This window comes from Manis pentadactyla, chromosome 16 (genome assembly GCF_030020395.1).
Source record: "Manis pentadactyla isolate mManPen7 chromosome 16, mManPen7.hap1, whole genome shotgun sequence".
NCBI classification, from domain to species: domain Eukaryota; kingdom Metazoa; phylum Chordata; class Mammalia; order Pholidota; family Manidae; genus Manis; species Manis pentadactyla.
This window is the reverse complement of record NC_080034.1, coordinates 58,699,168-58,771,256: the sequence shown is the minus strand read 5'-3', so window position 1 is coordinate 58,771,256 and position 72,089 is coordinate 58,699,168.

The window sequence follows — 72,089 nt, the reverse complement described above, 5'->3', positions numbered from 1 at the left end:
TGCATCTGAATTAAGATGTGCTTAAGTGTAAAATATATGCCAGATTTGGAAGTCTTAGTAAAAGAGATTTAAAATGTTTTAAATATCTCATTAATATTTTTATATTGATTGCATGTTTAAATGATGATTTCTTGGCTGTTTTGGATTAAATAAATAATGATAAATTAAAAAATAAAAAGAAGATAGCAAGGGTTGAGTATCTGAAGTTATAGGGCAAAGGTTTCATTCCCAACATTGCCCTAACAAGTTATGCAATCTTGGATAACTTTCATTATTTCTCCAAAATTCAGTGTCTCATATGCAAAATAGAAATATGACTGTCTACCTCACTTATTTCTTTTGAAATTAAATGTCATATTGTTGATGAAAGGAGAAAACTGCCTTGATCTAAAAACACTTTACTGGTTTTAGAAAGGACAGACTTAAAACCTAAGGATATAAATACTGTTCACTATTGCTCATTTATTCTTCAAACAACATAATCATAGACTTGTTAGAAAGAGGAATAATAATGACAAACTTTAGTTAACCAAAACTTCTTTTAAGGTATATGTTTGGGTTTGGCTTCTTTGCTTTTTATAGCTGGTTTGTTTGTTCTTAATTTAAAAATATTTTAGTCCTTGTAGCCTGTCTGACACTACACTGCGCTACACCATATATTCTGGGCAAATGCCCTATTGGTGTGATATAATAAGATCCCTGAGATAGGGCTTTGTGATGAATATTTTATGGTGGAAATAATGGAGGTACAGGGAGACTGGGTAATTCCTCTAAACCACTTTGCTAAGTAGGTTTTGGGGGAAGAGGATGCACTTAAACACCATCCTACCTGTATTTATACTTGGCCTCCTGAATTTATTCTTCATCTTTAAATACACAAGAACACTTCCTGTGATAGTAATTTCCAATAGATTTTATTAGTAATTAAAATGCATTTTATTTCCCTTATCCAAAGAAAAAGATTCATCCAGCCACAAATAAGTAAAGAGCAGATCCTCCTAAAAATGAGAGACTAATAAATGCCTGCTCACTGTGATTCTGTCAGGAAACCTGAGTTGTCACATTGTATTCTCTGACCTCCCCTTTCCTGTCGCTTCTTTGCTGTATGGACTGTGCCTTTGAATACCATCCAGTAAATGGCAAATGTTTGACTTCTACCTTAAGGAATCCTCCAGATTGCCACAATTTATTGTAAAGCAATTTTTTTTTTGCCTTAATTCATAACATTTCATCATTCACACACTGACATATGATCCCAAAAAACAGATGTACTTATCAAATAAAATGTTGGGAACCATCAGAATCAAGCGATTTGTTTTTCCTTTGGTGACACAGACACTCAATCCAAGACACGGTTGTATTTTCTTTGTGGTGTAGGGTGATGTGAAAAATGAAATATGTAAGCCTAAATTGAAGGAAACCATGGTTTTAATAGAATCATTACAGAAATTGTTCCTGAATGCTACATCCTTCCAGAAATAATAACCCTGTAATGTCAGCAAATTCGGAGTCAGCATGGGTTACCTGCTGCACACAGAGGGCCTGGTCATGTTTGTTAGATCTGCCTGAGGCGTAGCCCAACTTGAGCACATGACCTTTGGAATTTTTTTTTACTTCATTAATCAATGTTCTTCGCCTGCATTTTGCTGGTTTTGTTTCTTTAACCTATTATGTGCATCCTTGTTTTTACATTGGCCAACCCCTGTACCCAATGAAAATGGTAATTACAAGCACAGAAGTTCTATCTAATAAGTAACAAACTGTTGTTTCAGCTCAGATATCATTGCCAAAATTCAACAGTGATATTTTAAAATATCACCCCAAAAGGGTGATGATGGAAGACAATTATAATAATCATCATAATTCTTCGTGACTATACATTTTAAAAAAACTTTTAATACATTTCTCTTTCAGTCTTCTGTGTAGCTCCAAAAGTTCCATATTTATTTATCCACATGAATTTGTTAGAAACACAGTACAACTGAAGAAAGAGTAAAATCTTCCAGCAAAGTTCCAAAGACTCTATCCAATTTTCTTATAATAATATTCTCTTGATTTAATGTTTTTCTGTGGTAATGTTTTCTACAGCTTTTCATCTTTCTAATTGTAAACAAGATGGATTCCCACACATATATATATGAATGGTTTAAATTAGTGGTTTTCAAAACTGTAGTGTACATGTTTTGTGAAAGTAGAAATGCCCTACCCTTAACCTTTCATTCAACTTGGAGTTTTTATTGACTTAATTAGTTGGAGAAATAATCGTTCAATTATTCTTTTGCTATTCAAATGCTCTTAGTTGCTAATATTTTATCAAAATTGAATAGAAAGAACTTGCTCACCATGTAAGAACTTGTTCATTATGCTTCAGAAGATTGGAGACTGTTGAGAATTAGGCTTGGGGTTGATTAATGATTGTGCATTGAGTCCCCTATACAGAATTTTATTGTTGTTAACAATCATTTGATCAATAAATATGAGAGATGCCCTCTCAAAAAAAAATTGAATAGAAAAGGCATACTGTTTAATTCCTTTGAAAAATTATAAAGCATTTCAAATATAGAATTTTTAAAAGAATAATACAAGGCATAATCCATTCTTACATTCTTCCTTGTTCTTGAGAGATACCCTTTGGCAGTGCTTTTAGCAAGGTTCTGCTCAGATATACCTGCTTTGGGTTAAGTTGTGTCTGCCAAAAGAAGATATATTGAAATCTTCACTCTCAGAATCTCACAATGTGACATAATGTGGAAATAGGATCTTCTCAGATTTAACCAAGTTAAGAGGAGGTCATTAGGGTGGACTCTAAGCCAATATGAGTGACGACCTTACAAAAACGGGGAAATTTGGACACAGACAAACACACACAGAGAAATGATGTGGAGACATAAAGGGACAAAGCCATGAGAAGACAGAGGACTGCAGCGATGGATCTACGAGCCAAGGAACACCTTGGCCTACCTGGGATTACTAGAAGAGGGGTGCCACCTGTTCTTTCTCTAGAATCTTCAGAGAGGGCATGGCCCTGCTGACACCCTGATTTCAGATGTATGGCACCCAGACCTGTGAGAGAGTAAAACTCTTTGTTTTAAGTCACTACGTTTGTGACACTTTGTTTTGGCATCTTTAGGAAACTAACACAATATTCTTAGTGAAAAGGGTTCCTATTCATTTGGAACACCTCACTCCAACTCTTGAATGATAGGTTAGGTAAGTATCTCTTCAAGTTAATTTTCTTCTAGAATTTCGAACATGTTGTTCAATTGTCTCCACCCTCTACTGTGGCTGTCTGCAGTTTCCCTACAATGTATCCACACGTGGATTGATTTTACTTTGCTCAGAATTGCTGTTCCCTTAATCTGAAAGTTTGTGTCTTCCAGCAAGTCTGGGAAATCAATAGCTGTTATCTCTTCATGGAATGTTATATCTGCTTCTGGAAGTTTTATAAGATGTATGATAGACCTTCTCTTCTACAGCTTCTCAAATCACTCCACTCTTTCCATTACTTGATCTCAGTGTGGCAGACTAGGAAATTTCCTCAGATCGGGCTTCCAGTTCATTACTTCCCTGCTCAGAGGGTCTAATCTGCACATTATGCCTTTTGAATTTTTAATCTCAATTACTGTATTTTTCCCTTTATAAGAATTTTATTGCTAGATTATCAGGAGAAATAAACATTTCTGCAGAGCCTAGATAAAGAGGAGTTTCTGATTATTTCCCTGTATTGGTGGGCAGATATATTTGTCTAATCTATCCTTTTTAGATTAGTATTGAATATCCTGGATTTATGCAAGAGACCCTTTCAATATGCAGTACCTAATGAGCTGAAGGCCTTACCTTCTGGATGGTCATTGAGATCTCTCCTCTCTCCCAGGCAGCCCCAGCCCAAGTTTACTCACTTCCCTAACTGGTTTTCAATTTCTTCTTCATTTCTCATATCCCAGAGGTGCCTTTCTTTTGTGAGTAATTATCTATGCATCTACAAGCCTTTTGCCCATATGTCATCTAGAATTTCCAGGTGTTTATAGAACATAATCTGAAAATAAAATATGCCTTTGACTCCTGTTTCTGGCAGGGTGCTGGACTAAGATCATCTTAATGGTTAATTTATTTTATCATCCTGCCAGAACCTAAAGTCCAAAAGCATATGATTTGGTATATTCCTTCCCAAAACCCTAGCCAATTCACGACTGATGAAAACAATCAACAAAGAAAGCAATGTTTTCTACTTGAAAAATTTCCAGGATAAATGTCAGAAGAAAAATAGATTCCAAATGTCTCTACTAAGGGATTACTCAAAATTTTTAAGCAAGATGAGCCTAAGTTTAGAGTTCATAATTTAATTGAACTGAATACTATTCTTACAATAATGTAAATAAGGGAGTTGTTATTACCTGATTTTACATAAGGGGACTGAAGCTCAGACTTGTTAGCCAACTCATTGTATTTGACCATCTCCACCTTACAATACGGGAAAAATTGATGTGAAGACATGGAATTATTTGGCACAAAATCCAAGTGATCGTATCTGGAAATAATATTGTGGATGTTTGCAGTGGTGTTACCTTTGGGCTTACCAGTATATTCTGCTGCCTTCAGTAGGCTCTTTTTCATAAGAGAAACAGCAGCCTTCTCACCTCAACCTTTAAGTGTTTGCCTCCTGGCCCAACCAGATAGGAAAGGGAAGCCACGTTGGATGCTGTGACATCATGCCCCCATCCCAGACCCATTAGCAATTGCAAAAAGCAAAACAGGTGTGAAGTGCAGACATTCCCTCAGCCGACTCAGTGCTTTCCCTGTAATTAGGACTTGCCCTTTCATTTGGACAATGCCTTCTCAGTCCCCCTTTTCTACATAGGAATAGTGACCATCTCTCCTCAGGTAGCCTGTGCAAGGTACCCTGCACTCTCAAATGATCACAGGAAGCCAATTTCTCCTGTTCATGGAGTTTGAATGCAGATAACCAAATCTTAGGCTTGTACAAAAAGTAATGATGCAAATATCCTAAATGTTCCTACATCAGTTATAAACATAATGCATATTTCTGTGTTTTCGTGTGTGTATTTTTATTATAAAAAAAATACATTCCCTGAAAACTTGCTGTTTTAATTGTCAGTCTCCAATAAACTACCAGTAGAGTGAGTGGCAGGCAGAATTTTGTGGTTAGTGAGAAAATTTGCTGTTATTGGGTAGCACCCAATGGAATGAACAGGACTTTGAGCAACAGCATTTTTACTCTGAACTCAAACAGCCTCCCATGACTTCTCTCTCCTGTCAAGTTTTTGGGGTTTTGGTGCTTTTCTTTTTTTGTTTTTATCATGAATTTTGTTCTTTTCTTATATACACTGAATGTGAAATAGCCAATATTAGTTCTTCAGGGATCTAGGATTTTGCTAGGTGATACCAAGGGATGGATGTAATTCAGTGACATTTTGCCAGGCTGTTAAAGAATAAATTTTCCTTGGCTATGGCAGGAGGTAATTATTTTTGTTTGCCTCTGACACAGGGGAAGAAAATTTGGGATCTGTTATTTCAACTCTTCCAAGATATTTTTTGTTCTGTTTGGCAGGAAGAGGAAAACACATTTTTACTGTTGGAGGCAAGACCAGCCTCTGCTTTCCCCTCTAGAGTTGATAGACTTTTAACACTGTGAACATTTTTGCAACATCGCTCTCCTAGTGGTTTTGTCCCCGCTCCCTGAGGATGTCCTTGAGCCAGTTCTTTTTCCTCTCATCTCTCCTCGCGTTTGATCTGTAGCATGTGATATATTAGGCTCATTCAGCAGCAAACAAGGAATATTCTCAAAACAAAGATGCTGGTATATGTGGCTTCTGCACGTAGAGTTCACACTCTGCTGGGAGGTGCCTGGGATGGGCATCTACACCAATAATGACAATAATAAAAACACTTCATATTACCTTAGGACATAAAACAATTACTTATGCAGATGGCTCTTTCAAGAATAATAGATTTTGCTCTTTGGACGACATATTTTGTAGCCTAGCTTCATGCTTTAAAACTTTAGGTACTTAATTAATGTGTACCAAAACAATGTCATTTCCCATGAAGGAACAGACTGAGCTCTTTACAAAATGAACTAAAATTTTTGGTAGTGTTCCTGAAATGCGTCTGAGGCGAATGGTAAGAACCAAGACCTCAGCGCAGGGACAGGACTAAACTTGCTGCCTTCTTGATTTCTGTCCTCAAAGCTGGGTTCTGCAGAGGTAGTGGGCTCCCCTAGGGGAACTGTTCTGTCCATACCCACTCTAGACTAACACCTCTCACACCACTAACACTTCTTCACGAGGCTTTTGGGATCACTCATTAAATAATAAAATTAATTACAAGATTAATTTGGAAGTCATCTGAAATAGAAGCATTTGTCATGTATGTTAAAATGAAAATCGAGTAGGTAGGAGTTTATGGGCTTTTCCCTAAAGAAGAATTCTTTCCCCAGGAAGAGTTTAAGTCTGTGCTTTAAAGAGCCTTCTGGTATCACCACCACCATCACTACCAGTTCTCCAGACCATGTCTAAAGCAGATAGTTTAATTCGGCTCAGGGTTAAGCTGAGACCTTCACTAAAAGTCTACTTAGCATGTGGCTCCCAATGAAAGACTGACTTTTGTTTTTGTTTTTAATCCCAACAACTTCCAAACAACAGAGCGGTCATGGGACTTTGCACCTGTTATTCAATGGTGTGCCTTTTACGGACACTGTATTTTTCCCATTTCTTAAATTCGCTATGGAGTTGTTGCTCAGTAAAAACAAAACAACCCCAAACAAACAAAACACCCAGCCACTCTCCTCAAAAAGTCTTAGTTCTCAAAAAAGGAAAGGTGGAAAAAGCTTGGATATCGAAAATCTGTTTTCTTCTCAGAGATTGGAAGTAAATGGCATGCCAGCTTTGTAGTTCACAGACCCACTTCACACAATTGCTCATTTTTACAGCTATACTCCCATGTGGATTTTTTTTTTCAGTTGGTCATTCGATGGCCAGAATAAATATACTATCTGAAGAGTATATTCATGCGAATAATATATTACCACCCTTAATGAAATACCACACACTAAGATTAATTAAAAGATACCTTTTAACACAAGACCTAAGGGAAATGGGGAAAGAACGCACGCTCCTACTTATTACAGAGAGAAATCATTTTTTCTTAAATATCACACTTTGATACCCATATGGACTCTTCTAATGCCTGTTTTACTCATTCACATTGGCAATTTTATATTTGGGAACAGACTGTGCTCCTACTGGCAACCAGTGCCTCAGCAGGTAATAACTGTTCTGGGACTAACCCAGTCTCTTCCTTTCTTTTCCATGGGCTGAAGTTTCCGGAGAAGGCAGATCTGTCCTGGCCTGAAGCCCCAGAGAATGCTGAGCTTTCCCTTCTGCCTCCAGAAGGAACTTAATCATCTCTGACCTCTGCTTCCCATCCTTGCATCCAGGATCACTCTCTAATCTGACCCTCAGCAGCCTCCTCTAGAATCCCTTTGTATGATAAACACGTTCCCTATATCCATAATACATTTTCTAAACAGTCCTTCCAGCTTCTCTTCTCACCTAAAGCTTGGTTTTCAACTATAACCAAGTGTCCCTGGTTGCCTACACACATATATGTACTGTACACAGCACACACCCCAGTGATTTCTCAGCATGTGCATCCTGAGAAGGCAGAGCTACACCAAGCATCCATAATGCATGTTCTTGATAAATAATCATGGCATTGCCATTTCCCGCAGGACTTAGGGGGTCCATGGCCTGCAGCACAGTGCTTGGCGCACCGGGGTGCAGACTGAGTATTTGCTGAATGAATGAAATCCTTTCTGTTGACGACACTAATTTGGTTATCTAAAGCGGTATCGACAGAAATGAAAAGCAGAGCAGGGAAGCTGAATGAAAAGTGATCTGTGCAAAAAGACCAGCTTACCACATAAAGGCTTTCATGGAAGTAGAGCCCCATGTCATAAAAGTTTTCATCGTGCCTCAGTGGATGTGTTCTGGACTTCAGCTGTTCCATTTGCCGCCAGTGCAAGACACAGCCGCCCAGTTGACCAAGCAGGGACACTTTGAGGAGGCGGGAGCCTCGGGGACCCTTGTTCTTGAGGCCCTGTAGGCATTTCTTCTGTATTTGAAGAGGCTGAGGTGGCTGAGTCTGCTCAATATAAAGACAAGGCAGGTTTCCTGAATTATGCAGGAAGTGGGTAAAAACCGCACAATTAGCCACGATGCATTTCTGGGGGAGGGGGAGGAGAACTAAACAATTATTTTTACTCAACCTGTAATTGTCAGGTATTAGCAGTGATAACAGAGGAGGGCACACGATGTATAATTAGGAGGTCAAAAGGCAAGCCTGCCAATTATGCCTGGGAAAAGTTTGGCCGGGTTTTTAAGCACGGTATGTTAATGATCTGTAACATCAGAAACCATTCATCTATTACAATAAGATAGAATTAACAGGAAACCAACACTCCCAAAAACCACACCGCATGCCTCTTAAGATGTCTGGGATGGATGAGCAGGAGCAGTATGCTTCAAACTCGAAATCTGAAAGGTGACTGCCCTTACTTTTAACACGCATCACAGACCACGTGCCACACTGATGAGCAAAGTACAAAACAGGTCAAAATGACACCTCCTCTGACGGAATATTTTTGTTCAATTTAAACATTAGGTCAACTTGCCCCAGTGGCTTCAAATGAGAATCAAAAATTAAAGGGGTGGAGGCATAGCACGGGTATGTACTTTAACCTAAAACTCTCAGCATAAATTTCATATAACTGAAGAATGTGACTCAGGAATATTTTACAGAACATTTGAATTTCATTTCTTACTTGCAGCTGAACGGAAACAAGCCCTTTTCATTTTGAATAGGTGCTGACAACTTTATACAAACTGCTAAGATTTTTAATGGACCATTGTTTCAGATTAAACACAAATTAAACTGGAAGTATAAATTACTAAAATGTCAGTAAGTCATGTTTTCTATACTCACAAGTCCCTAATAGTCTTCAGAATAATTTAACCTCGAAAAACTCTACTGCATTGCGCTTTAAGTAAAAATAATGTCATTTTTCAAAGCAGGTCACTCTCTCGGCTACTGAGTTAACAGCACCACCAGTTAATCTGAGGCCAACAGGAAGCACATTTTAATCCTGCCTAGACTTTTATTTTGTAAGAGGTAATATACATTTCCATATAGACAGTATGCTTCTGGAATCAAATCACAGTTAAATGAACAGTGAAAGTTGTTAAACTTCTTTTGTTTCCTCATACAAGTCATACTTAAAAACTAATAAAAATAACAATTATTTTGGGTTTAATTAGAAAATCTTAATTAACAATAAAGACTTAACCTTAATATTTGTGGTTCCCAAAAATATTTTTAAAATTAACACCATGTGAATAAATAAGACAATCTTTTTAAACCTCAAGGCAGGATTACCGATGCAGGCAGACTGAGTTATTAAACACATTCTAAATTAAACGCCTCTATGAATTTTATACTGAAATATATTGTGATAGTTTTGCATGCCAAATGTGACATTTTGTATTTTAGATTCATCTTCTGTAGTAATTTTGGAAATGTCATACAAACAAAGATTTTGTCATTTACCAATGGAATTACTATGCATGGCTGCTTAGCCATCTCTTTGCTGGCTCTTGTGGTTGTTTCAAGTCAGCAAGCCATAAAAAATCTTTCTCTCTCTGAAACACAGCAATTTGGAAGATAATCGAATGGTGACTAGGGGGCAGAAATGCCAGTCTGAGAAATTATACCACAATCTCTCTTGCATTTACAATCTTCCTCAAAGCGAGTGTCAGATGAGTAGAAAAGGGAGATAGAAGATTCATCAAATCTCAAACCTCGTCTCATTTGCACGGTGGCAGGCCAGCCACATAGCCGAGTGAGAACTCAGCCTGGTACCATGGACACCGTTTTGAGGAATTCCAATGGCTTTGTCATTGAGAGTTTTAGCCATGCACTTTTAGCATCAAATCCCCCACAAAAAAAAATGTTTATTAAGACCTGCCAAACTCTGTTTCTCTGAACGGTCCTACAGGAGGAAAAACACAACAGGAGAGTAAGTCAATACAATAGACGTCATTACTTACCAGTTCGCATCAGAGAAAAAGTGAATGGTAGGAGCCTCCCCTTCCAGCCAGGTCCTGCTGCTCCCTTGGTTCAGGAGCCACTTCTCGGAGGAGGCGGGCCTGGCTACTCTGTCTTCCTTACAAGCATTTATGGGTGCAATTAATGGTTGACTTGGAGCTCTGCAGCGTCACAGGAAGATGGGAGATAAAGGGAAGGGAAATTGGCAAAGGGGTAGAATGAAAACGTTAGCCTTAGGAACCACAACACAATTTAACATTGTCCTTAAACATTTGGTCAGATTAACTGGGATTAGATAAACACCACATTACTACAGATGAAGAAAGGGAGGTGAGCAGCTTTTGAAATGTGACCTTATAAACTATAAGACTCATTGTATCAGCTACTGATCTCCCAACAATTAAAAGGCAGCCTGGTTCAGAAATGACCAGATCAAATATTTGATAAGAATTTTGCCACTTTATTTTCTCTCCCTCCCTCTTCAATCTTACAAATCACTAGAGAAACTCTGGGGGCGGGGGTTGGGGGGGAATCATTTAAATAGATGAATAGCTAAAATGACATAAGCTTTTTTTTCTTTTTTAATGCCATGGCCAGAGATCAAGAACTATTTGTACCCTCAAAACATTCCCCAGGCTTTTTACCTGCTACTAACATCTACTGACTTTATTTGAGGTCCTTCTTCATTGACTATTTATTTATTTCTTTTTCTTTTTTTAACCTTCACAAGTTCTAACAGCAATCTCCTGCTTTCCCAAATTCATTTGAATTAAGAAGGATCTGTGTTTCACTTCTCCCGACTTAAACTTAATTCCATCAGCAGGGCCATCTGTGACGATGACTGTACTCCCACCAGAGGAATGGCCTTTTTGGATCTCACAGCTGATTTAGTTTTCCTGCGATAGAAATGATTTCCTTTAATTTGGTTACAGCTACATTGACACAAGAGTTCATTAGGACACCCATTTGCTGGCAATTCAATTTCAAATTAAATACACTTTGCAGTAAATTTTATTACTTTTAAACTACTGTATCTATTGTCTTTAATGGCCCTATTATACAGTTATGAAGGTAAACAGAATTCATTAGTAAACATCAAACATGTTATGTTAACCATCAAACATGTTATGTTAACCACCGTGAGATGGTTTCCTCAGTTTCTTTCTTTGTTCCCTTGGCAAGAATTGTAAGGCACTCATGAAATATCTTAAAAACTTGATGTAAATAATCAGTTGCTGAATTCATGATTATTATCCTAAAGAAGAAAAAAAAGGCTCTGAGCTGCAATCTCAGTTCTTTATAATTAAAAGTTTTCTAAAAATACCTTCTTTACTTAAAAAGGAACACAGTGCACACTGAAAGGTTAATATACAGGCTTAACGTGATACCAGGTACCTAGAAATAAGACTAGTGACTGTGGCCAGTCATACCCCAGACCAGGGGCCAGATCGGATGTCAGCTCATGTTTCAATTAGGTTCTGAGGTATATTCTTATTCTTTCTTCCCCTCGTATTCAAACACCTATTAATAATGTGATTATATAAATACATGTTTATGCTTTTAAATTATGCAAAATTTGATTATATGAAAAGCCTTCCCATTAGTCCACAACCCAGAGACAAACACTAGTAAAATACTGAAGTCTATGCCACACAGCTGGATAGCTAGACACATTTTTCTTTAGAAAATGAGGCTGCTGCTGTAAATATTATTTTGGGGGCTGTATTTTCCACTTTGTGTATTATGGCATTCTCCATTAGATTAATTTTTCTCTATAACATAATTTTAGTGATGAACTAGTACTTAATTCTAAGATTCTAAATTATTTAAATTATCCCCTATTGTTGGATATTGAGGTCAGTTCTGATTTTCATTACCGTAAGCATGTAAAATCTCATAGACATCTCTGGCCACTTTCCTGGTTTAAAGTCATCATTAGAAATGTTGGGCATGAGGGACATGAAGCTCTACACCTCACTGATGTCTACTTTAAGTGTTGACATGACACCTAAGCAATGCTATCCTGTCCGCATGGCCTATTCTCTCAGGCACTGAATACTCTTCACAGAGAGACAGGTTCCACTGCAGTTGATATTTATTTTCACTGCTATTAGGATTAGAAGTTAAGTAAAATGGTAATGAATAAACAGCAGCGATGTACAGCGGAGTTTTTCAACCTCTGCATTACTGGCATTTTGAAGCACATAATTCTTTGTCTTGGAGGCTGCCCTGTGCATCGTAGAATGTGTAGAAAGATCCCTGGCCTTTGCTCACTAGATGCCATTAACAGACACCTCCTTAGTCCCTGTGGTGACTATCAAAAATGTGTCCAGACATTGCCAAATGTCCTCTGGGGCCAAAATTGATCCCTGTTGAGAATAACTGATATACAGCATTAATTACCTTTATTGAGTATTTAGCATGTTCAAAGAACTCTTTTAAATACACCATATTTATTATCTCATTTAACCCTTTAAGTAATCCAACAAGGTTGTATTATTTCTGCTTAATTGATGAGAAACTGATGCTACAGAATGTTGAGTGTCTTGTTTGAAGTCACATTGCCATAAAGGGAAAAGCCTAAGATTCAAAGTGAGATGTCTAACCTGAGAATCCCTCAGAACATACACCCACTACTACTGCATCACTTCCACTAGGATGGCAAAGCAGCAACTGCCATATCCAAAGTTTGGAAGTTCAGATTTGGATATTTTCTGAGAGATAAGACATAGCTCCCAGCTATGCTATCATGACTGTAATGCCCCATCCCCAACCCATCATATATGGATGAAAAAACACAGATAAATCCCAGGAGGAAATGGGGTCCTGCTACCCACAAACCTGACCCTTAAGGTGAATCAAACTAAGGGGGACTTGTCACCTATAATTGATCCATATTTAATCTATAGCTAAACAAACAAAACAGAAGAAAATGCATTGAATCTACCATTAAGGAGCATACTTCTCAAATGTTTTGCCAGTCTTTAAACGTGACATAGGAATGCATTGACTGAGTCCTTCCCCTTCAAATTTAAAATCCTGCATGAAAGAAAACAGAAATGAAATAAGATTGACTCAAAATATACTTGACACATCTATGTAGAAGTTGACTCTTCTAAAACCAGGAAATGTTTACTCTTAAAGGTAAAGTTTTCAGGAGACAAATAAAACAATTGAAATCATACATTTAGCAGCCACCTTATTATATAAACTGACCTCTCAGTCTGTTAGTTACCTTCTCTCTCTCTTCCTTTCTCTCTCACACACACATACACCCATATGCACACACACTCAGACATATACACATGCACAAACACGCCACATAATGGTACACATATCACACAATGGCACAGTTGTAAATGAGCATATGACTAGTCACATAAGACACCAGAGATGTTAATAATAATTGTGGTCATATAATTTATCATCCAATCCAGGACATTTTGGGAGTAAAATGGGAAACAATTCTTCTACAACAATAGGCATAACCCAGGACTAGCCCATGCAAACTATAATATATAGTAACTTTATTAGTAATACTCATCCAGATATTCTGAAAGAAGTATCATATAGGCAAACAGCAACATAATTAGTGAGGGTAAATCATGACAGAATGAGAGTGAGAGAAGGCAAACTCTAGGTGGAAGTTGCCGTCCTTTATAACCTAATCTTGGAAGCGACATAGCATCACTTCTGCCGTGCCCTACTGGTCACACACATCAACCCTGATACAGTGCGGGGAGAAACTGCACAGCAGCACGAATAACAGGAGGCCAGGATCAGCAGTCCATAGCAATTGTGCAACCAAGATAAGCAAATATTGGCAGTTTTTTGTTTTTTTTTAAGTCTCAAGGTCTGGGAATAACTCTCCATGGCCCTTGGCTCTGTCCCCTGAGCTCTCGGCTCCACCCTGCTGATCTTTCTTCCTTTGTGCAGGAAACACAGCACATGTTTGCAGCTGAGTAGTTTTCTCAGCCTGCTTCCTGCCAGTAGAATTTAGGAATCCAAAGGTCTCTCTCTGTCTTTTTCAGTCCAAGCAGATGATTTTTCTGCTTACTCCTTTAAAGCTTTGTAGGTCTATTTTCTGTGAATCTTTGTGGAATCGACTTCATTAGACAAAAACCAAACCCACAAATCTCTTCAAAAGACCTTCCCTCCATAGACTTCCACTGACAGCACGAGGGGCAACCACCCTGATTCTCATAGAAATCCCACTGTTGGATTCAGAGGAACTGTGAGGCACACCTTTTTTAGAATGCCTTGGCCCTGAGTGAATAGTCTTCTGAGTCATCCCCTTTGATATTTCTGAAGCCTTGACTACCACACTCTTCATCCTTCAGCCATATTTTCCTGGCATTTATTTTTTGCTCAGAAACATTTCTTTATCTTAGCACTTCTTGGGAAAGGTTGACAATTTTCAGAACCATCAAGTCGTGCCTCGTTTGTTTAACAATTCTACCTTCAGTTTCTCTCTCTTCCCTTACATTTCACAATAAGCAGCAAGAAGAAACCAGGTGGTTTTCACCATCCTCTGGTTAGAAATTTCCTTGGCTGGACCACTCTGTTCATTAGTCTACTTTCCACATACCTACAGGCTACAGTGTTGCTAAACTCTCTGAAACTCTGTAATAAAGATTTCCTTTCCTCCAGGTTGCAACATGATTTTCCTCACTTTCCTACAGGCCCTCACATCCTTGTCAAAGATCATGATGTTTCCAAGAACCCCTTCAAGGTCGTTTAGGCTTTGCTCACATCCTCCTCAAAGCTCACTGCCCAGTTTCAACGCCACTCTCACATTTTAAGCTTTGTTACTGAACATTTCTTTCTGAGTACCAAAGTCTGTATTAGTTATCTATTGCTCCATAACAAATTGTCCCAAAAGTTAGCAGCTGAAAACAACAAACATTTACGATCTCACACAATTTCTGAGGATCGGGAGCCCAGAAGTTGCTTAGCCGGGTTTTCCTGGCTCAGGGTCCCTCACGAGTCTGCAGTCAAGTTGCCAGCTGGGGCTGCTGTCATCGCAAGAACTGAGTGAGGATGGAAGACTTGTTTGCAACCTCAGTCACACGCCCATAGGCAGGCTTCAGTTTCTTGCTAACTGGTGACTGCAGACTTTGGTTTCTCATCACATGCTGCTCACATCCAGCTTGTTTTCCCCAGAGTGAAAGATCAAAGAGTTCAAAAAGAAACACCCCATGACATCTCTCTTCTCCCCTTCCTAATCCTTACCAAGACTCCCCATTGATGGAAAGCAACAAGAAGCCATACAAGGACATAGGAGGCTTACTGATGGGCCCTCACAGTTCAGCTGTGTGGGCAAAGATCAGGGGATGTAGGCTAGTAAACCACCAAGAAGACGGAGCAGGCAGAGCAATCCGTAGGGTGAACCACTTGCTTGAACTACAAAGTCTTGTTGATGAGTTGGATGAGAAAGGGAAGGGAAGATAAAGAACCAAGGAGGAACTTCAGGCTTCTCTTCTCTTCTTTTCTTCTAGAAAAGAGGAACTTCTTTTCCTCTAAAAACTAAAAATTTATGTGAGCTATACTAAACAATATAAGCAATATAGTTAAATAAAATCACATGAAACTATATGTTAGAATTCTATGTAGAAGTAGAAATAATCAGTTGATTTAACTATTTTAATTTTTTCTCAGTTTTTAAAAATGATATATATATAAAAATATGTATTATGATATAAATAATAATTCTGCTATGATGGTTAAAAATGTAAATATGTCACCAAAATAAAAATTCAAAGTCTGAAATCATAAGTCTAGAATTACCCTTTGAAGGGCAGTATCTTATTTAAACAAATGAAAAAATTAAGATGGATTTCATATAGTTATTTAGATTGAAGGATTAACCTGATAGACACCAAGCTAAAAAATAATATGCAATAATGCCTTAGAAAAACTTAGTTTAATCTTGCCAGATGAAATCTATAAATACATTCAGGTATTTTAAACTCCATATTATCTTTCTCAAATATCAGAGTGAGGAGTGAATACACACTATAGTCTATCAAGAAACTCCCAAAATTCTTTCTCCATATGTATATCATCCTTGGGGAGCTTTCTCACTGTGATGTGAAATAGCTGCCATTTATTGGCTACAATAGTACTTTGTCTTTTAAACTTTTATATCTGCTACTTAAAAAGACAAAATATGAAAATCTCTCAAAAAGAAACCAAATGAAAAAAGAAAAACAACCTGTGGTCCCAAATCAAGTGAAGGTCATGTTCAAACTATGAAAGTTATCTTTAATTTGTCTTCCCAGTCTATGCTAACTTCTACTTAAAGTCACACCCCAGGCCCTTACAAGAATGAGTTTTCTGATAATATGTAGAGAAATGTGGATAAAAAGATATGTGCTGAGAAGGTATGTGATTTAATTCTGAAATATAAAATCAAATATGGAACAATTACTTGGTATGATCAAGCGTAGAGGAGATGTAAGACCTGAGGAATAATGCATACATTACTAACTTATGAAAGCTGTTATAACTTACAAATTCCCAGAATTTATTTAGTTCTTAAACTATTTTTAATAGCTGCTTTATTAAGATATATCGTAGAGTCATGAGGAAAAAATTATTTCTGGTATTAAGTATAAAATCATGCTTTGTGCCTTTCAACAAAAGGAAAGTCTCTGCCAATGACCTAATACCGCTAAAAGTGTTTCTACCTGTGTCCTATCTTTTAACATAAACTATTTTAAGGTAACAAAATAGCAGTTGGTCAGGGAGAGTTTTACTTTAAGGAAGAATTACAAGTAATAAATTTAGATAAAATGGTAAAATATAAAGCCATAATTTTGCAATCCTTAGTGAAACTATTGTTTCAGGCAAGGATAACCAATTGACAAAATAACCTTAAAAAGTAAGTGGTTGATGAAGAAGTGGATATTGTTTGATCAAAATAAAAATGATGCTGGGGTTCTTGTTTGCGGAATCCAAGAATGAATTTAGCATACACCCAAGGTAGGAGAGCCAGGGAGAGGCTTTTATTGAGAGAGACAGTGAGAAGAGAGCTCTTGGTGGTGCGTTGTTAAAGTTTTTATAGGCAGTTGAGGATATTTGGGAACGTGAAAAAAGGCTTAGGGGTGTGGACTTGTTAAGTGGTCCCTGAATATTTAGAATTAAGTTAAGGTAAGGAATTCCCTGCTTTGATTTCTCTCTGGGATACCGGCATCTTGGTCTGGGAGCATATCAAACAAGGCTGCCTGCCCAGCCCCCAAGGTGGGCTGAGGTATTGTCTGCTAAAGTGTAAGAATCTTACTTCTTAACTTCCTGGGTATTAAAATGCAATCTTATCTTTAAGGTGAAATCCTTCCTGCCTTTTACTATGTTGTTTATGGCTGGGCCTGCACGCTAAATTAGTTGCCCAGTTTGCAAATCACCTCATCAGGTCTGAAGGAGGAAAGAAAGCACACAGGCCTGGGCCTTTAGCATGCTCAGGTGAATCTTACACATGATTACAAATGATTAGCATAATAAAAACATGTGCTACTCTTCTTTACCTGGGGATTATTAACTGATCTCACTGGAATGACTCTAGAGCTTAATTCTTAACACAGAGTTTTGGTAGGGGGTTCCTTGCATGTAGTTACATTGCTCTGACTGTAAATATCCTGCCTTGATTTTTCCAAAGGCCCTCACCCTACTCTGACTACATCCACAGTCCCTGCCTCAATATGACATAGAGTATTACTTTTTGTCTCAAGGGAGAAATATACATGGATCAAGCTCCCTCACCCTAAACCAATGATCAATTTTAGCATCATAAATGATGTAAGAGTCAGATATTATTCATTCTTGATGTATAAAATATTGAGTACACAATTTTGTCCCTGAGGCATTCCAGCTGAAGATGTTTATATTGAATCCAATCAGCACTTCTAGATCAACTTCCATATTATTGTAAGTACAGGAAATAAGAGAACAGGCTAACATCAGCACGCGGAAACAATGGTACCAATTCACAGTAATTCCTTGATTTTACCTCCTTCAGACCTGATGAGGTGATTTGCAAACTGGGCAACTAATTTAGCGTGCAGGCCCAGCCATAAACAACATAGTAAAAGGCAGGAAGGATTTCACCTTAAAGATAAGATTGCATTTTAATACCCAGGAAGTTAAGAAGTAAGATTCTTTGTCTATAGAATGTCCATGGTACATCTGACTCAGTCAGGCTTGACTTACAGAACAGATCAAATATAATGCACGATCCTAACTGGGTCCTGGTTTGGACAAACACGCAATAAAGGACATGTTGAGAATAATTGGTAAAATTTGAGTACAGACTGGATATTAGGTAAAATCAAGGAATTACTGTGAATTTTATTAACTATGCTGATGATTTTAGCTATGTCATTTTTTAATGGCATAATGAAGTTTAGGTTTTTTGAACTGCTCTGCTTGCCTCTTAGAAAACGTGATCATTTATGTACTCCCTCTCTTCTCCAATGAATGTCCAATAGTTTCTTATTATAAAGCTGCCATCAGAAAATGGCCTTTAGTAAGGAACTGACAGTGACAGTGACCCCTTCACAGAACTAGCCAGAGGAACTGGAGCTCTGAGAGGAAATTTACATATCTTATTTCAGACTTTCTAAAATACTTTTTAAAAAAGAATTAGAGGTTGTCAGAGTGGAATGTTGGTTCCAGGAGTCCCAAACAACATTACTTCAAGATTATTACTCTAAAGGTTGTCACCTTTACTATGAGCGTAATTCCTTAAAGATATACTTCCACTTTCATATTTCTTTAAAGTAATCCTGCTGCATTAGTTCTCTTTACTGAGTTAATCCAAGAGAGGAAAACAGTAGCTAGAGAACCTATTAGTGTACTTAAGAATTTTTTTTTTATTTGAATTTCTAGAGGATTCGAAAATTGGAATGCCAAAGTGTGATTCCCACTTGTCCAACACCAAATGCAATGGTGTATTTTTCCCCCACATACATGTGTAACAGTAACAATATTACACCCAGTAGTAACAGTAGTATAACTTCATTCGGGTGCCCAGACCTGATTTCAATGTGTGTAAATATGTGGGAGGAGGTCTTCCCACACATACTTACACCAAGCAATTCTCAAACACCAGCAGGGTGTTGGAGAACTCAATTCAATTCCGATGGTATCTGCCCAGAGGCAGCACCAGATTTCCAAGTTAAGGGTCTGTCCTACAAGACTGTCCTCCACCCCCCACTCCAGATGCCAGTCCCAGGCAGTTACCTGTGCTTCTGACCTACTGGCTACAGACTGGAGGGTCCAACAACCTCCTCCTTGTGTTAGATTCATTTGCCAGAGCGGCTCACAGAACTCAGGAAAACACATTGACCAGTTTAGTAAAGGATAACATAAAGGTTACATGTTAACAGCCAGATGAAGAGAGGCGTAGAGCAAGGTCGCAAATAAAGGGGCTTCCATCCTCGTGGAGATTGGGGCCTGGTACAGTGGCACGGGGAGACAGTCCGGTTCCCCAAGCTTAGAGGCTCTCTCCAACCACGAAACAGGATCCAATAAAGCACAGCAGGAACAGCACAGCAGAGAGAGAGAGAGAGCAAAAAGCTCTTCTCAGTGGTTTTTGTGAGGGCTTCATTGCATAGTCATGACTGACTAAGTTATTGGCCATTGGCTGATTCAACCTCCAGCCCCTGCCCTTGGGTGGAGGTCCAAAAGTCTCTCATTAACATGACAAAACACCCATTTCACCTTTAAGACTCTGCAGTGTTTTCAGGAACTGTGGATGAAGACCATGTATACCTGGGAAATATACGTTTGGTCATATGAATGACCAAATATGTATTTCTTACAAGTCATTATATCGCACAAGGATTAAACTCCAGATTTTCCTGTGTATGCTCTCCAAATGAACCTTCTTCATAGATGTTACCATCTTGTAAAATAAATGGAAAATTAAGCAGATATAAAATCATTGTCTGGTGGTCACAGCAATACTTTAAAAACTCTTCATCACCCTGGTAAATTTCTTATATCTGTGAAGACTTATTGAACAGTAAAATAGGACTGAGCCATAGCTATTAATTTTTTTACTGAAACTAAAAAAAAAAAAATCAAAGATTCAATGCTTCAGGTTCTTTTCAGAAAACCCCTCTGAAGCTGTAATACATCTTTTACAGGAAATGCATATTTTTTAAAACTTATAAATGATTTCTAAATATGAATTATTCATTACATTGTGTAAATTTTCTTCTTTCATATTCACAAAATCTCAGAGTTGATGATGTAAATTTCAGCAGCACTAATTACCTTAGGGATATTCAAGCTATGAGAAGGTAGCAGAGAGAGGAAAAAATTACATTTTAGATATCAAAAGCCATTTACTAGGTGGTTTTCCACTACAAAAAAAAATTTATATTTTCTGAAATGAAGCTACTCAATATAAATGAGAAAAGAGTGGGGGAGCTTTTTTAATAGTTATAATTTTTTTTCCTCTAGTATTATAATATTTATGGAGACTTTCAAACCTATGGATTATATTTTTGGCATTATGCCTCTCTCCCCTCTTGCATTGAGGTCATTCATCTTAAGGTCCTTAATATTTTATATTACTTTTATTAACGATTCTTTAAAGAACGAGCTTGATAGCCATTGAAAATGAGCAGGCTGATATTCCAACGCAGATGGAATGTCTACGGAGGGTTTTACCATAGAATATGGAGAATCCCTGGGAAGCTTCAAGTACCGAGAGCTTTGAAATGAGATAATAGAACCAAAATGTGGAACCAGATGAACAGGTGAGTGAAAACAGATATTTATATACATTCTTATAAAAGAAATCATTGGTGGAGATAACTTATAAACTATTTTACAGAAAATCTTAAAAAGACCCTCTGGCATCTTACACCAAAAAACAAGAATCAGTTTAAATAATGGTGACATACTTTATACACACACATTCTGGTCTTTCAATGCAGTCATTTCACACAAAATGACTTTTGCATTTTAGGTGTTTAATAAATATTTCCTCTTTGTTAAGCTGACATATATTTCTAAATTCCTATTACATAGGAGATAGAAGAAAAAGCCATTGTCCATGAGAAAACTCTGATTAAGTTGGTGACAAAATACATTTGAAAAATAGTACAGCATCATATAGGATCAAAGATGAATAAGTAGAAGTCAACAGATTAAGTGGGAAATTTCTGACTAATAAGGACAATGAATTGTTAATATATGATTTAATAGCTAATATTTTTTATTATTTTTACATGATTTGTTGGCTGAGACTCTTTACTTACAAGTAATAGTTGTGGGCAACATTATATGATAAGAATTTTATCTTCATTTTATTGAAAATTGATACCCAGAGACCTTGTCTAAGCCTTAGTTGCCTAAGACCACATAAGTCATTAATATTCAGAGTCTCAATTCAACCCATTATTCTCCAACTCCAAAACTCAAGTTCATCCGCTACACAATGATGCCTTTCTCAAAAAATAATTTCCCAAGCAGGGAACCTCTATGAGAAGCTGTTTAAGGTTTTTGACTGAGGAAATGAAATGATCAGAGTTATAACTTAAGCACTAATTCCAAAGTGGATGTTGGCACAAGGAGAGAAGCAGGAAGAGCAGCTAAGATTTTACTAAAGGAGATTATGTTTGACACGGGTTACCCAGCAGGCACTGAGTTCTTTTAGGAAGGGACATTTTGTTAATATTTGCACAACTATTCAGTAAGGAAAGAGATGTTTACATTTAAAAGAATGTATTTATACCAAATTACGATGTTTTACTTAATCACATGGGGAGAAAACCTGAAAAGATCAGATATTTACCTAACTCTGTTTCAGTTAAGATTTTTAGAAAAAATGGTACCTTGTAAAGTAACTTCAGGGGGATTCCAAACTGCACATGCATGTGCTTCAGGTCAGCATCCACACCTTTCTTCCTCCCCCGTCTGCCCCACTCTCTCATTCTTAGAATTCCTGCTTCCCTATTTCTAATTCCCATCATTCACCGATCAGTCTTTCAAAAATTATATTTTTTAATGACAAAAACTGTGATGCCCCAAATCATTCAAAATTTTATAAGTAGCTATGATCATTACACATGCTTAAAGGAGTAAAATGAGATCTTCAGGGAGAAAGAAGAAAGAGAAGTCAAGAAATAGGACCCTGCCCCACAAGGAAAGCCGGAAAGCTACTTTAATGACAGAGTGGAAACATCTATCTTTAATCCTGACAAAAAATTAAAAGATGGGTATTATGTTCCTGGAATCTGAGTATTTGAGGGGTGACCACTCCTCCCCTACAAACCCTTGTGCTTAGGAAGCTGAGGCCAACCCTACTCACCCCTAGGCTGAGAAATGTAATCCAGGACTGAGCCAATTAACATGATTTCATATTAGAGCCCAGTGACTTCAGGGATTGAACACATGACCTATGATGTCCAATCAGATGGAAGTAGGAACATTTGAAACAAGATAAAACATCACATATGGAATTCAGCAAACTGAAAACATTAATATAATATATATATTCCTTAATTTATAATTACAATATCTGTATCTGTCTACGGCCGGACAACGTGCTGAGTGCTAACCAACAGTTGGAATACGACCTTCAGGCAAATAAACAGATTAAAACTGGTCCTGAGAATTACAAAAGGTTCTAGAAGACTCTAATATTGCAATTTATCTTGACTTAACAGCTATGGGACAATTATTAGAGGGGACATCCACCTTGTAAGAAAATTTATCCATACTCCTCAGTTATACAGTTTTGACGTTACTTTATTCTTTCTCTGTTTTTACTTCACCCTAGGTTCCATAAGCCTAATTTAAAGCTTTGACAATTTATTTCAAAGAAAGAAAATATCTACCAAAATTTGCTACATATTTTGGATTCCAAAAGCTATTTTACAAACTGCCTTTAGTTAATATGTTTCTCCAGGCCACTGAATGAGGTTTTATTCCAATGGTTGTAATCTTGAATGGCTGCTCATTAACTTATAGCATGTCTTTTGTTTACCCATTGATGAGGAAGAATCCTGAAATTTCCTAAATTAAATGACATAGGGGCCTACAGAATAAGGGAGAGAAACAATAGAAAGTTATCAGTCAATAGCTGCTGGCTATCATAGCTAAATGGAAACCCTATGGTCCTGGATGAAGTAATTTCAACCATTATGTAGGTCACCAGAATCACTGCACCCCTCTGTGTGTGCACAGTGCTGCACCATCGTCAACAGCCAATCCACAAGACTTGTCTATGGCCTAAACGCCTGCCCTAGACCTTCCCCACTATGCCTGAGCCCACCTTCCTTATCTTTAGCCAATGTGAATTTAAAGGAACTTCCTTTCTTTAAGACCCCTTGTAAGTGTCCCTGTTTATTGAGTCTGGTGGACAAGTTGTTTCTGTACATATATAAAATATACATATACAGGAAAACCTTGTTTTATTGCATTTTGCTTTATTTCACTTCCTAGATACTGTGCTGCTGGTGAAGCACAAACTTCCTGTTCCATGACTTTCTGGCTACATCTGTAAAGGCTAAATAAACCCTTTTATTTCAGAGATCTCTCAGTCTCTAGAGTTTTTTATTTGCCAGCATCAACCCTCACATTTCCTTAAACTTTACCTACTTGTACATGTGTATTTTAATAATCTGAACTGAAGGCATTGAAACAAAATCAATATGCAAATGAACTGCAATGCATTCCTTTGGTTCTAATTCTATATGTGATAATCCTGTTTGATCTAGAATGATTAAATAATTGATAGAAAATGGAATGTCTATATTTGTATTTCTTCCAGGAATCATGAATTCAATTTTATTAGTCATCCTCTTGGGACACTCAGTGCATTAACATTTAAAACAATAATTCAGATTCTCCCACCACATTAATCTTCATTTGTTAAACTGCCAGAAACTCCACTTGATAGAAATTTGAGTTTAGGCGTTCTACTACTCTGCTACATCTCAGTATGAATTTGTTTCACCACTTACTTTTATCTAGCAACTAGCTAAGATTAGTTCTCTTGTTTCATAGTGTTGTCGCCATAGCTAGGGCAATTAGGTTCACACTCCGGTGTGCTTTTATGAGTTGTGTGACCTCAGGCAAGTTTCTTAACATATCTGAGCCTTCGTTTTCTAATTTGTATATTGTGAGCGGTCATATCTACCTCTTATAGTGTGAGCAATAAATCATTTAGGACATATGAAGTACTTAAAATAGGTCATGACAGTAATAAATATCCATAGCTAATTTAATCATGCATCATTATTATTATCTGGAATGCCATAGTAATATTGACCTCTCTATAAATATATACTTACATATATAAATATCTGCACATATATAAAAAGACTACATACAGGCGTACCTTATTTTATTGCATTTTGCTTTATTTCACTTCCCAGATACTGTGTCGTTTTTATAAATTGAAGGGTTGTGGCAACCCTGTATCATGCATATATATCAGAGCAATTTTTCCAACAGCGTTTGCTTACCTTGTATCTCTGTGTCACGTTTTGGTAATTCTGGCAGTATTTCAACTTTTTCATCATTAGTGGTGATCAGTGACTACACCTCACTGAACACTCAGATGATGATTAGCATTTTTTAGTAACAAAGTATTCCTTAAAGTCCATACATTATCTTTTTAGACATGACACTATTTCATACTTAGACTACAGTATAAACATAACATATATACACTGGAAAACCAAGAAACCCATTTGACACTTTATTGTGATATTCCTTTTATTGCAGTGGTCTGGAATCAAATATGCCCTCTCTCTGAGGTCTGCCTGTATATATATGATATATATACAAGCCTTTCTTTTTGTCACACCACCATTTGTTTTCCTAGTTCTTACCTGGTAAGATGAGTACAGGGTTATATATGAAGGGATGAAGCCTTTTCTACTAATCACAATGCTCACTGAAAATCTTACCACAAACGTTCCATTGTCCCTGCTGGGCTAGATCTCATCTTTTTAATCTGTTTAAATGTAAACCTCACACGAACTATAATTATTCCCATTTTACAGAGTGAGAAAAAAAACCCTGAGTCATAGAAAAGCCAACATGTCCAAGGTCACCAAATGGTGTGGGGTAAATGGCAGCATTTCCAGAATCTCCTGTCTGCCTTTGGTCATTTATGTATCAACAGGTGTTTACCACTGCAGAGGCTCCCCCACAATGTGGGGAAAGGGGTAGAGAGAAAATGGCCATTCTCTCTTCCCCTTTGTTCCTGGTATGCAAGTGGTGTGGCTTTTGCCAGACACCAGGAGCCACCTGTGGGGTTCCTGCTGGAAGGGACAGGGTGGGGGCGGGGGAAGGGAGCAGGCCGAAGCCAGAGGAGAAGAACCCTAGCTGCAGCAGAGGAGACAGACAGAGCCGGGGCTGGCTGGCAACTGCAAGTAAAAGCCTTTCTCCCAATCTGTCTTTTCCCTTGACTTATTTTGGGTTCACCAAATTCATTGGGGGACTCACCCCAGGCCAAGAACACCCTTCCCCATAGAGCCATAAATAGTACAGCGGGAATCCAAACCCCAGCCTGTCCTTCCTCAGAGCCTGTGATCTCACCTACATGTCACGTCTCTGATTTACTACTCATGTCATAGAATCAAATGCCATCCTAAGAACTCTGCCTAAAGGACAGTTGCGTAAGTCCCAAACCTAAATTGTAACAATGAAAATTGCACAATAATAACTTACTTTAATACAGCACTTTAAGTTATTCAAAATGTTTTTCAGATGCTGTATTATTTGTCTCTTATAACATTATAAAGTGAAAAACCCAAGTGTCATTCCCATTGTTTTACAGATAAGGACACTGAGCTACAAAGAAGTCAAACACCTTGCCTGAGATCACACAAAGACGCTGTAGCAGGATTCAGTCAAGTACATATTTTGTATTATAGTAAACTTTTTTCTTATGTTTTTATTACGATGCAGAGAGCCCATTTGTCTGCTTATAGTTTTGAAAACAATAGTCTAATAATTGTTTTACCTGAAGATATTATGACCAATTCCCAGATGCTTCCCTATTTTCCTAGTTAATCCATATCTTTCTTCAGTCCAGAAATACGAGGACAGCGTCACAGAGATGAGCCATTCCCTTCCAGGGACCAAGCCTGGGATGTCTTAGCTACCATTGCCTCAGGTGGTATAGTTAAGATGGATAAAGATGGAACAGCAATATCGCCCAAGAAAACAAACCACACAAGAACTAGAGTTCGCAATTCATCTTCATATGTGTTTCATAAAAAATTAACTCATTGGGGGCGGAAGATGGCTGCGTGAGTAGAGCAGCGGAAATCTCCTCCCAAAACAACATATATCTATGAAAATATAACAAAGACAACCCTTCCTAGAATAAAGACCAGAGGACACAGGACAATATCCAGACCACATCCACACCTGAGAGAACCCAGCGCCTCGCGAAGGGGGTAAGATACAAGCCCCGGCCCCGCGGGAGCCGAGCGCCCCTCCCCCCAGCTCCCGGCGGGAGAAGAGCAGGCAGAGCGGGAGGGAGACGGAGCCCAGGGCTGCCGAACACCCAGCCCCAGCCATCCGGGCCAGAGTGCAGGGCCCTCGATACTGGGAAAACAGGGCAGCAAGAACAGTGAGCAGGCACTGGAGGCTGGGCGACAGAGGATATAAGAAAAACGCGCGACCATTTTTTTTTTTTTGCTTTTTTGCTGCTTTGTTTTGGCGAGCGCTTTTTGGAAGTCTTAAAGGGACAGGGACCCCAATATTAGGGAAACAGGGCAGAAAGACCGGTGAGCAGAGGCCTGAGGCTGGCACCGGAGAATAAAGAAAAACGAACGACCACCTTCTTTTTTTTAATTAAAATTTTTTTTTTTTTTTAATTAAAAAAATTTTTTTTCTTGTTTTTTTTTGTGGTCGTTGTTTTGTTTTGGCGGGTGCTTTTTGGAAGTCTTAAAGGGGCAGGGCGGGCCACTTAATCCAGAGGTAGGGAATCCGGGATCTCTGGGCACCCTAACCCCTGGGGCTGCAGGGAGCAGGGAGGCCCCTTACGGAGATAAATAGCCGCCCAGCAGCTCCTGCTCCAACGCGACTCCACCATTTTGGAGTAGCTGCCCGAGCCAGGCCACGCCCACAGCAACAGCGGAGATTAACTCCATAGCAGCCGGGCAGGAAGCAGAAACCCTGTCTGCGCGCAGCTGCGCAGCACAAGCCACTAGAGGCCGCTGTTCTCCCAGGAGAGGAGGGCCACAAACCAACAAGAAAGGAAGTCCTTCCAGCCGTCACTCGTCCCAGTTCTGCAGACTATTCCTATCACCATGAAAAGGCAAAGCTACAGGCAGACAAAGATCACAGAGACAACACCAGAGAAGGGGACAGACCTAACCAGTCTTCCTGACAAAGAATTCAAAATAAGAATCATAAACATGCTGACAGAGATGCAGAGAAACACGCAAGAAAAATGGGATGAAGTCCGGAAAGAGATCACAGATGCCAGAAAGGAGATCGCAGAAATGAAACAAACTCTGGAAGGGTTTATAAGCAGAATGGATAGAATGCAAGAGGCCATTGATGGAATTGAAATCAGAGAACAGGAACGCATAGAAGCTGACATAGAGAGAGACAAAAGGATCTCCAGGAATGAAACAATATTAAGAGAACTGTGTGACCAATCTAAAAGGAGCAATATCCATATTATAGGGGTCCCAGAAGAAGAAGAGAGAGGCAAAGAGATGGAAAGTATCTTAGAAGAAATAATTGCTGAAAACTTCCCCACACTGGGGGAGGAAGTAATCGAACAGACCACGGAAATACACAGAACCCCCAACAGAAAGGATCCAAGAAGGGCAACACCAAGACACATAATAATTAAAATGGCAAAGATCAAGGACAAGGAAAGAGTGTTAAAGGCAGCTAGAGAGAAAAAGGTCACCTATAAAGAGAAACCCATCAGGCTAACGTCAGATTTCTCAACAGAAACCCTACAGGCCAGAAGAGAATGGCATGATATATTTAATACAATGAAACAGAAGGGCCTTGAACCAAGGATACTGTATCCAGCACGACTATCATTCAAATATGACGGTGGGATTAAACAATTCCCAGACAAACAAAAGCTGAGGGAATTTGCTTTCCACAAACCACCTCTACAGAACATCTTACAGGGACTGCTCTAGATGGGAGCACTCCTAGAAAGAGCACAGCACAAAACACCCAACATATGAAGAATCGAGGAGGAGGAACAAGAAGGGAGAGAAGAAAAGAATCTCCAGACAGTGTATATAACAGCTCAATAAGCGAGCTAAGTTAGGCAGTAAGATACTAAAGAGGCTAACCTTGAACCTTTGGTAACCACGAAGTTAAAGCCTGCAATGGCAATAAGTACATATCTTTCAATAGTCACCCTAAATGTTAATGGGTTGAATGCACCAATCAAAAGACACAGAGTAACAGAATGGATAAAAAAGCAAGACCCATCTATATGCTGCTTACAAGAAACTCACCTCAAACCCAAAGACATGTACAGACTAAAAGTCAAGGGATGGAAAAACATATTTCAAGCAAACAACAGTGAGAAGAAAGCAGGGGTTGCAGTACTAATATCAGACAAAATAGACTTCAAAACAAAGAAAGTAACAAGAGATAAAGAAGGACACTACATAATGATAAAGGGCTCAGTCAAACAAGAGGATATAACCATTCTAAATATATATGCACCCAACACAGGAGCACCAGCATATGTGAAACAAATACTAACAGAACTAAAGGGGGATATAGACTGCAATGCATTCATTCTAGGAGACTTCAACACACCACTCACCCCAAAGGATAGATCCACTGGGCAGAAAATAAGTAAGGACACGGAAGCACTGAACAACACAGTAGAGCAGATGGACCTAATAGACATCTATAGAACTCTACATCCAAAAGCAGCGGGATATACATTCTTCTCAAGTGCACATGGAACATTCTCCAGAATAGACCACATACTAGGCCACAAAAAGAGCCTCAGAAAATTCCAAAAGATTGAAATCCTACCAACCAACTTTTCAGACCACAAAGGCATAAAACTAGAAATAAACTGTACAAAGAAAGCAAAGAGGCTCACAAACACATGGAGGCTTAACAACACGCTCCTAAATAATCAATGGATCAATGACCAAATCAAAATGGAGATCCAGCAATATATGGAAACAAATGACAACAACAACACTAAGCCCCAACTTCTGTGGGACACAGCAAAAGCAGTCTTAAGAGGAAAGTATATAGCAATCCAAGCATATTTAAAAAAGGAAGAGCAATCCCAAATGAATGGTCTAATGTCACAATTATTGAAATTGGAAAAAGAAGAACAGATGAGGCCTAAGGTCAGCAGAAGGAGGGACATAATAAAGATCAGAGAAGAAATAAATAAAATTGAGAAGAATAAAACAATAGCAAAAATTAATGAAACCAAGAGCTGGTTCTTTGAGAAAATAAACAAAATAGATAAGCCTCTAGCCAGACTTATTAAGAAGAAAAGAGAGTCAACACAAATCAACAGTATCAGAAACAAGAAAGGAAAAATCACGACGGACCCCACGGAAATGCAAAGAATTATTGGAGAATACTATGAAAACCTATATGCTAACAAGCTGGGAAACCTAGGAGAAATGGACAACTTCCTAGAAAAATATAACCTTCCAAGATTGACCCAGGAAGAAACAGAAAATCTAAACAGACCAATTACCAGCAACGAAATTGAAGAGGTAATCAAAAAACTACCAAAGAACAAAACCCCCGGGCCAGATGGATTTACCTCGGAATTTTATCAGACATACAGGGAAGACATAATACCCATTCTCCTTAAAGTTTTCCAAAAAATAGAGGAGGAGGGGATACTCCCAAACTCATTCTATGAAGCTAACATCACCCTAATACCAAAACCAGGCAAAGACCCCACCAAAAAAGAAAACTACAGACCAATATCCCTGATGAACGTAGATGCAAAAATACTCAACAAAATATTAGCGAACCGAATTCAAAAATACATCAAAAGGATCATACACCATGACCAAGTGGGATTCATCCCAGGGATGCAAGGATGGTACAACATTCGAAAGTCCATCAACATCATCCACCACATCAACAAAAAGAAAGACAAAAACCACATGATCATCTCCATAGATGCTGAAAAAGCATTTGACAAAGTTCAACATCCATTCATGTTAAAAACTCTCAGCAAAATGGGAATAGAGGGCAAGTACCTCAACATAATAAAGGCCATCTATGATAAACCCACAGCCAACATTATATTGAACAGCGAGAAGCTGAAAGCATTTCCTCTGAGATCGGGAACTAGACAGGGATGCCCACTCTCTCCACTGTTATTTAACATAGTACTGGAGGTCCTAGCCACGGCAATCAGACAAAATAAAGAAATACAAGGAATCCAGATTGGTAAAGAAGAAGTTAAACTGTCACTATTTGCAGATGACATGATACTGTACATAAAAAACCCTAAAGACTCCACCCCAAAACTACTAGAACTGATATCGGAATACAGCAAAGTTGCAGGATACAAAATCAACACACAGAAATCTGTGGCTTTCCTATATACTAACAATGAACCAACAGAGAGAGAAATCAGGAAAACAACTCCATTCACAATTGCATCAAAAAAAATAAAATACCTAGGAATAAACCTAACCAAAGAAGTGAAAGACTTATACTCTGAAAACTACAAGTCACTCTTAAGAGAAATTAAAGGGGACACTAACAGATGGAAACGCATCCCATGCTCGTGGCTAGGAAGAATTAATATCGTTAAAATGGCCATCCTGCCCAAAGCAATATACAGATTTGATGCAATCCCTATGAAACTACCAGCAACATTCTTCAATGAACTGGAACAAATAATTCAAAAATTCATATGGAAACACCAAAGACCCCGAATAGCCAAAGCAATCCTGAGAAAGAAGAATAAAGTAGGGGGGATCTCACTCCCCAACTTCAAGCTCTACTATAAAGCCATAGTAATCAAGACAATATGGTACTGGCACAAGAGCAGAGCCACAGACCAATGGAACAGACTAGAGAATCCAGACATTAACCCAGACATATATGGTCAATTAATATTTGATAAAGGAGCCATGGACATACAATGGCGAAATGACAGTCTCTTCAACAGGTGGTGCTGGCAAAACTGGACAGCTACATGTAGGAGAATGAAACTGGACCACTGTCTAACCCCATATACAAAAGTAAACTCAAAATGGATCAAAGACCTGAATGTAAGCCATGAAACCATTAAACTCTTGGAAGAAAACATAGGCGAAAACCTCTTAGACATAAACATGAGTGACCTCTTCTTGAACATATCTCCCCGGGCAAGGAAAACAACAGCAAAAATGAGTAAGTGGGACTATATTAAGCTGAAAAGCTTCTGTACAGCAAAAGACACCATCAATAGAACAAGAAGGATCCCTACAGTATGGGAGAATATATTTGAAAATGACACATCCGATAAAGGCTTGACGTCCAGAATATATAAGGAGCTCTCACGCCTCAACAAACAAAAAACAAATAACCCAATTAAAAAATGGACAGAGGAACTGAACAGACAGTTCTCCAAAAAAGAAATACAGATGGCCAACAGACACATGAAAAGATGCTCCACATCGCTAATTATCAGAGAAATGCAAATTAAAACTACAGTGAGGTATCACCTCACACCAGTAAGGATGGCTGCCATCCAAAAGACAAACAACAACAAATGTTGGCGAGGCTGTGGAGAAAGGGGAACCCTCCTACACTGCTGGTGGGAATGTAAGTTAGTTCAACCATTGTGGAAAGCAGTATGGAGGTACATCAAAATGCTCAAAACAGACTTACCATTTGACCCAGGAATTGCACTCCTAGGAATTTACCCTAAGAACGCAGCAATCAAGTTTGAGAAAGACAGATGCACCCCTATGTTTATTGCAGCACTATTTACAATAGCCAAGAATTGGAAGCAACCTAAATGTCCATCGATAGATGAATGGATAAAGAAGAGGTGGTACATATACACAATGGAATACTACTCAGCCATAAGAAAAGGGCAAATCCAATCATTTGCAGCAACATGGATGGAGCTGGAGGGTATTATGCTCAGTGAAACAAGCCAAGCGGAGAAAGAGAAATACCAAATGATTTCACTTATCTGTGGAATATAAGAACAAAGGAAAAACTGAAGGAACAAAACAGCAGCAGAATCACAGAACTCAAGAATGGACTAACAGGTACCAAAGGGAAAGGGACTGGGGAGGATGGGTGGGTAGGGAGGGATAAGGGGGGGAGAAGTAGGGGGGTATTAAGATTAACATGCATGGGGGGGTAGGAGAAAAGGGAGGGCTGTACAACACAGAGAAGGCAAGTAGTGATTCTACAACATTTTGCTATGCTGATGGACAGTGACTGTAAAGGGGTTTATAGGGGAGACCTGGTATAGGGGAGAGCCTAGTAAACATAATATTCGTCATGTAAGTGTAGATTAGTGATAGCAAAAAAAAAAAAAAAAAAAAAAAAAAAGGGCAGTTCCTGTGTGGTAACCTCCAACGAGTTCTACACAAGGGTATAAAGGGCATATAAAAGTGTAGGCAAAGGGTCTGTTTGTGTTTATACAGAGGATCAAAGCCTAATTGGGCTACCCCGAAAATGAACTAAGATACGATATGAAAAAGAACTTCCAACATCTGCACTCTCTGGAAGACTCATGCCAGAAGATGATCATCAAAAAACCCCAACAAAGATCCACGCACTGCTACAGCTGTAGATGCACTCATCCCACCAGTTCCTGGACCTGCCATGGGAATGAGGAAGGAGATATCTAAGCTGGCCTGTGCATACAGTAAAACAACAAAATTGGACTGGATCTATACTGTTGGAACTCAACCAAGAATTTGGAGAAGTGCAAATTGTAGCGCTCCAAAGTCTTACAACTACAAACTATTTATTGTTAAAAGAACATATGGCATGTGAACAGTCCCCAGGAATGGGTTGTTTTAATTTGTCTGATTTCTCTCAGACTGTTCAAGTTCATTTGGACAATAACCACCATATCATAGATAAGTTTTCACAAATGCCTGAGGTGCCTAACTGGTTTTCTTGGTTTCACTGCAGATGGCTGGTAATTACAGATATGCTTTGGTTATGTAACTATACTCCTATTATGTTAATGTGTGTGTGCAATTTAAGTAGTAGCTTAAAACCTATACATGCTGAAGTTACTCTACAAGAAGATATATCAAAGAAATAATCAATCTTCCCATGTTTTCTTCCGCCTGCTACTTCTATAGCTTTTCTTCTTCCTTCCTAATTACAACCCTTAAATAGAATTCGTGCCTCATATCAAATTTACCGAGTATCATAATTCTTCCAAGTGGTAAAGATACCTCAAGACAAATGCTGGGCATAGAAGCCACAGGGCATAAATATGCAAAGAAGTAAAAAGCTAACTTTTTCAAACAATAAGGCTTCTCTCTCACTTACCAACTTCACATTTCCCTGTATGGCCCCGGAAGATGACTGGTTAGCCAGAGACGGGTAAGATTCCTCAAGGGAGGAACAACCTAAGACAGGCACAGTCGCAGGGGGGCCATCAGGTGAGAAATTGGGGATCAACAGAGGTGAGGCTTAGAACCTCACCCCCCCGTTCTGAGAGAAATCTTCTGCATACGTGGATGTTTTATTGCCCTTGTCTAGCTTGGATTAACACATAGTCTACAGGCACACACCTGATCCTCTACATTTGCTCTCTTACAACACTAAACTATGTTTTCTACCTTTATCTTGTATCTACCTACCACTTCAGCATTTTATTAAAAATAATAATAATAAAGAGAGAAATGTGGTATCCACATATAAATCAAGTATAAAAACCAAATGAGTATTCATATTTGAACTGACTGTTTATAGTTCATAATACATGAGCAAAACCGAAAGTTTTTGTGATGACTGCCCTTGTACTGTTCACTATGTAACTTATTCATTATGTAAGAATTTGTTCTACATGTAAAAACTTGTTTGTTATGCCTCAGAAGATTGGAGACTGACAAAAATTAGGCTTGGGGTGGAATAATGATTGTGCATTGAGCATTGACTCCCCTATACAGAATTTTATTGTCGTTAACAACCATTTGATCAATAAATATGAGAGATGCCCTCACAAAAAAAAAAAAAAAAAAAAAAAAAAGGACAGACTTCCAATGGTAAAATAAATTAGTAACCGGGATGTAAGGTATAGCATAAGGAATATAGTCAAGATATTGTAACAGCCTGGTAGGGTGATAGCTGGAACCTAGAATTATGTATATAAATGTTCTACCACTGTGTTGTACACTTGAAACTCATGTAATGTAATACTGTGCGTCAACTACCCTTCAATAAAAAATAATTATTAAAAAAAAAAAAAAATTAACTCATTACTGAAATCACAAGGCCAATAATTGGTTGTGTTCTGATTATCTTATTTGTTTCATAAATGCATCAAGATAAAAAATAAAGTAAAAATTAAAGAGCTACAAAAAGTACCTTATCTCATCAAGTCAGCTGCTACAGTGTTGTTGCTGACATACCCTTGACTTTTCTCTCTACTCTTTTAATTCCCTGTACCTTCTTTTACTTACTCTGCCTCTGGGTGTTGATCTGACCTACACTGTCCAAACCCTTCTGGGAAGCTCTAAAATCAGCAAAACTTTCTCCTGCTGCCTGAGCATGCATTAATGATGACTATAAGATTCCTCTTGTCTGTGCTCAATCCTCACTGTATAGCTAATCTAAGAAAATAAATCTAAAACTACTTTTCTTCAACATTTTCTTTATTCATTACCTCTTCCAAAGGAAAGAGAAAATAAAAAATAGAAAAATAATCATGCTCCTATCATCTTATTACCCCTCATCATCGCCTCCCTAAATGTATTTCTGGTCTAAAAAGATTTCCTCCCAATCAAGAATTATCTTCAATAAGTAATAAAAAGTCAACCCAATCAGCTTTAGTGTCTCACAACCAGTTCCTGGTTTAGTAAGTCATAGCTCTTGGGTGGAACTCACTCTCTTTCTCTGTACCTTTTTAAGTTTTTATTATACCAGTCAATTTAGTAGATGCTGAGATCCTAAGCAGAAAAGGTAATGTTCCCCTTTTACAGATATATTATTTATACATCTAATTGTAGGCAAACAAATAATTAATTGCCTGAGTGCAGATTTTTGCAAAATTCGTTAAACTGAAGGAAAGGACCTTCTTACTCTAATTGGTAGAGTAAGAAGGGTAAAGGGCACAAAAGGAGGAGGTCAAGTATGAAAATTTGACAAAGGTCAGAGTACAAAAGACCTTAAACATACTTCAATCTAATTTTGAGTTTTACCTTTCTTTCATTCTTTCAAAAATCTGAATATCTCTTATGCACTAGGCATTATCAATGAAGGGAAAACAATAATCAATTTCAAATGGGGATAATATGATCAGACCGTCATTTTAGAAAGAATCTGGCAGCCGTGTGGAGGACCAGTCACACACAGAGCTGGATAAAGAGGATATAACTGAGAGTTGGCAGGTGCTATAACCTCAGGGATGTGGCAATGGGTCTAGAGAGAAAGATTAGAGAAATGCCTAGGAGGTGAATGAATAAGACTGGGTGGTTGATGTGACCCAAGAAAACATACAAATTGAGGATGACTTCCAGGATTCTAGTTTGCATAAGCACAAAGGGGCTAGTACAACTGTCAATGAGATAAATAATTCAAGAAGAGAAATTTTGGATGGGAAGGGAAAAAGAAAAGGGGGCATCCAGTGGTCTGTCTTGAAAGCAGTTTAATACTCAGTTCTGGAAAGCAGGACAGAGATCTAGGTTTGAAGATATAAATTGAATCTTCAGTTAAAAGTTGAAGCTGTTTGACATTGATGAGATGACCCACAGTAAATGTGTCGAGCATGGAAAGAATATAGGTTAGAAAGAGTTCCAGGAAAAAGTATTTCAAAGATAGACTGAAAAGTAGGAACTTCGAGGTTGAGAGGGAGGTCATTAAACCAAGCAATAAGGCAGTTCCAGGAAAGTAGGAAGTTTCTAATGTTTTGAATGAAATACGTCAAATAAAATACAAACTGAAAAGCAGTTGATTTGTCAATTGTAGGTGACACAAAGAAGAACAGTGGTGGCCATACTGGAAACTAAATATCAGAGAAAAGAAAATGGAGAAAGCAAAGGAATATTATTCTTTCTAATTTGTGGGTGAGGAGAAAAAATACTGATGGCCATAAATAAAAATATGAATAGTCAAGAAAGAGTTGTCATTGAGCTTGTTTGTTTTTAAACTGGGGGTGATTTGAAATAATAGTTTGGTGAAGAGAAAAATCAAAGGAAAAGGAGAACAGGAAGACACAAGAGACATTCTGCTTCTGTTTAAGCCATAAAATGTCTCAAGAGAATGTCCCTTACACCCTAAAAATAAAACAAAGCTGGATAATCTATAAAATCATGTTTTTAAAGCCTATTTGGGAGCTGAGGTCACAAATAAATATAATCAAATGAAACCCAGAAAATTATTATTCTCTCCAAGGAGAAAAGAGACCCATGACTGCTTTCATCCTTGATAGAACAGTGACCAGGAGAAGAACCTGTCATGGATAAGAAAGGCACAGCTATTTCTCTAATTCTTAAGACCAGGAGTAGGCTGGCATGAAGATTTAGAACCCTTTGTAGTTTCAGACAAAAAATAAAAATTGCATCCACCCACCAATTATTTTCCATAGGCCATCACTGTGATTAGGAGCAGGACAGGAAAGCTGAGAGAAACTGCCTATGGCCAAACAATGAGGCACAGATTCCACTGAACACTGGGGGCAGAGCAGCAGCAGGAGAGAAGTCCACAACGAGTCTGGACCTTAAGTTGAGTGGTTGGTGAAGGGGCAGAAATGCCCAATCTCTTCCACATTGCAAGTGCATATAGAGGCGGTTGACGGATGAGGGCAGGAAGTCTGAAAGAAACCCTATAGAACTCAGATCAAAAGTTCCACTTAAGGGAAGGTTCTGATCTCATCATCAGAGAATTTGATGAGATGAATCTACCTCATGCAAAAACAAAACCCCCAGACATCTGAAAGCTTATTAAGTCACAGGTTGCTATTAATAACATAACAGAGGAAGTGGCATGCCTTACCTTGGCACAAATATTATTTATTTTAGTCTCGATGTTTTTTTTTCACAGAATTCCATCATTCAGTAAAAAAATTATAAGATGCAAACAAGCAGGAAAACATGACCTATTTTCAAGAGAAGGAGCAGTCAATGGAACCAGACCTATGGATGGATGAGATGCTGAAATTATCAGTTAAGGACCTTAAAATAAGGATGAAAAACAATTTAAAGGGCGCTATTGAAAAAAATGAGCAATTTTAATGAGCAGATGATAAAACCTACAAAAAAAGAGACAAATAGACAATTCTAAATATTAAAAAAATAAGACATCAACAGTGAAAACTCTTTCAATAGACTTAGCACATTGGATAGAGCTGAAGAGAAAAATCACTAAGATTGAAGACAGGTTAGCAGCAGTATAAATGCAAACTGAAATGCAAAGAGAAAAAAAGTTAAAAATTAAACAAATAACATGAGCATTCAAAATCTGTGAAACATCAACTGGTCTAACACATGTAGAGTCCCAACAGATAAAAGAGATATAATGGGTTGGAAGAAATATTTGAAGAGGTAATGGTTAAGAACTTTGCATAATCAGTGAAAGACAAAAGCCACAGACCCAAGGAATTAAACAAAATTTGTGCAGTAAGTATACAAAGAAAACCAAACCTAAGAAACATTAGAATTAAAATGGTGAAACCCAAATAAAGAGAAAAATCTTGAGAGGACCTTAAAGAAAAGACATATAGTTGATTCTTGTTTTTGTGGTAGTTATGTTCAGTAAAGTCATGGCAAACACTGAATTAGTAGACTCTGAACTATTGTTCCCACTTGATGTACAGGGTTAGGTTCCTGCAAACTTCTAGTCACATTTTGATCATGGAAACACTATTTTTTATTTTTTTTATTTTTTATTAAGGTGTCATTGATATACACTCTTATGAAGGTTTTACATGAAAAACATTGTGGTTACTACATTCACCCATATTATCAAGTCCCCTCGATACCCCACTGAAGTCACTGTCCATCATTGTAATAAGATGCCACAGAGTCAGTACATGTCTTCTCTGTGCTACACAGTCTTCCCGGTGACCCCACACACACCATGTGTATCAATCATAATATCCCTCAATCCCCTTTTCCCTCCCTTCCCACCTACCATCTCCCACTCCTCCCCTTTGGTAACTACTAGTTCCTTTTTGGAGTCTATGAGTGTTCTGAGGAAATATATATATGTGTGTGTGTGTGTGTGTGTGTGTGTGTGTTCATTGCCACCATCTTTATAAAACAAGTCAGTCTCATCAGCGTTGAAAACCTGCTCTTCCACATAAATATTTTCTTGTGTAATTCTTTGGTGGTATTTGTAAAATTCTTCCACAGTCTGCTTATCTGCAGAAACTGCCCTGCCTGAAAGTTTAACATTTTTCATATTGTGTTACCTTTTGAAACATGAGAGTCAATCAGCATTCAGATATTTTTAACATTCTCCTGAACCTAGGAAACATGACCATAAGTTTCTTTGGCTTTTAGTCTCACAGTAATGCTCCCCATTATGCTTCATTCATCAGTTGTCATCTCATGAATGCACAAATTTAGCCACTTTTCCACATTTTCCATGTTTTAACACACAGTATAGATTTTACTTTAGCACTTTCTGGAGCAGCCTCATATAGAGTAGCTGTATTTCCTTTTCCTTTTTGTGGATGTACTGTATTGTTGGTTTCTTAATACTGAACTCATACCCAGTGACACTATTATTCATACCTGAATGAAGCTAAGCTGATATGCATATTTTCTCCACAAGGCATATCACAGCTTCTTGCAATTAAGAACACCAGACAGACTTAAATATATGAGACCATCTGAAATGATGAAATCACAAATAGAAAGCAAATAAATACAAAAAAAAAAAAGTGGTGCTAAATAGACCACAAAAAGAACCTTTGTTTAAATATGAGAGCTGAAACAAGATAGTAAGGTGTTGCTTTGTCCAACTGCAGCTGGGAATCTGCACATTGTGCAACTCAAATTCTTCACTACTCTTAGCATGTTCATGAATTTCCACGAAAATGCCATAATGATTGATCTTGGAGTTACAAATAAGTTTTGGCAAATAAGTGAATTTGCAAATACAGAATCTGTGAATAATAATAATCTACTGGATTTCATATAAAGAAACAGAAAGAATGAAGACCAACTTCACAAAGACAGTGAAGGCCAGAAGATGATGGAACAGCATATTTGAAGTGCTGCTAGAAAAAAGAACTGTCAGTATAGAAGTCTACAGTCAACAAAAATGTCCTTCAAAATGAAGAAAGAAATAAAGATATTTTCAACCTGAGAAAAACTAAGAGAATTCACCTACAGCAGTTCTGAACTATAAGAATTACTAAATGAAGTTATTTAGTCTGAATGGAAATGATGTGAGATAGGACTCCAGTTTTGTAGCAAAGAATGAAGAACATCAGAAATAATATATGGTGGTAACTATAAGGATGTTTATAATGTATTATCATTTATAATTTTAAATATATATGTGTTTCAATTTCTTGAAAAGTCTATACCAATTTGAAGTAAAATTATAATAATAATGTATGGGAGGTTATAGCATTCTTCAAAGTAAAATATATAACACCAAGAGCACAAAGCTTGGGAGGTTCACAGTTGGAAATATACTATTATAAAACTCTAAAAATTTTGGCAAAGCAGTGAAATGTTTTGAAGCTAAACTATATTAAGCTAAAGATGCATATTGTAATCTGTAGAACACCATTAAAGAAAAACTTTCATGGACGCATGATAAAATTATCAATAGATGAAATGGATACAGAAAACATCCCACTTGATCCACCACAAGAAAACAAAAACAAAAACAAAGAAAAGGTAAGAGGACAGGAACAGGAATGAAGAGCAGACAAGACAAATAAAAATCAAATAAAAAGATGCTATATTTAAACCCACACATATTAGTGATTTCATCAAATGTAAATGCTCTAACTATCCCTATATAAAATCACAGATTGCAAGACTAAATAAAAAGCCAAAACCAAACAATTTGTTGTTAACCAGAAACATACCTTTAAAGTATTCACAGTAAACAAATGAAAAAATACAAACCATGCAAACATTAAGAGTGAAGAATCATACATCACTATATTAACATCAGCAAAAGTAGACCTCAGGACGTAGAGTATGACCAAAGATAAAGAGGGCCATTTCATAATGATTAAAAGGGTATAACAACAATCTTGAACATGTATGCATATAATAATAAGTTTTCCAAATGCATGAAACAACAGTTGACAGAACTAAAGGCAGAAATAGACAGTGATGATCACACTTGCAGAGTTGTACCTTTAAATAATTCATAGAGAAAAAAAATGTAGAAAATTTTTAACAGTGCTCTCAAACAACTTTAATATTTGTATGATACTACCCCCAACAACAGGTAATACACAGTCTTCTCAAGTGTACATGGAGCATTCAATGGAATAGACCATACTGGGCCTTAAAACAAGGCACAATAAATATCAAAGGATTAACTTAAACAGAGTATTTTCTCTGATCACAACAGTACTAACTCAAAAATCAGCAGTAATAAGATATCTAGAAAAATTTCCCAAATATTTGGAAATTAAACAGCATGCTTCTTAGGAACCAATAGGTCAATTATGTTTAACTAAATGGCAATTAAATGCCCAAATTAGTAGAATGCAGACAAGAAATACATAGAAGAAAATGTATAGCTTTCAAAGTCCACCTTGTTTGAGGGAGGTATAAAATACAAAATCAATGGTGAATGCTTTCACTTTAAACCTTTAAAAAAATTTAAAAAGCAAATTAACCCCAAAGTAAGCAAATAGAGGTATAATAGAGTTTCACTTCTTTTTTGATCTTTGTTAACAGCTTTCAAGCTATCTCCTCCCCTCTTACCCCATCATGGGCAAGCTAATAAGAAAGCTTAGATACTTTCACCCTGTATGCCAGTGAGTAGTTCAAACTAGGTAAGCACTTGCTGCATGTGGAGACACCAACCTATCCCCACCAACAAACCACAATAAAAAACCATCTCCTCTCCCTGTTCCCTCAAGCCACTTTTAGATCCTCTTGGGAATCTGTCCTGCTCTCCCCAGAAATCCTCATTACATGAGTAATAAACCTATTCTTACCGTCTTGGTAGATGTGGCACCATCAGTCTTAATATGTGAAATATGGGTAGGAGTGGGGATCCACTACACATCTGCAAAGTGATATAGCAATAGGAAATAATGAAGATAAGGGAAGAAATAAATTAAATAGAAAATGAACAAATAATAGACAAACCCCAAAATGTTAGATATTAGTTCTTGAAAAGATCCTGAAGATCAGGAAAAGAGATTGAACAATTGGTTGAGAATAGTATATGGGGAAAATGGGGAATTTGCAGATTCAGGGAGAGCTGTGACCCAAAATATAGAACAATGAATTAGTTTTAGGATCAGGGACAATTCTTCCACTAAAAAATGTTTCTTTGTTTTGTCTTTTTCTCTATGAATATTTACAATATAATGTACACACTGAGTCAAAATTACAAGTAAGTTATACAATGCTTCGTGTATGTAATCATGTTATTTAAATCAGTGTTCTTAAGTGAGGAGGGAGTCAAACTCCTCGCCACCACCACCCCACCACAGCCAAAGCACCATTTCAGGATCACCTATAAGGCCATTCAAATTATACTCCTCCTGTATTTTTATATTCATCACTCTGCCATCTCCTACACAGCAAAGACCTCTCTGAGCGAGAACTAGTGCCAAAGTGACCCTTTATTTGCAATGCAAGAAAGCCATTTCCCTCATGATCATTAGATTAAAATGTTGTAGAACCATTGCCCAACAAGAATTCTAATAAACGATTCCTCAAAGTACCACACAAGCACAATTTGCAGCAGAATCCAGTAGAGGACTTACATAAAATGTACATTCCTGGTCACTGTCCAAACCCAGCAAATCAGAACCCACACCTTAACGTGCATGCCAGGTGGTCTTCAAGCTCACAGAAGTTTAAGAAATACTGATGTAAAGTATACAATTAACCCACAAAGAAGAAAATTCCCACCATATCGTGAATTTGGGGTTATGTACTCTCTTTTTAATAGCTATTGTATTAAATATAGGATATCATTGTGAAAATTTTAGAACTACCAAAAAAAAAACTTTAAAAATGATCAAATCCAGCCCCATAATTATGCAAATATGAACACCAAGATCCAGATTGCTTAGTGTCCTGTGCAGGTAATACAGAGCTAGTCTGAACTTTGGGACCCAGGACTTCCATCCACTACACGGTAGAGGGATCTTCACACCATAGATCATGTCTCCTTTTCAAAACATAAGAGATTAATTCCCATAAACTATAATTAGAATACTTTACTTGTGATCTTATCTGACACAAATAATAGAATTGAAACCAAAAGAAACTGAATTAACTAAAAACTGAAAAACAAAAGTCTCTCCATGCAATTATAGGCAGCCAAGCACTGCTAGAAATCATACAGTCCATCAAAAGAGAGCTTTTAACAGCCTAAAGGGAAAATATCAATTCTCTTCCCTTTTGGAACTTCTAAAAAAGTAACCGTATGTATTAATATTCCAAACTGTTACTTAATAGGACACATTCAGGGCTTTAACCCATAGGCTGCCACATTTTTATTTTCCTTTTCAGGCTTTCCACCAAAGGAATGTGTGGGAGATGACTATTAGAGTTATTTGCTCTGCCTAGGGGCTAATTACTCTATTTAGTTCATTTTTGAAAATATTATGTTACATCCAAAGGCAAAAAATTGATTGAGTCTTGTTTCAGCTTTGCTTATGTAATTTTGTACAGATTAAATTAGTTAATCAGAAATTATGCTAGCTAAAATAGATCTGCGGTTTCTAAATCTACATAAGAAAATTGCTTTTAAAAAAATAATTTGGATGGCAATGGTGTTTAAATATATTTTAGTCAATTCCATCAAACGTGAGACTTGAGTTTTAATGGCCCTGAAGGAAAGCCGTGAGGAATGAAAGAATCCGCAGATACAGAGATAGGAAAGAATAGTCATGTGTGACCTCCTGCAACAAAATGCTATAGCATCAGCCTCAAAGAATGGAATGAAAGAAACTGAGGAGTCAAGAGTAAAAAGGCACCTGGGAATTCTGGGTGAAAAGTGAGGAGAATCACAAGCTCTCTCAGTTTCAGTATCTTCATCTGAAACTGGAGATCACCACACCTACCTAGCATGATTTTGTGTAAAAAATGAGTTAATGAAAACCCCTATCCCAGTGCCTGGCATGAAGTTCAAGACAACCAAAAACTAATGTATGGTTTAAAAATATCTACTGTAAAAATTTAATGTATGCTAATTGAATAAAAGTGTTTATTTTTACTTTTAATTATGAATAATGTCAAAATATATAAAAGTACGGAGATAATTATTTCATGAAATCGCCATATCTACATTATCTAGATTTAATTATTAAATTTTGCCATAATTGCCCCATTTATTTACATAAAAAGACCGAATTTTAAAGTAAACCAAAACCTTTTTGACATTTTACCATATAATATTTCCATATCTATCTCCTAAAAGGGGAACATTCCTCATAACCATAGTATCATTATGACTTACTATAATTAGCACTGATTTTTTTTAATTGACTTCATTTTAAGAGGAGTTTTAGGTTCACAATAAAATGAGAAAGTACACAGTTCTCATATATCCCCTGCCCTCACCCACACACTCAGTGGACAATCTAATAAGTGTATAGTGGCACCACATTGTTTTTTTAATTTGCATGTTCCTAGCGATCATCTCCATTAAGTACCTTTTAATATGCCTATTGTGTTGTTCATTTCCTTATTGTTGCATTTTAAGAGTTCTTTGTATATTATGGATAAAAGTCCCTTTTCAGATTTTTTTCGGAAATATTTTCTTCTAGTCTGTGTCTTGTACCTTCATTCTCTTGACACTGTCTTTCACAGAAGAGAATTTCATTTTAATAAAATCCAGCCTATAAATTCTTTCTCTCCTGGATGATGCTTTGGGTGTTACAGCTAAAAAGTTACTGCCATTCCAAAGGTTATCTAGATTTTTTTCTATGTTGCCTTCTAGGAGTTTTACAGTTTTGCATTTTACATGTAGCTCTATAATCAATTCTGAATTTTTGGAAAAGATGTAAGATCTGTGTCTAGATTCTTTTTTTTTAGCATGCGGATGTCCAGTTTTCCAGCACCAATTGTTGCAAATACTATGTTTTCTTCATTGAACATTTTGCTCCTTTGTCAAAAATCAGTTGACTACATTTATGTGAGTCTATTTCTAGAGTCTCTATTCTGTTCCATTGATCTTTTGTGTAATATTTTGCCAATACCACACTGTTTTGATTACTGTAGCAGCACTAAATTTTTTTTTATATCTTCAAATACCCTCTCCATATCGAAATTTCCTTGATTATCCCAAAAACATTCTGGAAAATTTTGAGATAGTTTATTAGTGAGCCAATTGTGAGAAACTAAAAACAAAAACTAACAATGAGAAAATGACTATAAATTCAAAAAGTTCTCTGAAAGCATCCAATTACCTATGACTGAGACTTAAAGGCAGACTGAATAAATCTATTCTACCATAGAAAAAAGATCTCAGTGAAATAATTTCTCACTCCAAAAGACATCATTTTTAAAAAACAATTCAATCTGAGTGAAGGGTAATCAAGACCTCTCTATACTATTTTTGCAACTTCCTATCAATTAAATCTGAAATTCTATATCACATCTTAAAGCTCTTGTCTTGTCATCTCACTTATGATTAGTACATTACAAATGTATATGGCGTATAGGAATTCATTTTTTTTAGCAAAATACTTTTTTTTAATTCAGAACATCTCAAAGGTTTCTATGAGAATAAATGAGTTATTAGACATTCATTAAGTACTTAGAACAATGACTGGTACATAGTTAATGCTGTAGAAGAATTATCTATGATTATAAGATAGGCAAGGTTTTTAGTTTAATATGTGTAAGAATCTTCTAGAGAATTTGTATTAAATTTATACAACCTAGGGCTCCTCCTATCACAGAGGTTGTAAGACAATAAGTCTAGTTGGGACCCAGGAATATGCATTCTAATTAGTACCTCAGGTATCCTGAGAGAGGTTGGTGGACCATATTTAAATAAACAGTGACATTAAGTTTCATCTGAAGAACACCAGATATAAAAATAAGAGAGCCTTGGTGTGTCAGAAAAACAAAATTGATAGTGGATTCAACTCTCAGCCACGTAACAAGGAAACCTGTGGACAAAATCTTGAAGGTCTACTGTGTATAAAACTGATATACTAGGCAATGATACAAAATGTTTTTCAAAATCAAGGGATGAGATAGATTAACAGTTAATTGACTAAGTATATATAGGTGTGGAAATATGTATAATTATTTTCATCTTTTTTCTATTAGTAATCAATATGAACTGTTCCCTAGGAAGTGTACACTATTTCTTCATATACAAGAAATACTAAACAGAGAAGTCTCAAAGAAATGGCCCAATATTGAGTGATCTCAGTGGAAAGCTATGGAGAGCTCTCTATTACTAAGTGGAAGAAATAATTCAAAAACTAAATGAGAAGCATGTCTTTTAAAGCAATGTTATTTCTGAGCATTACATACGGTTTCTCAGGAGCTACTGGTTTCTGCTGCGCACTATTTGTCTTGGTTGTAATTATCTCTGATTTGTAGATCACATCCCTGATACTGTTAGCAAATCATTGCAAATGCCTCAGTTTCTCTGTTTACAAAATGAGGGTAGTAATCCTTGACACCTTCACGCTTTACTGCGGTGTTTCAAAGATTAATGAGTCATGAAATCTTTGAGCTGCTGTGATCAAAGGCACTGTATAACTACAAAGAATTGTTATTATTTACCAGTAGCTCCTGTTTTATTATGTCACTAATGAAGATTGTGGTCAGCAGTAACTTATGAGAGGAAAAAAAAAAAAACACAGGAGGTGAAAGTTAAGAAGGCTGTTTCTCTCCATGGTCAGATATAATTCTTGTTAATATTAATTGGTGTTAAGCAGATGTATTGAAAATGGGGCTTCCTACAGTCTGACAGTTCCTGTTGGAGAAATATTTATAAATACACCTACCCAGAATCCTGGGTTTAGAGGACTGAGTGTCCTGTGAGTTTTCCTCGGATTTGTGCAAATTCTATATAGAACTCACAATTCGCTTGGTAGATAAGATAAAGCATCAAAACGTTCTTATTAAGATTATATTCTTGCATATCTCCTCTTTTCATTTCAATGACCCTTAAGCAATTTTCACTGATAAATCTCTCAATCTCCCTCTTACACACACACACACACACACACACACACACATTCAAATTTCACCTTACTTTTCTTTGAAAATGAGGCAATCTGAATTTTCACTTAGAGAAGCTAAGAATCAAATCCTTGGTTTTGCTAGAAATTTTCAATCACAGGAATATACATTTATTTTCTGTTCCTTCTGAGACTATTCCCTTATTCCATTCTGTATTCTAACCCATTAAACACACAAAGTGATTGATCTAAGTAGCAACATGGTACATATTCAGTCCATGTTTGAGAAGATCTCACATCCTTTCCAAATTGACAGATGGCACAGAATCATTACAGTACAAATCAGATTTCAAATGACTGAAGAGAAGTTTATAAATATTAGCAATAAAATAAGCAATTTTATTTTACTTTGTTCCTCCTTAAAGTGCATGTCAAAAATCTTCTTCCAGGAATATTTGGAAGCCCTCTGGGTCCCTGATGGGCGAGAAGGGGAGCGGCTCCTCAGAGCCTTGGCAGGTCACCCATCTCTGAGCCGCCTTTTCTCGGCCTCGGGCCTCTTTCCCATCCAAAGCTTTATCCTAAATAAACAAAGCACTCAGCCACGGCACTTTAGCTGAAACGTTTGTGAAACAAGTGCATTCCTCAGTACTCAGGGTAAATGAATTTTTCATGAGCTAAGATCTATGTTGAAAACTTTTCATGAAAATCTAGTATTTTTTAAGGAAGAGTTCTGTGGACCGTATGTTTAAGCTTTAATCCTCAATGTGACTGTAGTTGGAAATGGGGCCTTTGGGAGATAATTAGGTTTAGCTGAGGATGTTGGGGGAGGGCATCATAAGGGACATCAGTAGCTTGCTCTTTCTCTCTCTCTTTGCTCACCATGTGAGGACACCAGGGAAGGCAGCTGCCTACAAACCAGGAAGAGGGCTTTCCCCAGAAACCAACCGTGCATGTATTCTGATCCCAGACTTCCAGCCTCCAGAACTCTGAGAAAACTAATGATTGTGGTTTAAGTCCAGACTATGGTGTTTTCTTATGACAACTAGTGTTGATACAATGAACAGTACCAAGAGGCTATGATGACTGTACTGTGGTTCAGTTTGTTTAGTCTTAATATAAGAAAATTCAAACTGGATTCATGACCTTATAAAGGTATGTTAGGAGGTAAACGATCCAAATATATTTTTCTGCAATTAATCGTTTATTCAATATGTTACATATCAAACACCATTCAATCTAACTAGCAAATACTGAACTCTAGGCTGGATGTTAGATAGAAAGACATACAAGCAAACAAGACTAACTTCAAAAACAGCAGAGCATGATAAAGCAATATACAATGGAGTATTATTCAGCTATAAAAAAGAAGGAAATCTTGCCATTTTTGACAACATGGGTGGAACTAGAGTATAGTGCTAAGTGAAATGAGTTAGACAGTGAAAGAAAAATACCATATGATTTTATTTAAATGTGGAGTCTAAAAAACAGAACAAATAACCAAACAAACACAACAGAAATAGACCCATAGACACAGAGAATGGACTGCTGGCTACCATAGGAGAGAGGGAGAGGGAATAGGTGAAACAGGTGAAGGGAATAAACAGGTACAAACTTCAAATTACAAAATAAATTAATCATCGAGATGGAAGTACAGCATAAGGATTATAGCCAACGTTATTTAATTTCTTTGTATGTTGACATATGGTAACTGCACTTATCATGGTGAGCATTTAGTAATGTAGATAATTGTTGAATCACTACATCATACATCAGAAACCAATGTAATATTGTGTATCAACTATATTTTGATAATGCATTTTATAAAAAGAGAGATGCCACTTACTGCAAGGCAAGATGTGAGAAGAGAAGAGTTGAGCAATGGGCTTCCTAAAGGGAATGATAGTAGGATGTGACTAGCTAGGGATTGTGGAGAAGATTTTTTTTCTTTTTGGTGGTGATGGGAGTGGGGAGGGGGTAGGGAATGACAGTCTTGTCTTTTTAAGACAGGGAAGGTAATGTAGATGTGAATTCAGTGGTAGGTATGGTGAGGATGCTAGTCAAATTTTTTTAATTCCCTGTATTTTCAAAAATAAAGGAATGATTATTTTGTAATTCATGCATTCTTGGATATTGTTTTACCAGTTTAACTGCAAGGAATGACACTGAGTCTTTAAGCTATTGGAAACATGAGTCAACTTTGTTTTTCTTGGTTTTACCAAATGCAAGATGAAATAATGTTATCACTTGCCTCATAAAATACTTTGGTCCATAGTCTTTACAGAATAGTGTGGAAGGATGTCAAAAGCACTAATTGACCTCTAATGGCACTCCCCCCAAAATGTAACACACCAGGTGAATGATAGAAAATTTTATGTTAGAAAGCCGTATTCTTTGACTACTATGAACTTCCTTTAACAATACAGTTTGATGGTTAAGACTGACTAAGTGTGAATCCTGGCTCAGCAAATTATTGTAAAAACTATCTCAAGTTACTTAGCTTCTGTGTGCCTCAGTTTATTCTTCTATAAAGTGGGGATAATGCTAACCTCTTAAAGCATTCGTGATATTAAATTATGCAGAATGCTTAGAATAGTATCAGAATGTTTGCTATTATATTATTAAAGATCCTTTTTCTAATTTGGATGACCTTTATTTCTCTTTCTTACCTAATTGCTGTGGCTAGGACTTCAGTATGATATTGGTTTGCTGGTGTATAACTGAGGGCTGAGTTTCTGAAGGAAGTTTGGTTATACACAGAGCTTTATAAGAGAATGGTAATAGTTGGGCAAAAAAGAGGATGAAATTAGTAAATCATTTGTCAAACTAATATGGCTGTTTTGTTATAAAACTAGGCAATAAAATCATGGTTGGTGTGACATACTCAATAGGTGAAAATGAAAAAAGATATGTTAAAAGTAGAATGTTTTACCCTAAAACAAACAAAAAAACCCTTTCATTAATACCTTTGTTTCAGAAATGCTGGTACATGTTACTAAAGGTAAGAAGTGTGGCCAAAATGCTAATTGAGAGCCAACTACATGTGCCTTGAGCTTTGAGGAAACTTGATTATTGCTGGTGGTGGAATAGATATAAATAAAACAAAAAGGAGAAAGTGAACACTTTGCTCTAATTTTAAATACAGACTTTTAAAATAGGTTCTAAAAGGTTAATAGACTGTGACAATCTACTGAAGATTATTCAATTTTCTTCCTTTGTCTTTTCCTACACGTAGCTCTAGAAACCTGCACCTCACCTTATGCCCATACACACTCTCCTTCCTTATCCCAATGCCTTGCAGAAGTGGACTGACTTCCTGTTCCGGCCCATCTCCTATTAGGCCCCCTGGACTTCCATAGGAGCACATGAACCATATGCTAAGACTTACTTTAATATTAAAGGAAATGTATCTGCCTCTAATTAGAAATAAAGAATTTCTGCACTGTATCCATTAACAGAACCCCAAACTCTCTGACAGTCTATTGTACTGAATTTTTAGTTCTAATAAATTATTTTCATGGAGATTTTTGAAAAATGATCAGTCCATCTAGATACATATAATGTTATCCTTGGATCATGCCTGATTACTAACAATACATGCTTGCTTCATCTTATTTTGCCTGATTATAGAATTAATTGTTTTACTCATTCAGAGGCAGCTGTTACACTGTGTGATCACACATTTTTAATGGTACAGATTTCTTTGGTGACCCCAGTGGCTTAAATATCAACTTCAGTGGCTCCTACAATTGGAAAGAAAGAAAGGAAATATGGATGATATTTTATGTTCTAATATTAACTGAAAATATTATCAATCACAGCAAAACAAAAAACTACAAAATAAATCTCAATGAAAAAGATAACATCATTTTTATTTTGCAAATAAAACTAAAGCTTTTCACTTAAAGGTGATTAGAAAATGCAAACTGACAGTAGATAAACAATTAATTGTGACTGAATTACATAAAGATTTTCAGAGCAAAGGTAACATCATTAAAATGTGCTTATTCATTCTACATGGTGGCCTGCTTCTCCATGAATGCCAGTCAGCTTTGGCAAGAATGCCTCCATCTGAAGTCTTTTGTTTCCTGAACATTCTGGGATATTTAAAAGGTATGCCAAGTAACTAATGAAGAATTTAAAAATAAATAAAATGGAGGTTAAATAAGAAAAATGTGAGTGCTATAAATTAGACAGTAAGCTTCTCTTGTATTGATTTAACCCAGTATTACAACTGAAAAGGATTCTATGAATCTTTTAATTTGTAAAGGTGAATCCAACGCCATCTTTCCCATTTATAATAATATGGCATTTTTCCTGCCTACCTCAGAAAAGGCACTGAACACAATGGATGCTTACAAACTATAAGGCTGACAGTGTCATTATTGTTTCCCTTGAATTAACATGTGGAAAATCATTACTGCTTTTTTTTTTCACTATAAGATAATGTTCAGGCTCTTGCTCTCTTCCTCCTTACTCTTTTATTCATTATATTTTAAGTTATATTTTTATTTAATGTAATATTTAAGGACTGATAGACGAGCTGCAATATTAAGTAAAAAATGGAAGTTCAGCTCATAAAAATGCCTCCAAGTGATTTTTAAAAGTCCATCTTTACTCCAAAAAGTTTTCTGTACTAACCACAGAATAGAATATATGCTTCTGGCATGCAGAAGATATACTGCTTAATCTGTTAAACTATTTTATGAAATCTACTTTTTATTTACGGAGATTTTATTATGGATTTTACATCTTTACATTTTCTCTCATATTTAAGAATCAGGTTTCAACCCTGACTTTCACTCACACGTAATGCTAGATTTAATCATGCCCATTGTCAAAAGCCAGGCAATTATAAAGAATTTAGAAAAGTAGAGTTAGCTGCCAACCCACACTGATAAGTTTTTCAGAATGTTTCTCTGGAAAATGCTTCAATTAAGCTAACATGTTATTCCACCACTACCCTAAATGCTCCATTTTGTATTTAAAATCAAGACAAAAACTCAAAATAGTTTTCCCTATTATAGTATATTACAAATGAATCATTTCTTTAAAACTCCTTAAAGCATGGTTTCCTAAATGAACAAGTTAAATGAATGGATTGTTTATAATTAAAACAAAGAAGCAAACCTAGTCATCTGAAACTGATTAGGAACAGGTACATTGCACACAGTAAATATTAGGAAATTTCTGGGAAAATACTTCCCCCTGGTAGCTAAAAAATAAAATCAAGTTATTTTATTTTTAATTCAATGCTTATTTAAAAAACAATGTTTTCTTTTTTTCTGGATTTATTCTGATTAAATTTACTTAAACTGTACATTTAATTGATTAACCTTATTCCTTACTACTAATAATAATCTTAAGATAATTTTCATACCTAAGTCACTTCATAATGTCTTTCCTACAAGCTTTCCAATGTCCATGAGTTACAAAAAGTCACAACAATTATTTTTAAAGAGATTTATGTACTTAGGTAACTAAATTGCCCAATGATAACAATAAAAATAGTATTTCATCATATGCACGTCCCTGTGATTTCAATTGACATGAGATGATTACACAAGCAGCCTATCCCATATGAACTGATTCCTGTGGACTAAAAAGTGGTCACTTCAGTGACCAGATTTCATTGGCTCCAACTTTTGTCAGGAGCACATAGCCAATTGCAAAGGTCTCCTCCGGGTACTTCTGAATGTCCCCAGCGGGTCACTTACCTAAACCCACCTAGGTGAGCTGACCTAGCGTGACTTACCTGGGCTGCTGCTTCCTATTGTTTCAGGAGTGACTGTGTCATTACTGACATCTCCGTCAACCCTGTTAGCTAAAGGTGGACTCCATGAGTGATTTTCTCTTTCATTCACGTTGGGTCCATGGGAAGCAATATTGGTCTCCAACACTGACACACACACACACACACATAGGCATTTTTCCTATTCCTATGCCTAATTTGAGCTTTTGCAAAGTGAGACACCAAACTCTTCATCCCTTGGTGTCCTATTCTGTCTGGAGAGAAGAAAGGGTCTCATAGTAGGTGTACTTGGGCCATTTAAGTGTGACAGAGTTTACTAAGACAGTTCTTGCACTGTGCACATGGAAGCTCTTTTCTTGTCTGTTTTTTTTTTTCCCCCAGCATGCCCATCAGCTGTCAGGATCACCAATGAGTTTTCACATAGCACTCTCTGTACTGGACAAGTCTCAGGCCAGTCCCCATGGCAACCTCTTAGTAAAGGACCCCTTTAATTTAATTTTTGGAATCTCAATTCTTTTGTCACCCCGACATTACCACTACAACAAAGCGTTGTAAGGCTGGGATGAGAGGAATCAACCCAGTGCCCATATAATTTAATAGGTTGAGATAAATGGTTTAAGATAAGGTACTTACCCAAAAACATTCACCCAGGCTGGGGCCTCCCCAAATATCCATTTAAACATCTTGACTTTTATAAATACCCGTTCACCATTACAATAGCAATAAAAAGTAAGAATAGGTAACAGTCTCAACAATTGTTTAAGATGAGTCATAACCACCAGACTTAGACACACCTCATTGATCCTCACCATAACCATAAGAAGTTCAAATTACTTAGCCCTGTTTTCCACAGAGGTTCAAGTTCATATAAATATTAAAACAAAGGATAAAAGGTATAAGATCTAACATCAAATGGAAGCTTTTCCCTACGTATCATGCTGCCTGGCATGTTCAGGGAACTTCCTGACACAGAGGAGGTGAGACTATGATGAGCACTGGCCTGAGAAGGGGCCTTAGAATCTCCTCTAGAGTGACCCTGCCATTCAGTGATCACCTACATGGTGCTAGATTCTTTTTATTTTTTTATTTTTTATTAGGGTATTATTGATATACACTCTTATGAAGATTTCACATGAGAAAACAATGTGGTTACTACATTTACCCATATTATCAAGTCCCCACCCATACCCCAGTGCAGTCACTGTCCATCAGTGTACTAAGATGCCACAGAGTCACTGTTTTCCTACTCTGTGATACACTGTTTTCTCCGTGACCCCCCACACCATGTGTACTAAACATAATACCTCTTAAACCCCATCTCCCTCCCTCCCAAACCCCTCCCCTTTGGTAACCACTGGTCCCTTCTTGGAGTCTGTGAGTCTGCTGCTATTTTGTTCCTTCAGTTTTTACTTCATTGTTATACTCCACAAATGAGGGAAATCATTTGGCACTTGTCTTTCTCTGCCTGGCTTATTTCACTGAGCATAATATCCTCCAACTCCATTCATGTTGTTGCAAATAGTAGGATTTGTTTCTTTCTTATGGCTGAATAGTATTCCATTGTGTATATGTACCACCTCTTCTTTACCCATTCATCTACTGATGGACACTTAGGTTGCTTCCATATCTTGGCTATTGTAAACAGTGCTGCAGTAAACATAGGGGTGCACATGTCTTTCTGAGTCTGAGAAGTTGTATGCTTTGGGTAAATCCAAGGAGTGGGATTCCCGGGTCAAATAGTATTTCTATTTTTAGTTTTTTGGGGAACCTCCATACTGCTTTCCACAATGGTTGAACTAGCTTACATTCCCACCAGCACTGTAGGAGGGTTCCCCTTTCTCTGCATCCTCACCAGCATTTGTTGTTCTTAGTCTTTTCGATGCTGGCCATCCTTACTGATGTGAGGTGATATGTCATTGTGGTTTTAATTTGCATTTCCCTGATGATTAGTGATGTGGAGCATCTTTTCATGTGTCTGTTGGCCATCTGAATTTCTTCTTTGGAGAATTGTCTCTTCATATCCTCTGCCCATTTTTTAATCGGGTTATTTCCTTTTTGGGTGTTGAGACATTTAAGTTCTTTATATATTTTGGATATTAACTCCTTGTCAGATTTGTCATTTACAAATATATTCTCCCTTAGTGTAGGATGCCTTTTTGTTCTGTTGATGGTGTCCTTTGCCATACAGAAACTTTTTAGTTTGACCTAGCCCCATGTGTTCTTTTTTGCCTTTGTTTCCTTTGTTGGAGGAGATGCATTCAGAAAGAAGTTGCACATGTTTATATACAGGAGATATTTACCTATGTTTTCTTCTAAGAGTTTTATGGTTTCATGACTTATATTCAGGTCTTTGATCCATTTCAAGTTTACTTTTGTGTATGGGGTTAAACAATAATCCAGTTTCATTCTCTTGCATGTAGCTGTCCAGTTTTGCCAGCAACAGCTGTGGAAGAGGCTGCCATTTCCCCCATTGTATGTCCATGGCTCCTTTATCGTATATTAATTGACCATATATGGTTGGGTTTATATCTGGGCTCTCTAGTCTGTTCCATTGGTCTATGGTTCTGTTCTTGTGCCAGTACCAAATTGTCTTGATAACTGTGGCTTTGTAGTAGATCTTGAACTTGGGGAGCATAATCCCCCCAGCTTTATTCTTCCTTCTCAGGATTGCTTTGGCCATTCGGGGTCTTTTGTGGTTCCATGTGAATTTTAGAACTATTTTCTCTAGTTCGTTGAAGAATGCTGTTGGTATTTTGATAGGGATTGCATTGAATCTGTAGATTGCTTTAGGCAGGATGGCCATTTTGACAATATTAATTTTTCCTATCCATGAGCATGGGATGTGTTTCCATTTATTGATATCTTCTTTAATTTCTCTTAAGGGTGTCTTGTAGTTTTCAGGGTATAGGTCTTTCACTTCCTTCATTAGGTTTATTCCTAGGTATTTTATTCTTTTTGATGCAGTTGTGAATGGAATTATTTTCCTGATTTCTCTTTCTGCTAGTTCATCATTAGTGTATAGGAATGCAACAGATTTCTGTGTATTAATTTTGTATCCCGCAACTTTGCTGAATTCAGATATTAAATCTAGTAGTTTTAGAGTGGATTCTTTATGGTTTTTTTATGTACAAAGATCAAGTCATCTACAAACAGGGACAGTTTAACTTCTTCCTTGCCAATCTGGATGCCTTTTATTTCTTTGTGTTGTCTGATTGCTGTGGCTAGGACCTCCAGTACTATGGTGACTAGAAGTGGGGAGAGTGAGCCTCCTTGTCTTGTTCCTGATCTTAAAGGAAAAGCTTTCAGCTTCTCGCTGTTAAATATAATGTTGGCTGTGGGTTTGTCATATATGGCCTTTATTATGTTGAGGTACTTGCCCTCTATACCCATTTTGTTGAGAGTTTTTATCATGAATGAATGTTGGGTTTTGTTGAATGCTTTTTCAGCATCTATGGAGATGATCATGTGGTTTTTGTCCTTCTTTTTGTGGATGTGGTAGATGATGTTGATGGATTTTTTAATGTTGTACAATCCTTGCATTCCAGGAATAAATCCTGTTTGATCGTGATAGATGACATTTTGATGTATTTTTGAATTTGGTTTGTTAATATTTTGTTGAGTATTTTTGCATCTATGTTCATCAGGGATATTGGTTTGTAATTTTCTTTTTTTGTGGTGTCTTGCCTGGTTTTGGTACTAGAGTGATGCTGGCCTCATAGAATGAGTTTGGAAGTAGTCCTGCTTCTTCTACTCTTTGGAAAACTTTAAGGATCTTGGGTATTAGGTCTTCACTAAATGTTTGATAAAATTCAGTGGTGAAGCCATCTGGTCCAGGAGTTTTTTTCTTAGGTAGGTTTTTGATTACAAATTCAATTTCTTTGCTGGTAATTGGTCTGTTCCAATTTTCTGTTTCTTTCTCAGTCATCCTTGGAAGGTTGTATTTTTCTAGAAAGTTGTCCATTTCTTCTACGTTATCCAGTTTGTTGGCATATAATTTTTCATAGTATTCTCTAATAATTCTTTGTATTTCTGTGGTGTCCATAGTGATTTTTCCTTTCTCATTTCTGATTCTGTTTATGTGTGTTGACTCTCTTTTTTTCTTGATAAGTCTCGCTAGGGGTTTATCTATTTTGTTTATTTTCTTGAAGAACCAGGTCTTGCTTTCATTGATTCTTTCTATTGTTTTATTCTGTTCGATATTATTTATTTATGCTCTAATCTTTATTACATCCCTCCTTCTACTGTCTTTGGGAGTCATTTGTTCTTCTTTTTCTAATTTCGTTAATTGTGCTTTTAGAGTATTCATATGGGATTGTTCTTCTTTCCTGAGGTAGGCCTGTATTGCAATATACTTTCCTCTTAGCACAGCCTTTGCTGCGCCCCACAGATTCTGCAGTGTTGAATTATTGTTGTCATTTGTCTCCATATATATGTGTGTGAAGCCTCCATGTGTTTGTGGGATTTTTCATTTTCTTTGCATAATTTATTTCTAGTTTCATACCTTTGTGGTCTGAGAAACTGGTTGGTACAATTTCAATCTTTTTGAATTTACCAAGGCTCTTTTTGTGGCCTAGTATATGGTCTATTCCTAAAAATGTTCTATGTACACTTGAGAAGAATGTATTTTCTGCTGCTTTGGGTGTAGAGTTTTGTAGATGTCTATTAGGTCCATGTGTTCTAATGTGTTGTTCAGTGCCTCTGTCTCCTTACGTATTTTGTCTGGTTGATCTGTCCTTCAGAGTGAGTGGAGTGCTGAAATCTCCTAGAATGAATGCATTACATTCTATTTCCCCTTTTAATTCTGTTAGTATTTGTTTCACATATGTAGGTGTTCCTGTGTTACATGCATAGATATTTATAATGGTTATATCTTCTTGTTGGATTGACCCTTTATCATTATGTAATGTCCTTCTTTGTCTCTTGTTACTTTCTTTGTTTTGAAGTCTATTTTGTCTGATACAAGTACTGCAACTCCTGCTTTTTTCTCCCTATTAGTTGCATGAAATATCTTTTTCCATCCCTTCACTTTTAGTCTGCGTATGTCTTTAGGTTTAAAGTGAGTCTCTTGTAGGAAGCATATAGATGGGTCTTGTTTTTTTATCCATTCAATCACTCTATGTCTTTTGATTGGTGCATTCAGTCCATTTATATTTAGGGTGATTATCGATAGTTATGTACTTACTGCCATTGCAAGCTTTAGATTTGTGGTTAACAGTGGTTCAAGGTTAACTTCCTTGCTATCTACGACTCTAATTTAACTCATGTAATGTGCTATTACAAACACAATCTAAAGGTTCTTTTTTCTCCTCCTTTATCTTCCTCCTCCATTCTTTATATATTAGGTATCATATTCTGTACTCTTTGTCTATCCCTTGATTGACTTTGGGGATAGTTGATTTAATTTTGCATTTGCTAATAATTAACTGTTCTACTTTCGTTACTGTGGTTTTATTACCTCTGGTGACAGCTATTAAACCTTAGGAACACTTCCGTCTATAGCAGTCCCTCCAAAATACACTGTAGAGATGGTCTGTGGGAGGTAAATTCTCTCAGCTTTTGCACATCTGGAAATTGTTTAATCCCTCCTTCAAATTTAAATGATAATCTTGCCAGATAAAGTATTCTTGCTTTGAAGCCCTTCTGCTTCATTGCATTAAATACATCATGCCACTCCCTGCTGGCCTGTAAGGTTTCTGCTGAGAAGTCTGATGTTAGCCTGATGGGCTTTCCTTTGTATGTGATCTTATTTCTCTCTCTGGCTACTTTTAGTAGTCTGTTCTTATCCTTGATCTTTGCCATTTTAATTATTATATGTCTTGTTATCTTCCTTGGGTCCCTTGTGTTGGGAAATCTGTGGTTCTCCATGGCCTGAGAGACTATCTCCTTCCCCAGATTGGGGAAGTTTTCAGCAACTACCTCCTCAAAGACACTTTCTATCCCTTTTTCTCTCTTCTTCTTCTATTGGTACCCCTATAATGTGAATATTGTTCCATTTGGATTGGTCACACAGTTCTCTCAATATTCTTTCATTCTTAGAGATCCTTTTTTTCCCTCAGTGCCTCAGCTTCTTTGTATTCCTCTTCTCTATTTTTCTACTTCATTTATCATCTCCTCCGCCATATCTAATCTGCTTTTAATAACCTCCATTGTGTTCTTCAACAATTGGATCTCTGACCAAAATTCATTCCTGAGTTCTTGAATATTTTTCTGTACCTCCATGAGCATGTTAATGATTTTTATTTTGTTCAGTTTCATTTGAATCTTTCTCAGGTCTTGTGTTCATAATTTTACTTTGAACCAAGTTTCTTTGGCATTTCATATTTGTACACGGCACCCTCTAGTGCCCAGAAGCTCTACTCTCTGGAGTTGCTCAGCCCCTGAAGCAATTTCAGGGGTCGCAGGGGAGCGGTGTTGATGCCTGGGGGGAAGAAAGAGCTGTTTCCTGCTTCCTGGCTGCTATGCCTGTCTCCAGTGCCAGAACCAGTGGGTCAAGCACACAGGTATAAGCCTCTATGCTTTGCATTTGTAGTTGCTGTAGATGGGCTTCCCTCTGGCTGGCCTAATGGCAGGAGAGGGTTTGCAGGTTTGTGAGCCAGGTGGGGATGGCCTGCCAGGAGAAAGGCACAGTAGGCAGCTTATCACAGAGGTAGTCCTTGGAGCTGTGTAGCCAACCAGAGAGCTGGAGCACCTGAAGATTGAGAAAGTTCCCAACCTGCTGGGCAGAGTGCATCCAGACAATTTTGTCTATCTGTCCTTTATCCTGAGCAGTAAGCTCTGTGCAATTCTTGCCCTTTTAGCAGCCTTCTCGCTAAGGGCTTCCTTGTTAGGAAGTCTCTCAGACTGCCCACCTTTCTTTTATCCCAGAGCAGCCGGATGTGGATCCCTGCTTTCCACAAAGGGTTGGAATCTCAGTCTTGCCAGGTATTCTGCCTGTCTTAGCTTTACAACCCCCTAATCATGAGAGTACCATGAAAGCACCATGAAATGTAGGTCTGTGTTCCCAGAGCAGATCTCCGGAGTTAGGTATTCACCAATCCCACTCCTCCACTCCCTCCCTGCTCCATTTCTCTTCCTCCCAGCAGTGAGCTGGGGTGGGGAAAGGGCTCGGGTCCAGCCAGGCCACAGCTTTGGTGTGTTATCCTGTTCTGTGAGGTGTATTTTTTTCTCCAGGTGTATACAGTTTGGCTCAGCCCTCTTTCCTGTTGCTTTTTCAGGATTAGTCACATTAATTATATTTTTGTATTACATGCAGTTTTAGGAGGAAGCCTCTGCTCACCTCTCACATCGCCATCTTTAATCCTTTGGTGCTAGATTCTTTAGAGATGGCTTTTCTCCTCCTAAGAATGCACTGAAGTAGATATCATTCCTCCCAACCTACAGAAGAGGAAATCAAGACCAGGCAAGTCAAGTGACTTGCCCATGACCCCACACCTTATAGGCACCAAATCCAGGGCTCAAACAAAAGTCCTGATTCCAAAGCTCAGCCTTCTTCCACTGTGTCAGTCTGTCCACATGTTCTTTCATCAGTACCTGATTTCTCATGTACGTGTTTATCCAGCATGTTTAGGTCACATTTCACATGATTTTAAGACATACAGAATATAAGAGGAAATAGATATGATCATAAATTTCACTGTTAGAAGGAAGCAATGGTCAGATTTGGGAAACTCTCATGAATTTTTGCCTTTTCCTGGTACTGACACATCATTAAAAATGCAGCTTTAATTCTACTCTTATGGGGCTCTTAGTCACTGAGCCAGCCTGTGTTAGCCTCATTCTGCTCCTCAATTTACCTTTTACAGGAGGAAGATGTAAAAATTATCAGCAAAGAGCCTATTGGGATCCATGTAGCCATTCTTGAAAACATGGAGTCAATTGAAATATATACAGTGGTACCACATGGTACCAAAGCAATGGAAATACTGAGCTATTAGTGTATCAGAATACACACCTGATAACAAGTGCCTTTAAAAAGGGGTTATATGCAAAAGCAGAGCCATGCCTCCCTCTTCACCTCTATGTCCTTTGAGAAGGCCGTCTTGATAAAGGGCAGGACACCATTAAAACATGAGTGAGAGCAGAATACCCTGGCTCACAGGAGCCTCCACCATTGGAGCGATATTAGCGCAGTAACAAATCCCCACAAACCTGGTGGATTAAAACAACAGACTCTATTATCTCACAGTTCTGGTGGCCAGAGGTCAGACCAAGGTGTTGTCAGGGCTGGTTCTTCATAAGGCTGCAGAGGAAAACCCACCTCGGGCCTCCACCCCTGATTCTGGCATCTGCAGCCACCCTTGGTATCCCTTTGCTTGCAGAAGCATCACTCTAGTCTCTCTGCAGCTTCTCATGGCTTTCCCCACTGTGTGTGTCTGTGTCGCAAGTCTTTCTCCCTCTCTCCTTTTTCTGATGGGGAGACTCATCCCTGGATGTAAGCTTCACCTTAACTTCAGAACAATTTCATCCGCAGATCTCATTTCCAAATAAGGTCACAGTCACAGATACCAAGGGGTTAGGACTTGGATGTATGTTTTTGGAGGACACAATTCACCTCATGACAGGAGCCAGCCAGGTGCCTATGTCAGGATTGCTAATTAGAGTCACTTACTCGAGAAAGCTCAAAACAGACGATGCCTTAATGCACCCAGCATTTTCTAATCTAAGTGGCACAAATGAAGGAAACAAACTCAGCCCTGGAATTTCCACACTCCAAATTAGAGATGACCCCCCAGACTAAGCTATTCCCCTCACTTCTGAAGCAGGCAATAATATTTCCATTTGTGGCCTGTTATTTTAAAAGACATCACTGAAAAATCTTTTTCACCTAGTGTTATTTTTTCCTCTTTAGCCTAAATCAGCTTACATTTCCCAATAGACAACACACACACACACACACACACACACACACACACACACACAAAGAGAGAGAGCTAGATGTGTGGAATTCTTGTATTTTTATTTGAGATAGTTTAGGTGGCTACAGAGAAGAAACACCCTCTCTTTGGTGGATCTGGGCACATGGTGCTTCACAACACATAAATAAAAATAACAAATACAGAAAAGGTTTCTCTAAAGTCAACACAATCCATGAGCTAAAAACTCCCTTGTGTGGCATGAGTCACAACAGTTAAAATGTACAAGTTCCTCCAATGCTGACTTCACAAATACCAGATTATTCACATACTAATACAGTGCTTATGCAAACAGATCTAAGTAGTTTCTTAATCTTATCCAAGTAAGTTTATGATGGTTTCAGGTTTTATTAGAGATACTTAATAATATGCTAGACCACAGTGCTGTGAAATGAAATAAAACTAGATGAAGTGAAACAGAATTGTGCCAGGACCTGGGTTGATGTTAATAAATAGTATAAGTTCTGCCTGGTTAAATGTATATGAGAAATAAGGGAAAAGACCAGGGTAAGTCATAAATTATGTATTCTGGAAAGGTGTGTAATGATAAATAAAGTCAGAAAATAGTGTGCAGGACTGCCATTTTAACTTCTCATTCTAAAAAGAGAGATTATCTTACTTTCCTTGGTATATATTTGAATATTGACCTGTTCTAAGGAAGAGCTTCCTAGCAGAATACTCTTTCCGAGCACATCTTTCAAAGTCCTCATTGTGAGCGGAGGTGGCTTCACCATCCCCTTTGGGGAACTCAGGACTTTTCACAGAACACGTCAGCTCTTCAGAACCCAAAGCCTCCTTACACACTTATTTATTTACCGCAGGAAGATCGTATGAAATTCAACTTCCTCTTTGTCACTTTAACATTAGCTAAACACACAGTGACCTAATCACTTTTTTTTCATATGTGGGATAAAATTTGTGTCTTCATAATCTATAATTTAGCAAATTATTTTCTGTTTAATATACCAGAAAATCATTAAGGCCCAGAACAAGTTTGAAGATTAAAAAACAACCCCAACCCCAACAACCTTTGTCCATCGTGTCACGTTTACAAAGTGAGTCAAGTACAGCTGTGCATTATAGCCTTTTTGCCACTTACCAAACACATCCTGAAGTGTAGACGCTGTGCTTTTCCATGCGTTAAACATTACAGATTATTTCAACATCTTACCACTTGCTGGCTGTTTTGCTGAAACCAGTTTTGGAGATGAATAGGTTTAGGAGAAGCCAGAGCTCTTAGAGTCATTTCCCAAGTTAGGATCCCTGAGAACAGTTCCCACACTTTGCACACATAGAGGTACTTTATTTGGGCTGCCCTGTTTGTGTGCATAGAAATGCCTACAATTCATTTAAATGGTATGTGTACTTCACTCCTCTATCATCTGAAAACAGTATCATTTACAAAATGTGTCTATTTATCTAGCTAGATGCATGTTGTAAACATAAAATAATCCTCTCTCTTCCAGATTAAAAAAAAAATGCTGGCAGGTAAAACATGGAATTTTCCATGCCTCCAATGTTAGAACTCTAACAAGAACCTAGATATTTTAACCAATGGAAGGGAGCTTTTTTTTTCAGGAGAAAATGAGATAGGGTACTGCGAACAGCACCAGGCTGCAGTGTCTCATGGACAACTCACCTCCATCTTCGTCCACAGGTAAACTGTATTACCTTGTATTATTTAAATATTCTAGGTCTTAGTTATATCTTGGTGTATACAATCACTGATGAAGCACCTGACTATTCTATAAATTCCATTAGGCTTTTGTAAATTCAAAATGACTTAAAAGACCTATTAGGTATGAGCTGTAAATGTGCAACTTGGTGGTTTCAAGGGATCCATGTTGCAAAGAGTTGTCAGAATGGAAGGGACATAATAGGCATGAAAGTGCATTACTCAATGTCTAGCACCAAAAAAAAGCATTCAATATAATTTGCTCACTCACGTATGAGACTAAAAATATACAGGCCTGACTGATTTACATATAACCATTGGTGATGTTCAAGTTTATGAGCCAGCATGACGAGGCTACGGTGTCCAATTATTTGTTCAAACACAAGGCTAGATGTTGCCGTGAAGGTAATCTTTAGAAATAATTAACACTTAAATCAGTAGACTTTGAGTAAAGTAAATCAGCGTTCATATTCAGGGTTGGTCTCATCCAGTCATTTGAAAGCCTTAAGAGTAAAGTCTGAGGTTTCTCAAAAAAAGAAGATACTTGATCTCAAGATTGCAACATTACTCTTATTTGGGTTTCCAGCCTCTTGCCCTACAAGATTCTGAGTCAGAACTGCAACTTGAACTTCTGCTTGAATTTCCTACCAACTCTTGCCTAAATCTCTACTCTGCCAGTATGCTTTAAGGATTTCAGACTTGCCAGCCCCCACACACAGCTACACCAATTCTTAAAATAAATCTTTCTGTCTTTCTATTGCTTCTATTGGATTCTGCCTCTCTGGAGAATCCTGAATAATATATAACTTAAATTAGGATCCTTCACAATGAGAGATCAAGCTAGCTTGAAAAATGAGTTTGCATGGTTTATAAAGACAAAAAGAAGTAAAAGGTTGGCTACACAAACTGATAACAAAAAAGTAAAGGGGAGAATTACTTAACCAGAAATAAAATTTTTAGGGAATGCTATGCTGAAAGGGGGATAAAAATGGGACCTAACCTTTAGGGTTGTTATGAGGTTTAAAAATTTAACATTTACCCTATTTAGAACAGTTCTTAGGATAGTCCCAGACACCTAGTAAGTACTCAGTAAATGTTCAGCAAGTATTAATATTTTCATCATCATCAACAATCATCTTCATTATTCTATTTATGTGCTTATCATGTCTGCTTATATAATAATTAGTTATTTGATCATCACAAATACTGTGGCAGTATTATATTGTGGCAGATATTATATGTCCATTTGGAAGAAATTGCAAAGAAAGGTTAAGAAATTGGCCCAAGGTCACACAGTGAGTGGCAAAGAATAAACATAAACTCAATAGAAATAACAACTGTTAATATTAGAAGACTTAACTATGATCAAACCCTTCTCCTCATAAGTACTTTAAGGAGTTACTTTAAGAGAAAGCTAAAATGATCATTTGAGAAGAAATAAGCACACACTGAGAAAAAAAACTTAATAGAAGTACTCTCCATGAATTTGAAAACATGTGCACATATTTAATGTTTTAGAACTTCAGTGTGGCTCTGGCATGAATTTATGTCTTAAAATAAGAATTTAGAATTTAGATTTTAAAGGATTACCTTTAAATTCCTAGATTAATACATGTAACAGTTTCTCACTTAAAAAACCTAACATTCACAAATATGAATTTTCATGCAAAGACTGAAAACAATATATTACTTGTCCTCTATCACCCAAAGTGATTTATTTACAAGCCAAAACATACTCTTCAAGAAGAATGGCATATAGCCTCATATTAGTGAATCTAAACATGCGATATGCTATTGCAGGATCCTGCAATAGTAAGTCTGTCAAATAATTTCTGCTATTAAGGTTATAAGTTCTATTTAATTATAGGAAATTGAACTGCAATTACTTTCCCTCCCACCCACTTTGGCTATATTTAAATATTTGCAACCTATCAAAAACACACGTAAGGCGTCAATGAATGGTTATATTTAGAAAAGACAAATTAGCATTTGCAAGAAACCAACTCAATGAATTTACAACTAATGCTAATATAAAAGGTTGAAAATAATTGGTTCTTACATTGGGGTTCTCCTTGCCCACTCTGGCCAAACAGCCTTGTTAGTCAATCATATGGAATTCTATTATCAACTTGTAGGGGTACTAAAAAAAATATTTATGATAACTTTCTCCACATTTAATTAATAAATACACAAATGTGATTACAAAAAGAACTCATTCATCCTTATGGTTATTCAGTTCTTTTATAGGTCATACACACGTATGCAATTTAATGTGCAGCCTTGCTCTGAAAATAAAAAAACCTTTTGTAAATCAATGATAATTGGAGCAATGATTTGTAAATGTCTACTGCAGAGTATTCATAATAGAACACTGCTTCTCCAATAAAAAGGATCTCATATTCAAAAATTATGGCATCTATTACTCAAAAATAATTTCAAAACAAACCATATGGGTTGTCAAATCATATAATAGAATATATGTATTTGGCCAAAGTGAATGAACGTTTTCCATTAGCCACTCTTTATATATATATATATATATATCATAATTTGTACTACATATATGTAAGAAACAACAGACTTAGGTGGTTTTAGAAAGTCTTCTTTTATATATGCTATTGCAATATAATAGCAAATACAAGGGCTACTAAGTTGTTTTGTGAACTTAAAGCAACAAGGTCATTATAAAAAAAAAGCCATAAAAATATGGTGCTGAAAGATGGTTTAAAGGGTCACCTAAAGGATCTCTTGCCACAGGGTAAAACGAAACATTAATGATGCCAAGGCGGGTGACATCCATCTTAGGGTTAGAACACACACACACACACACACACACCCCAAACATATTCCGGTTTCAATAGGAGGCAAGCAAACTAACTGACCCGTGGTGCACTCTTACTGTGGTGATTAATATGGCCCATATATTCCTATTACGTATCACTCTGCACTCCATAAGTGAGCCGACTCTGAAGGTGGTAGTTAATCCTGCAACTCACATCTGAAACTCTACCAGCAAGTATTCTAGAAGAGCCTTCTGGGATACCCACTCTCCAAGTTAAAAGCTCTGGAAAAGTCTAAGATTCCTCTTTTTGTCCATACCTGAGATCTTTCAAACATCAGTGCTGGAAAAAATCTAACGTAGCCTACACTCATAGACTTGGAATAACGAAACAGGAAAGCCTAGGCTGCTGGACCCAGAGGGTAGGTTCGAAAGTGTAACATAAGAAGGTCTTTGAAGTTAGTAGCTTCTGTTCATTGAACCCTGCAGATGATGTTTTCAAGAATAAGTTGACCTGCAAATGTTCTTTTCCTGCCATGAGACAGCACAGACCTCTTACGAGCCCAACATTTGGAGAAAAGGTAGAGGGGCCATTCCTGGAAGACATTTTGCAAATTGTACATTAGGGAAGTGTGAACTTTTATTCAAGCATTGCCTGAATCTTTATAACTTGGTGGGAACAGCTAAAAAACTTATAAAGCTGATATATGGTTCATAAAAGAATCTTATTTGGGACTTAACAATGAGCAATAGCAGATGCATAGATGGGGAATTCTCTGCAGAGGCAGTAAAAGCTCCAATATAAGGATTTGATAATCCTGACAGATTAATGAGGGCCACAGACAAGAATAAATATACATATATTTAGGATGTGAAAACAAGCAAACAGGGAAGAGGTAAATGGGATCAACAGACAGATACCATCTTTAGAAGAGAGGCTGCCTCACACAGACTTGGTGTCCATACAGCTCTGCCAGTCGTCGTCTCTGTGATCTCGGAGCAGCTTCTTGGCGGCCCTGAGCTTTAATCTGCTTGCCCCCAAAATGGGATGGTTGTGAGGATTAATAAAATAACACGTATGATGCATCTAGCTTTGTGGCTGGCACACAGCAGGCACTCAGCACATGGTAGCCACCCCATTTGTTTGTTTGCGGTTAAGTATTTAGTAATTGTATGAAATGCATAATTTTCCAATATTTTGGATTCTGTCATTCTGAACCAGTTTTTCATTTTCATAGACAGCTCTTACGGGTTGTATGAGAGGAACCCGCACGAGAGACACATAGCCCACAACTGCTCAGAGGTTCTGGCTCCATGGGTGAGCAGGCCTGGCAGCAGCTGCCCTCAGTAATGCCCCCCAACAAGACCCTGAAGGGTCAAACAGTTTGCGTAACACAGAAAACAAAGGCAAGAGAACATTCCTTTCAAACTCCAATGCAACATTTTCAACTAAGCCTCTTCCTTTCCCACTGAGAAGTCTTCCTCAAAGGAAAAAGTGGAGAAGGCAAGGAGGGCAGGCACTCCTGGGGGGAAGAGCAGAGACAGTACCAAAGGCAGGCGCCTGAACCCCACCGCATGCTGCCAGAGGGCTGTGGTCCGAGGAAAAACACTAAATCTTTCCAAGCTTGTTTTTTCATCTTCTAAATGGGAATAATAATGGCCACTTATGCTGGTTGGTCAGTTACTATATGCAGCTCAACACGCCTGTTGCCTAGGTGATAACTACTGCTTCCAGAAACATTGCCGTGTCTTGGCTACTACGTTTAGTACTTTCAATTCATTTAATCATTTATATATTAACTCAAACAGTGTTTCTCAAGTCAACTCCTGCTCTATGTCAGCTGCTGCACTAGGTTTTAAGATGTTCATAGGTGAACAAGGTAAACAAAATCTCTGCCATCTTTGTGTTCAGGAGATGGTGTGGTGGGGAGAAACACCTTTCAGAGATAACTAGTTTGCCCACCATTGTAGAGTTTGATAAAGGAAATATACAGGGAAATGTCATCTAAGTTATTCAAGGGAGTTGAGAACTGACATTTAAGTTGAACCTTTGAAAAGAGAGGACACTGCCCATGTGAGGAGGTGTCCCAGCACCTGTGTCGGGTCAGTGTGCAGAAGGAGTTCCATGCATATGAGAAATGAAAAGGAGTCCAGTGTGGCTGGAGCACAGTGAACAAGGGAGGAAGGACAGTGTGTGGATCTTTACCCTGAAAGGATAGACAGGAATGGGAGGGTGTTAATACAGGAATGGCAAGATGTTGTGTGGAATGGATGAAGGGCAGCAGGAGAAGATGGGCACAAAAGCAGTTCAGCGATTCCATCCAGGAGCTGATGTTCACTTGGGATTGAGAAGAGGTAGCAGAGATGCTGAGAGACAGCAGGAAGTGAGATGTCATGTATCCTGTGATTTTTATGTCAGCAAATAAATACTGAGCATTATATGTGAGTTCAAGCACTGTGCCAGCTTCTAAGGAAAGCAGATTGCTTTCCATAATGTGGGTGGGTCTCATCCAATCAGCCGAAGGCCTTAAGAGACCAGTTTCCCAAAGAAGTGATTCTCCTCAATACTGCAACGTGGAAATTATCCCTGTTTCCAGTCTGCCACCCTGATGACTTCAATCGCAAAACAGTAGCATCAATGCTCACCTGAACTTCAACTCTTATTTCACCCACCAGCCCACCAGCCTGCCATTCAGGGAGACCCTCCAGTCCCCACAATACCATGAGCCAATTCCTTAAAATAAGCCTCTCTCTCTTTCTCACTTAATAGTATGTGTATACATACATATATATATATATATGAGCTTTATACTATTAACTCCACTTTCACTGTATGTCTGAAATTTTCAATTAAAAAAGTTAACAGTGATATCATACACACACATATACTCACACACATATATATGTATTATATAATATGTAGAAAGAGAAAGATCCTATGGGCTCTGTGTCTTTGGAGAACTCTGAATAATCCACTATCCTAATATTACCCACATAAAATCATATATAATATTGCAAAATAATGAAGTGTTGTACAGCTACTACATAGTAGCACTCAGATTCATATTCCATATTAAATAAAGAGCATTTACCAGGAATTAAACATAAAGCAACTGTCCATTATGTTTATAATCTGTGCTATATACAAATTGAAAGAATATTATCCTTCTAGGATTTAATTTAAAAAAATGGTGGTGGTGGTGATGGATTACTTACACTGAATGAGAGTCAAAAATTCTATGAAACATTGAAAGCTATCTAACCTATGCCATTTCCCTTTATACCTTGACTTCTAGGAAGCTCAAAGTAAGATTGAGTGCCTAATTACAGGAATAATATTGTCCTCTGTTTCTTGTACATTTACTTTCTTTTGTAGGGGTCCTCAAATCCCCTTTTCATCTTTATTCAAACTTTGCTTTGACCATATGCATTTCCTATTCCATTATAAGCAGGCTCAAACTAGTTTGGAAGGGAGTATAAATTATAAATAAAGATGAGAACAGAGCTAAGCAAAAGTGAAGATAGATGGTGCAAGCAGACCTTTGGGGTGTCCCCAAATCCTGCCACACAAAATGTTGCACATCATGCCTCTGCTCAGTCTGGCCCTCCTCAGGGCCACCCCAGCCACACTGGTGTTTCATCCCTGCATCGTCTTCAGCCCTCTGCCCTAGAGGATGTGGAAGAGTATCTAGTTAATCAGCCGTGTCTATTGCCCTAAATATGGTAACTGCACAGGCTTGGATACCCAGCAAAAAGAAAAAAAAGACTTCATTAATTGCAGACTTAAAATTGGATTCTGGGCAGATGTAGGGGGAACTATCTGTTTTAAAATGTGGAAACCCCACGTTAACCACAGGAACTGGGCAATACATGCTGGCTGGGGAAAGGTGACAAACAATATTTTGGTTTACAAAATGTACCTGTGCATGGTTAGATCCATTCTTCATTCTTTCAACACATCTTGTTAAGTCAGCTGTAGTCTCTACAAAAATTCTACCAAATATAACTATATATTGTGATGTCCTAGAAATTAAAACAGACTTCAATTGATAATTCGATTGATACTCCTTAAGTGTGTTTGGGTCAATAAAAGGTTGAGATTTTCTAGTTTCCAATTCACCCTGATTTTGATCTACTGGTTTAAAGTGGTCCTGAGAATAAGTCCTTATATACGTATGAGTTTAGATGATATCTATGGATTCTGCATCATGTAAACATAAGTTTTTTTTCTTGAAAACTGTCTTTTAAAATAATCTTTGCACTGTGCTTGAGATCTTTTATTTCTGAGGATTTACTCCTGTCTTTCACTCAAAAATGTAGATTCAGTGCCTGGTGCCCAGCGGTGGTGTCTGATCTGAATTGAAATGACTCTAAGCAATATTTGTCACTCTCACGATCTCAGTAACCTTTGTAAACCCCAGAGCACTTGGCAAACTATCCAATATGCATAGTGGTATATGCACATAAGGATCAATTTTTCCTGGAATTGCTATTTTACAACTGCAACTAGACTCAAGGTTATAGAAGAGGAAATTGTCATATCACTGCACCTTTGTGGTTCAAAACTTCAGTGGTATTTCCCTGTCTTCAGTGAAAGGAATTCAATAGTCACTGCATATGGAAACCTCATATGCTAGATGAATTTTATTAAAGAATGCTCATTTTAAACTCAGAGAGCAGAGATGGCATTTGCAAAATGATGATGCTCCTCGTAAGGATAACATGGCCTTATAATGGCACCAAACTGCTTAATACATCATCAAATGAAAGCAAATTCCTGGTTCTTCTATCTGACCAGCCTGCTGTCCTTGATCAAAAATTCCCTTCTCTGCCTATCATGTTGTTAGTGGTTAAAACTTACCATTTAAATTGTAAGCTGCAAAATCTAAATGGAACTGCATGTGTGATCTTTGTCACCTCATTTTCATGAATGGAAAAGAATATTCTGACACAAAAATTACATACTTAATTCTAGCTCACCCTCTTTGCTGACCCCCATCCCACACTGCCTTGGGTTTATTTCCTCATCCATCAGTGGGTCAAAGTAATTTCTGCTGTATTCATTTCCTGTGGAAAGTACATGAAGTAAGGGTCAGTGATTATTAGAAGCACATGAACCAAAATGTTAATTTTGAAATCGACACCAGCACAGAAGGGCCATTTTAGCTACTTTATAAGCTTAATTTTTTTTTACAAGTCTTCCAGGCCTCCCTTTTTTGTAATTATCATCTTGCAAAAGGTCAGAAAAGGTAATTTGAGAAACAAGTTTGGACTATTTTTTGTTGCTAAAAAATTAAAGAGAAAATTATCGGCTGTAGACCTTAAAATAATAATAATAATAAGCAAAGGTATTTTTAGGATATACTCAAGGAATGGATGTTGTTGGATTGTAAGATGGCTCTGTTTACCACTTGCACATCATTCACTAAGTGTAACATGTTTTTCTGTCCAGAATTCCGAGGTTAACTTAGTTATTGTCTTAATTATGAGAAACTGTCACAGAATTTCCATGTTGATAGTTGAATAAAAATAAAGAGGGAACAAGAGAGAGAGAAGGGAGGGAGTGAGGAAGGGAGGGAGGGAGACTGAGAAAAGAAGGATGAAGGAAGGAGGGAAAAAGGGGCTTACAGGTCTTTTTTGTTACTTGTCAACTTAAGTAACATGAAGGGAACGTACAAACGACTTAGCCAGAAATTTTATTCAATTCACATTCACAATCTCAACAACCTAAAATTTCACTTCACTTTTCCCACTAACTTTTATCCTTATTTCAATCACCAAACTGTAGCATCAAATATGACTTTGTTATAGAGAAAAAGATCTGTTATCAATTTCCCAATCTAGTTTCATACTTCCTGCAGTCTGAATTGTGTATGTCTGTTGCTAGTGACTTGCATTCAGTAGAATGCAACCTACTCTGATGATAACTCGTTGCCTCAAATACTACAAAAGAAATACAGCATTGTAGACTGAAAACAATAATTTTGAAAGTATCGCTCATGGGAAAGGGTTAATATATATCCAGGTATACTGTGATGTTCCACAGACTATTTGTTTAAGAATCAAAAATAATCCAAACAACGGTTCCTTTTCCAAGACTAAATGGAATTTTGATGCAAACCTAGGCTTAATTTCTATTTCTGGACCGACACATTTTCGCCGTCAGTCTCTGTTCTATCAAAGTAGAAAGTACAAAAACTGAAAATCTGCTTTTCCTGGAGGTCTCAATAAAGAAAAAAATAAATGAGTTTTATTTTTGTTAGTTTATCTGTCAACAACTACCAGGCTGGTATGAATCTTAACAATATGTAAGCAAAGTCTGATGTACCGCAATAACACAGCCATTCTAGCTTTTTCATGGTAATTGTTTTTTGGTTGTTTTTTTTGTC